Here is a 72,089-nt window from a genome sequence, read left to right as displayed (position 1 = left end):
GAATTAATTTTTTCAGAATTTTTCGTAATCAAGATGCATTTGTCGTTGATAACTCCGTAAACAGTGTGCATATTCTCATCTCTCTATCACTGAATTGTCGCCTATGACGTCAGAGCAGTATTTCGCCGAAATCCGACTGAAATATGCATATTGCCGTATTTGAATTTCAACTCTCAATATCTCTTAAAATATGCTTTCAACAACGTTTATGGTATTCAGTATTTTAATAAACAAGGTTGTAGATAATATTTTTCATGAAAATACGATTTTTGAAAGATCATGCGATAAGTCCTTTAAGTACGTAACCAGTGTAAACAATTAGCGGAACATTCCGCAGACTACAGTCTATAGATTCAGTGATGTTGAAGGAAGTTTGTATTTATAATGAACCAGTCAAGCACAGTTAGTAGAGTGCCTGATGGAATTATTTCTTGAAAATTGGAAAACACTGATTAAGAACATCGAGAAACATTTGTTCATTTTCTGTATAAAAGTTTGAATATCCGATTGTTGATTCAGTAAAACAATGTTTTACATGAAAACTTTAATTCTAAGATAATGAATATATACACATATATGCTTTAACATACCTACCTTAAAGTAAAACAAGTTACATGTATTTAGAATACAGAATTTATCAGTGAGAAACCGCAGCTGAGGTTGTCAGGGTGAGCACTGCCAATTTATACCCCAGGACCGGTTTCTATTACGATACCAACTTTTTAACCTTTGTGATACCCATGTGAAATGATGAAGTGTGGTCAGTGTTTCATAAAATTCATTTTGCAAAATTTTGATGACATTTCGAATTCCACTGTCTTAAGTTCTTTCTTTTAATTGACGTGCATTCGAATTCAAAGATAATTGAACAAATTTAGCATCATTATCTCAGATGAACACAGACCACGGAAGCGTAGACATGGAGATCGGTCTTACGATAAACCTATTAAACACGATGTCTCTTTTCATTCACTACTACCTCATGATAATAAACAGTAAGGTCTTCTATTCATCATTCATCACATTCACACCAAACTTTACTCTGTCCCTTTGAGAGTTTAAGTAATCTATTGAAAAAAATCCATATTTGGATTCTTTGACACCTGAATACGGGCTCGGATCTTTGATTATGGATATTGCAAACTATAGGCTTTTTTAACCGCCACGTTTTACGGGAGGTGATACTGCTCAAACAAGCCGTTTGCTGCTAAAACTTCAATTTGCCAAGAAAGGAATTAACGCAGTCAAAATAAGTAATATTCTTAGTTACAAAAGGCTCTAGTCTTGTTATTTCAAGTTGAAGCCACACTTTGTATTTCTTACATATATATAAAGACTATTGCTTCCAAACCTTTTAATTACAAAAACTCCACAGTGCCTAGATATCGAATATCTGAGCATAATCCTCCAACGTGTTAATACTCTTCTTCCCATACAAATGTAGTCCTGCTTGACATTACTGGTGACGTAAATATAGTTAATAATGAGAACCTTAAATCGCTTAATATTTTAAAAGGGCCAAAATTTAGGGAATCCCGATTTTTCAACTGGCGCCATATTTTGTAAATATTTTGAATTGTTTAGAAGATTATACCATGCGATGGACCAAACATGAAAAAGAATACCTTGACACTTTGTCAGAATGGATAACACATTAAGTAACTGAGGGGCAATATGAAAACCATCTATCCTTCTGTCTTCAATAAAAAGAATTAGATCGATTACACGATGATTATCTACTGTTCCCAGTTGACAAAGGAGATAACAACATAATCTTTGTAAGACTCATTATTTTAATTGTATTTTAGAGGAGCTGGGATTAAATTCTGCAAGTGGTAATCCAACTTATACTCATAGCTCCCGTTCTAAGGAGGAAATTCTTCAAAATCATATGCCACTTTTAAATATTCTTAATATTCCCAACCATTAAATTGAATTAGAATTACCATACTTATACTGGATTCCTAAACTACCTAAATATCCTTACATCAAAGGTACGAAGTGGGTTCCAGTAAATGTTCTACCAAGTCTCTTTCTTTACTCCTCACTAAAATATTAACAGCAGTGAAGGAGAAACGTCAGGAGTACTGTGCAACAATATATTTAGAAGTGCTGTAAATCAGATGTGGATACTTAAAAACTCCAAGGAACTTTTACAAAATTTAAAATCACAAAATTTTTAAAGTCAATAACATCAAAACGACTTTTCAACACTTTTTACAATCGTCCCTTTGATACATGAAAGTCCATGTATTTTGACGTCATAGCTGCTTTAAAAAATGAAACTTGTAAATTTGCTTACCTTGTCATTGATCATTTGCAAAATTATTTTGTTAAAAAACATACTGAGTGTAAACACAAGTACTCCGAAGTTGATATTGAAAAGATGCTTGAGTTTCTGATTGACAATATATATGTAGTTTTAGGAGATCAAGTCTTTAAACAATGTCTGGGAATTCCCATAGGTACCAATTGCGCTCATTATTAGCAGTCCTATTTTTATATTCATATGAAGCAGAATATATTCAAAAACTTTTATACGAGATAAGATAGGTATGAGAAGAAAATACTTGCTGTGGCCTTCAACTCGACATTTAGAAATATCGACTACGTATTATCAATTAGGGCCTAACAATATCAATTTTCATCCCTGCGCTGACTCGATATATCCCTTGGAACTCGAAATAAAATATAGCAAGAGTCTTTCACATATGTTACATTTTTGTTTATTTTACTAGAAAAGGAATGGTAAACTTTAAGCCATTATTTACACACTGAATTGTCTACGGATTTTTCCGTTTGTCCGATCATGACAAGGCGTATACGGCGAGTTTGACTGACCGACAGGGGATGCTTACTCCTCCATGGCACCTGATCCCACCTCTGATGTTTTAGAGGTCAGTGTTTGCTCGGCTCCTAATTTTATTGTTTCAATGGACTTTTGAGCTTAATTGTTGTTCGTTTTCTCCATATTTCATCTAAATTGTCTACGGATTTTTCTGTTTACCTAGGAACACAGGAAAAAAAAAAATTCATGATGACGAAAAATTAGATACCTTTTTATTTTAGAATTTTACAATGTTTGGAATGGGTTACTCTTCTTACGTTGATAGTATTAATTGGCACTTCGGTTGAATAATTCTTAACTATATATAAATATTTTTTTTTTTTTACGTTTTTCATGCTTTGCAGTGTCTTTTTCAATAAACACACTTTTCTCTGTTTTGGATGCATTTTTCTATTCAAGTGGTAACTTTGGAAAAGGATTATAATGTCACCCCCTTCGTAGAAAATAGCATTTTTTTTTTTTTTTTTTTTTTTTTTGATCTTTTCGGTTTTTCCATCTAGAAGTCTTCACGTAACTCTGGAACTTAATCTTATTGATATCAGTCATGTTTATTTGTATTTTGGTTTTCTTCGTGAGGGATATTGCATACTTATTTTTAGTCAAAGCGAAAAAATGAAATACATTTTAAGGCAAATCCAAAATTCAAAGAATACTTTCCTTATCTACATAAATTGAAGGTGGCACTTATAAAACCAGACCAAATTATTAAGAATCAAAAGAAAATCATTTTACTCCAAACAGTAGAAGCTATGTTTGCAGTCTAATTCTACTTTTCCTCTTTGTTTTTTTTTTTTCAAAATTTATGAGATCATTAAGAATTTTATTAATGTATCTTCTTCTGAATAAAAATATCTTAAATAAATCTTTCGGAAGCTTCCATTTTTTTTATTCGTGAGAAGTGTTCTAAATGTTTAATTGTTAAATAACAATCGACGGGAGAGTGACATAATTTTTATATCTTAATTGGTTTTATTACTTCCCACTTAATGTTACATGTGACACGAGCTAATAAACGAAAGCAGAAAAAAGGAATATCTGGGCAAAAATCCACTTACACAACCAAACACTGGAAACCACAATTGTTTGTTCAAATACACATTATGACACGAAAGGAAGTACCCGATCAAAACACCAAAATTACAGACTTTTGTCAAATTAAAACGGTGCCGTCAGTTGTTATAACATACATTTTACGGTTTACACGTATTTTTTAAATTTCAAAAATTAAAACTGTGTTGGGGAAGATGTGCGACAAGTAATTTCTGCATAAAAAATAACCTTTTCTGATGCCTTTTCTATCAATCTTCGACAGTCGTTAAGATATAGTCCACTTTAACACAAATGTATTTTATGCAGTATGCAATTTTAATAAAACAATTTTGTCTTGCTCGTTGTCATTATTAAATTTTATTGAACTTGCTCCACATAATATGTGATATTCTCAAGCTTATTTCCTGATTAAAACAGATTTACATAGAACTGCTGTAGTATTTACCGATGAACGAATATATTTTTTTAATCTTAGACCACTTCATAGAATAGTTTTCTGGTCTTAAATACTTTGTAATTGTAATAGCAATAGTTAAATGGAAGAAAATTTGAGGAAAACAATTGCTTAAATTATTTTATTGTATTTCTTTTGTATCAGGATGGTTTGAAAAATACTTTGATAAAACATCTTCTAGTTGTGTATAAGTAGAACATAATCTTTCATTATTTAAGAAACAATTGATGTTATACAAACATTTTTTGACTAAAGACTCATATACACTGTATTTTATTCTGATACTGCACACGTTGAATTTGAATACAATTAGTTGTTAGACCTTAAATATTTATAGTTGTGAAATTATAATGGACAAAAACCTTGGAACAGAAGTTAAAAAAGCTTAAGCTATGTCATGTTTTACTCTTCTCCGTGTTAAACAATCGAGTCATTTGTGTAGAAACCAGTTGAAAAAAAAACAATGTTTTTTTTTTTCTCTCACCACTTTGATTTCGCTCTTTGCTATTCAGTATCTGTTGACAAGCCATAACTTCTGGCACAATATATTAACTTTTATTTCATAAAGGTAGTTTGTTTATAATCAAAACATGGGTTCTATAAAAACTTCCATATACTGTTACATTAGTAAATGAATTTTGTAAATTATTTATTATGACTGAAATTGATGATATAAATTGAATTATATTTCAACAGATATAAGACATTAATTAAATACAACATTAAGAATAAAAGGACAGAATGAGGAAATGTGTATTTGGGTACTCCTGAGTGATTTTCCTTGTCATATCTATTGTTATTTATCTCAAAGTCCTGCTTTATTTAAAAGTCCTCTTGACCTTATTCTCTTTATCATAATTCCATACTGTCACAAAACATTTAACTACTAAGTACTACAATCGAGTTTGTTTTATAAATCGGGAAATTGCACGTTAATGTTTCTTGTGATTAAATTCTAATAATTCAATTCAGTCTGAGAGTCAGTATAATCAGCTTCTTGTAGCTAGAAGCGACGTACCAAAGATAAATTATACTTTATCTCTTCTCAAATAAATTGCATTCATGTATCAAAATTATTCATTTTTATTCCAAAATTGTCTTCTGTAAAACTTTTGAAAATTCTTACATTTCAGTTAATTATTATAGTTCAAAAACTCTGCAAAATGCCTGTATAAAAGAAATCATCAAAGAGTAATCTTCAGGTCGGGTGTAACAAGCAGGATCTTAAAACTTTAAGACTTTGTATTTCTCATCAATGAGCAGTGCAACTTTTTCCTTTAGCTCTCAAGTAGATTTATGTACACTTTAATGATCATTATCAATACCACTGGGTGAATACTTTTTTTTTTAATTTTAAAATGGGCTTGTTTCTTAAACCTATATCTATAGCTATCGCTACATGTTTTTGTCTGTTCAATGTAAATGAACATGTACATGATTCTAAGGCACATCATATTTTCCATACATGGCAAAATATTCCCCCGTCACTATTAAAACATTACGATTTTAAAACAAAAGGAAAAAAACCTTTCAAAAATTCCGATCCACTCATACAAAGTTGGAAGTGTCCACGCAGATTGACAATGGATTATATGGACATTACCTTCACTCAGGAAATTCCAATAACTCTATAACAGTATTCTGAAAATTTTGCTACCTTCATCTTTGTTGAATTTCCAAATTCTCATTATGATAGAATAATGCAATGAATGTATATTAAAAGCAATTTTTTTTGTTTGACACTTTATTCATCAAGAAGCACCTAGATGGTAAACATGCGCTATATTACCTTTATCACGATAACAGGTATGATGGTGACTTATACACTGCCTTTGTATTGATATATAATATTGAAAATACCTATATGTTGCCCACCTTTCAAACATCTCCAGTAAATACGAAACACCTTTTTATGTCGATCTATTCTAGAATATTTTGCTGCAAAATTATTACACCTTTCCCTGAAACAGGTTTTATGCGAAGTAATAAGGAGTGAATTTGACCAATTACATTGAATGCATATATTATATACATATTTAAATATAATCAAATATAGTTTATCAAAAATATAATTTCGTAGAGTGCAGTTTCAAGCCATGAAAACAAAATTGTCAATTAATCTATTTTTAATATCATTTTGACACTCTAAAACTCATCCAATGTAAGAATCATACTGTAGATTTTGTTAGACCTCTCCCATTCATGACTTCAATTTTTTTCCTTGTTTATTGCTGAAATACTAAAGCACAAATGTAGACACCATATGTTTCCTATGGATCCCGCTTTATTTAAGCAAGCGTTTTATATAAATAACTTTTGATACAGTTTTTCACACGGAACTTAAAAACTTCGCTTGAACACAAGCGGTACATAAGTTTGAAATGAACAAAAGTCCCTCGACTACATAATTTGGTTTTTGTTGTCTTTTACTTTATCTGAAAATAATATAAATTATGTAGTTGAATAAAGTTCCTGAAAAATATTACTTTATAAGAAATTAAATAACATATCTTATTTTGAAAGTAAATGCATGCATTTATTTTGAAACAATTGATTAATGAAAAGATTTAAATCTCAAATAAACTGCAAATCCTTCCCTGACAATTTTGTCAAAAAACTATTTATATCATGATTTAAGCTGTCAGTTAAATTTATAGAATGAATATGGAGATAACGAACAGTATTCAAGCTCAAAGTCCATTAAAACAATACAAATCGGGAGTAGAGCGAACACGGACCTCCGAGGTGGGATCAGGTGCCATGGAGGAGTGAGCATCCCCTGCCGACCGGTCACACCCGTCGTGTGCTCCTTGTCATGATCGGGAAATAACGGAAAAATTCGTCGACAATTCAGTGTGTAAATAAGAACAAAAATGACCACACCTATTTTTTTATACTACGCAGCTGAAAGAAATCTGTTTGTTGCAAACAGAGGATTATCTTTTCTGAAATTCTTTCAAGAAATTATTGAGAGAAATTGAAAAATAAACTGAATAATTTCATTCATAGTTTATTTTAGACGGACGTTTATTAAAGTTTTTTTTCCAGACAAACTTATTTTCTTAAAAAACCAAAACATAGGTAAATGAATAGATAAAAAGGGAAAGAAAAATCAAAGAAAACAAAACTAACAAGTAAAATAAATCTGTACATCAGACACACATATGATAGGGAAATAAAAATCGGAATATACCCGACTATGTTTCCTCACTCATTTTTATCATTTTAGTTTTTCTAAAGGCTCTTATTATCAAAATAATACAAATTCTATTTAGAAAAGCCCTTGACATACTTTACCTATAATACGTGGGTGCTCAACACGGTACAAACCCATTTTAAATGAGATATCCTTATCTGGACTTCCCATCACGCTGTGGATTTAATTGTTTCCTTCCCATTCATAACATTATCATTGAAACTTTAGGATCTCTTCTTTTTCTTGACCTATGAAATTAAATGGCACTGTTTTCCTTATATATTCTACACTTCTCAAAGTTCATTTATTTGTTTCACAGTATTTTTTAAACTGCACTGAAGACGCATCATTTGCTTTTGTCACATTTTATTCATTTTCTACATTTTATTTATTCTACGTTATTTCATTTCGGCATTTTTCTTTCCGCTTTTCCATTTTTACGTCTGTACCCTTGTATCTTAAATTATTGCACCTTTTTGACACATTTCATCAAATGAGATTAAATATTTGTCTAAACATCTTTTTTGAAGGATTTCATTTATGATAATTATGATGACTTCAACTTTTCTATCTTCAACTCTCCTTATTAAGCTCTTAGTATATCATTATTATATGCATATAGAGTATACAATTCCCAGTTAATTCGATAGGCAAGAGCATGTTTTTCGTACAAACAATTTCTAAAATAAGACAGACTACTAACACATAAGTTGATGATACAAGGATTCTACAATCTCGTTTAAAGTCAACATTTCACAAATTCTCTGGTCGAGACAATGACCTTGTTTGCAAATACAATCCGTTGTTAGGTCGAATGATGACTGACGTTGTTCATACGAATTGTTAAGCGTCTATTTCCATACTTAATTGACACGGGTTTTTTCCGTTTCCTTGATCGTGACAAAGGTTTTTCGGTGGGTGTGCTGGTTGACAGGGTAATACCTACTCCTCCATGGTATCTGATCCCACTACTGATGTTTTCATAGGTCCATGGTTGCTCTGCTCATAATTTATATTTTTTTTTATTGAACCTTAGCGCATGATAACACAATCATCAAACTGATTCCTTTGGTACTTCACAACGTAAAAAATTGCTTTATAAAAATTATTCTAAGCAAAAATATTTTTGCATTACAAAAATACATAATCTTATTTTATCTTTATAAAAAATTGTCAAAAGAACGATCTTTTTTTGGAGACTCGCAGACATTTTTGAATTACTAGTATTTTATTTGTGTAAATTGTAAATACGAAAATATCTACTTAAAATTGATTAAAAACACACTAAATCAATTTTTTTCTCTCTCTCTCTTAAAATAAAGCTTGGATTAGCACTTTTTAAAAATTCAATTAAATTTTTAAAGTAATAAAGACACAACACAAAATAATGAGAATAGTTATATAAGAATAATTGAAATCATTCTTCTGTCTAATTAAAATAAACAACTTTATGTATACAGTTTTCTCAATTCATATTTTGGTTTCAAATTTGTATGGTCTTCAACTGTACATAATAATCGATCCAAAGAAACTTTACACGTTAGCTGCAATAGAAGTATACTACAAAAACCATGAATGAGCATGAGGATTCTCATGATAGTGTTAAAGTGAACCAAAATTTCGTGGTATACGCTAAGAATGATAACTTCTACAAACTTCTTATATTGACAATGGTATTTTTCTACAATTATGTTTTGTATTTTTCTGTAGTTACTGTATCGACAATAAGCCCATTTGCACTGGAAATTTGTAATAATCCACAGAATAGATATGATCCAAACACTCAGGTCTGCTGCAATGATACAGTTATCAAAAAACAGGAGTTCGAGTCTTGTTGTCAGGGTGCAGGTATTACTTGAAAAATAATTGTTTTTTATCATTTTTTTTTCTCCAAAATTGTATAATGTATAAAGCAAGTGAATTATTAATTGTAGCTCAAATGTACAACAAAAGTTCTCACATCTGCTGTGGAAACGAGATCCTCCCAAAATGGAGCATTGGTGTCGAAAGAACATGCTGTGGCAGTCGATTGTACAATGTAACCCGTGAGTTAGAAATGTTTGAAACTCAGTTTCATAGGAATTGAAATTATTACTAGTAACTATTTTTTCATTATAATTACATCATGTCATCGTACATTGAAAGTTCTTATTAGTCCCCTACCGGTGAAACCGGAGGGGACTATAGGTTTCCTCTGAGTCTGTCCGTCCGTCTGTCCGTCCGTCTGTCTGTCTGTCTGTCCGTCTGTCTGTCTGTCTGTCTGTCCGTCTGTCTGTCCCACTTGGTTTTCCGCACATTTTTCCTAAACTCTTGCAGATATTGAGCTGATTTTTGGTATGTGAGTGTATCTTGATGAGTTACAGATCAAGTTTGCATTTCGTTCCGCTTCATTGATTTTTGACGGAATTACGGCCTTTTCAATTTTTAGGGGTTTTCCGCAATTTTCTTCTAAACGCTTGTAGATATTGAGCTGATTTTTGGTATGTGGCTTTACCTTGATTAGTTATAGATCAAGTTTGCATTTCGTCCCGCTTCATTGATTTTTGACGGAATTATGGCATTTTCAATTCTTAACGGGAACGGAACCAGATTACACTTGCCGGTAGGGGACTAGTATTGCTTATGCAATACTCTCAGAATGCTTGTTAAATTTCAGCTTATTCTTAATTTTTTAAAGAAAATATGGATTGTTGTGGTGAAGAAGAAATGGACACAACCACACATTTCTGTTGTAAAAATCAAACATCTGTAAAGTCTGACAACATGGACTGTTGTTTAACGGAGCCTTACAATACCACTACTCATCACTGTGTTCATGATCGGGTTATACTATTGAACGATAATTTTTGTGGTTCTATTTTATACAATACAGAATCATCTATGAAGTGTTGTGATGAGAAACTTCACAACACATCAACATTCAATATCCCAACTGAATGTTGTGGGATGGAGCTATATTCTAAACCCTCTGAAAAATGCTGCAAAGGGCCAAATCTGCCAGTCCCTATAGAGGAAGAATGTTGCGGACATGGTATACTATAAGTTATCCCCATATAATTGATAAAAAAAAAGAAGGTCATCTAGCTTTCAAGCGTCACAGTAATTTTCTTATCTATTTGGCATTAAAGGTTCCATAAATACTACCACTCATATCTGCTGCACGGGGGTGAGGCATCCGCTTTCGAGTCAAACAGCCTGCTGTGGAAAAAAAACGTATGACAAAGTTTCACATGGTTGTTGTGGTATTGACATCTACAATAAAACAACAGAAAAATGTTTTGGTACGTTACTTAATCCAGAAAGTATTTACTTATAATATATTAAGTTTTACTTCTTGTTATTTATCCTAAAGATACCTCATTCAGGGATACTTCATGTTTTGTACGTTTTGTAAGGAGATATTTATTTCTCGGAAAGGTGAAAGTGTCTTGATTCAAGCCCTCTCGGTAAAAATCATGAAATTTTATTGATTAATTAAATACGTGATTGATTTAATCAGGTAACAGATGATAGTTTACTTAAACTACTTTCTGTATAAAACTCCATCTTCCCATACGGTCTTGGTTTATAGTTTTTTTTCATTCCATTCATCATAATTAATTACTCATTTTGAAAACTAATAATGTCATTTAAATGCATATTTTTTATGCCCCCGTTTCGAAGATTCGGGGGTAAATAGTTTTTGCCCTGTCCGTCCGTCTGTCTGTCTGTTTGTCTGTTTGTCCGCAAAAACTTTAACATTGCCCATAAGTTTTGATTGGCTGAAGCTATGGCTTTCATATTTCACAAGTGTATTCTTTCTTTGGGTACCATCAAATTTGACCTTTTGACCTTGACCTTGGAGTTTGACCCAGTTTTGCAGAATTTTACTGAATTTTAACCTTGTTCATAACTTTTGAACGGTTAGTGCTATTACTTTCATACTTCACACATGTAATTCCTGTGACAAGACCTTCCTTTGGATACCAAGAAGTTGGACCCTTTGACCTTGAACTTGGAGTTTGACCTACTTTTGATAAACTTTAACCTTGGCCATAACTTTTGAAGGATTGGTGCTAGGGCTTTTATACTATAAATATGTAATCCTTGTGACAAGACCTTTCTTAGGATACCAACAACTTTGACCTTTTGACCTTGACCTAAGAGTTTGACTTACTTTTGAAAAACTTTAACCTTGGCCATAACTTTTCAACGGTTAGTGCTAGGGCTTTCATTCTTCACACAAGTTATCCTTGTGACAAGACCTTCTTTGGATACCAACAACTTTGACCCTTTGACCTTGACCTTGGAGTTTGACCTACTTTTGGAAAACTTCAATCTTGGCCATAACTTTTGAACGGTTGGTATAAGGGCTTTCATACTTCACATATGTAATCCTTGTGACAAGACCTTTCTTAGGATACCAACAACTTTGACCCTTTGACCTTGGAGTTTGGCCTGCTCTTGGAAAACTTTCACCTTGGTCATAACTTTTGAACGGTTGGTGCTAGGGCTTTCATATTTCACCTGTGTATTTCTTGGGACAAGGCCTTTCCTTTTGCACCATTAATTTTGACCATTTGATCTTGATGTTTGACATAATTTTGAAAAAAAACTTTAATTTTTCCATATCTATTCAATGGTTGCTGCTAGGGCTTTCATTATTCACAAGTTTATTCCTTGAGACAAGACCTTACTTTGGGTACCAACATATTTGATTTGCATTTGAGAAAGTTTAACCTTTGCTATAAGTTGCCATACGGGATCATCAGTGTTTCACAAACACATCTTGTTTCTGCATTGCAATTCTTTTTTCGTTATCCGAGCCAAAGATTTTTTTTCGGCAACACCTGTCCGACGCTTGTCTGTCGAAAACATTCACAAACTATTGCCAATCTTGGCAAAAATCATCATTGAGTTATGGAAATTCAATTAATATAATTGGAAGAACAGAAAAGCTAATCGTCAAGAAGAGGTATTTAGCAGGAAGCGAAAATCAGATGGAGCTATCTTATTTTAAGTTAAAAATTTTAAAATAGGAAAAACGTGGAAAATTCTTAATAATCTTCTGAAGGACTGTGGGGACGATGTGTTATATTGATATACAGTAGCGTAGATTCAATTTTTTTTGGGAGTTACGAACCGGAGCAAGAATGCAGCCACAACAGGGAGTTAAAAGTCTGACATAGGAGTAAGTAGGAAAAGTCTTACCAAATTGCTCCAACTTGCTCAATTTTTCAAGAAGTTCCAAAGTTACTCAGGTGAGATGAGCGGTGAGGCCCATGGATTACTGGCGTACACATATTTAAATTATACAGGTTTTGTTTTTGGAAGATTATCAATGTTTATTTATCAGATTGTGTTTCTATCTTTATTATTACAGACGAAAAGATCGAAGCGATATTGGAACATACCCATGATGGAACCAATGCAACGGCTATACATCTGGACCCAGCATACGGAATCTGTAAAATATGTAATAGAAATATTTCTTCGTTTTTGGACCTCATCAGGACTGAAAATGTCTCAGTTTGCGACAAGAAAGGTCATTTGTTTTTCTTCAATAGTCTTTGAGCATAGTAATTCTTTTTAATAAAAGAGATACTGTAATTAATCAAATGTATATACAATATCTTTTATTTCAGTTTTTAAGTTGTTCATCAACACAAGAACAGAAAATGAATTATATTGGATTTTAAATGTAGAAGTATTAGACATGGAAAACAAGAAGGAAAAGCAAGAAAAAACTGAGCTAAAAATAATGGTGCCGTGTAAGTGTAAGAGACTGAATTCCAATATTCAAGAGTATGTGCTTTTAACCCACAGTACGATCACTGCCGGGAGACTACTGCGGCTGGGGGATACTGACTTTTTATTGCCGTTGAAAAAAAATACGTACAATATTATACAGAGAAAACAAAACCAATGTAAGGAGGAAAGTCGACAAAAATTTGTCAAAGAGATGAGAAAGAGAATGAAAAAGATGGCAAATAAATTATTAGATGAACTTTTGCGACTAAACATTCGCTAATTAGGTTTCAAAATTTATTCTGCTCGATTGATTTTATTTATTTGGTAGTTTTTTATTTGTTTGCGAGCCTTTTTTATTTTGATTCTTTGTAGTTGTTGTTATTATTGTTTTATTATGTACAGAGTGATGAAATGTGATCCCTAATCCAATGCTTAATTTTTGGTGGCATGAAAACACTCTATGTTTATTTCTATTGTGTGTTTGACGCTCAGGACTGAGATTTTAAACTTTCTACCGTATTTTTGAATTCCATTTTTTTTTTAATTTCTTTTTTTATTCTCATCAGTTTTCTTTTTTTTAATTCATTGTCTCAGGTTAATATTTTATAAGTACCTATAACATTTATAAGTGATAAGTTATATTGTGTTGCTCAATCTAATGAATTTGTATGCCTTCGATTAAAATGTGTTATGTAAAAGTTTATCGTTTGTAATTGCTTTGTTTCCCTAATTGAGACAAATTGCTTCTGCAGCAAATTTATGTCTTTCCACTCTGTTGGAACTAAGTCGTACCAAAGTCATTGCGATTTTGTATACTCAGTACTTATAGTCACAAAAGAAAGGGAGTGTATCTATTATCCATTAATAATGGTATTTAATTTTATACCGGTATCACCTCACTTGTTTTGTTTTATATTCTTCTAACTGCAAGTTTAAGTCACCTGAGGCACTCAGGTGGCCTCTTGTTTTCTGCTATTCTCCTCCTACCCGATCCCACCTCTTGTGTTTCCAAGTTCTACTCCGTTTCATACAGTTTACAGGGTTGAAACGTCTCATGAGATTGATCGCATTTGTTATCTTCACCTTTTTCATTTTAGTCCGTCGTCGTTTGTGTATGTCTTTATGAAAATTTTCAGCTTCAATTTCAGGTTTTTAGAAGCAATGAACCAATTTCAATATATTATAATTGGTATTGATAAGTTAAGAGGGACAAAATAGTCTTAATTTTATGGTCTCTGTCTATCTATTGCCTAAGGGGTCTATCGAAAGTCATCAAAATTAATACAATCTTTAAAAATCCCCTTCTATACTCCTGGATTATAAGCTGTCAAGGTGTTGGCGTGATTATAATGAGCAATAAGTCTTCTACCAAAATCATGATATTTATAACCTCTGGGTCCATGGTTAAGGCTTCAGGGTTGGGCTAATTTGGTAATATATGAAACTGCATTATATTTTTTGCTCCTGGATATATACATGTATCAGAAAAAATGTTTGCATGATTACATTGAATACTCAACCTTTCACCAAAATTGTGAAATTCGTACCTTCTTGGTCCATTGTTCCTGTCCTAGGTGGGTCTTTATTGGACGTTGGATATTTCAAATACATTAAAATTTTGAAAATATTTCCTCGTGAAAGCAGACAAACACTGAGCATTTCTAAAATTGTACATGTGAAATTCATGGCCATTATCCCATGGTTCAAGCCGCAAAGATAGGGTATATTGAAAATTCATTACATTCTTGAAATTTTCAAAGTGAAATCTTTTCTTAAGTATATCTAGTGGGTAAACTGGTTATATCATTACAAAGAGTGCGTAACCTTTAACCAAAGATGTAAAACTCGTGTCACCTGAGACCAGCAGTCAGGGTGGGACAAGGTAGTTAAAAATTGAACATATTTAGTACATTATATAATAAAATCTTTTTCTATATTCAAAGACATCTAGCAGGCAGACTGTTTTTATGATTATACTATTATGTTGTTATTATATTTTACCAAAGACGTGGAATTACAGTCTGGGTGGACCAAAGTGATCATACGAGGGACATTCAGGTGACCATAAAGGTGCTATTTATATAAGAAACCTCTTCGGAAGGATGGAATAGAAGTTAATAAGACAAAAGGAAAAATGTACAAGGCAATAATTAAAGTTAACTTTATTAAACCATTTAGCTGATAAAAACACTTCTTTGAAGCAAAAAACTAAAAAGTAATCTTCTTAGAAAGATTTTTGTTCTTAAAAGACTATTTCTGGCATCGGTGTTTCATATTATGTCATGTTTCATTTGATTTTACAAAGTAGCACGTCTTAAAAATTTTATTCAAATGTAAAAAAAATAAAATAAAAAATAGAAATATTTTGTTATAATCCGTAGGAAAGGGATTTAATGTTATTTTAAAACACGCGGAATGAGAGGTGAATATTATTTCAAATCTGAACTTAATACTTCCTTTTCTTTGCAAAATGCATCAAAACTTGTAGAAATCAATAAGAATACCCTGAAGATTACATAATGCAGAAATCCACTCAAACACGCAATGAAAATGTCCACTGTAATCAAGAAATACATGATCGCAATTATAAAGCAGGAAATATTAGTTACGAAACAATCATTCTAAATTGGAATTTATCAAATAAGACACTGTCTAGGTTCAATTTTTCAGGGTTTTTTTTTTCAAATACACATTGATATCAAACATTATGTATTTCCCAAATATATTTTTTTTTATCTTATTTGTACTTCTTTGCAAATTTCATTTTTGTATATCAAAAATATCTGTTATCTTTCATGTTAAAGACAATTACTCGAATTTTTTTCATTTAGTAACGGAGTTCTCTTTTTGCTATTAGTCTCTTTCTAGAGTCATAACGTCGATAAAGTTTACTGTCTTATTTTGTTTTATGTATGAAAATGATAGCGTGATACTCTAGGAGCATGAAAAAGTAAGGGGAATTTAAAAAAAGCCATTCTTGTACAGTTTGTTATATAGATGAAATATATGGAGATAACGAACAGTATTCAAGCTCAAATGTTCATTAAACAATACTAAATAGGAGCAGAGCAAACACGGACCTCCAAAACATCAGAGGTGGGATTATAGCATTCTTAAACATGTCTTTGAATATGTCTTTATCAAACGCAAATTCTATTTGATCTCTATTTTTGTTTCATATTTTATGATTTTCGAACTGTTATGCTGATTAAAAAATATATGAAATAACACATTTTTTAATTCTTGCAAGTACTCATATCTTTGAAAAATTGCTTGACTAAGCAACACTAGACATATATCTAAAATTATGCCAAAATCATATTATATAAAATTGAATGTTCACATTCCAAAAGAAATATTCTTGCCATTAAGGAGGGATTCTTGTCTGGTTTCTGACTAAATGAAATATTCAAAGTGTATTTCCCCATATGTCGTATGTATTTAGATTTAAAGGATTTAAAAGATTATATTGTTCTTTCCTTCTCATAATTGTACAACTTTGAATACAAATGGTAGGCTGAGTTTGATATCTAGCAGGGACTATATTTTTGGCGGAATAGCGGCGTATGAAAATGTCTCCTTTTCTGCATCTTAAAATTACTACAAAACATTGAATTTGTTTATTTTTTTAAAACAATTAAAGACTGAATGAAATTTTCTGAAGTGACGAAAATTACTATGGACTAAAGTTTAAAAATATATAAAATTCATTCAATTTTCTAAACAAACTACAGTCTTATTAGGTTTTGAAAGCTTCCGATCTTAGAACAGATTTGAGGAAAATATCAGTAAAAAGTGTTTCTTCTGTCTTACTAAACGGTCAAAACTTTTTGTTTTTGTATCACTCTGTATCTTGATATGACTACTTTATCATATGTGAAAATAAGAAAAATTTATATATACGAAGTATATCAAAATAACTACTATTCCCTAAAAAAATTGATCAAAGTGGAGGAAATTCGGATTAGCCAATATCTATTTTAGTTATATTTTTTATCTTAATTTGGTAGTAACATCTGATAGACCTTAAATGGTGAGATCTTTTTATGCAAAAAGAAAAACATTTAATCTTTTAAAATAAATGGAGGCATCGAATGATTTTCAACAGCAATTTTTATTCTTGATATCAAGGAAGAAGATGATGACCTTGACCTGACTTTGTACCAAAAATAAAACGGTCAAATTTAGTCTCATTGATACTATCACTTAGTGATATCGTCATCTTAAATCTGTGAATTTTTCATTAATTTATAAATACAATAAATATGAGAAGAATCCCTCCTTAATATAATATAAAAACACGTACAGAATTACTTAACAGAATTCACATAGTTTGTTTACTGTAGTGCTAGTCTTTCTTAGTCATCATGGTAGGGTGTTCGCTTTGTGATCGAGTGGCCCGGGTTCGACTCTCGTTCGCCTTGCCTCGTCAAACCTAAGACATAATCACTGTTCCTTCGCCAAGCGCCCATCATTAGAAGTGAAAGTCACGGGTCTTTCGAATGAGACCTTAAAAACCAAGGTCCCGTGTCACGGAAGGCGTTGGCACGATAAAGATGCTCACTGCTCAATGGCCTTGAGTGCCGAGTATAGGTCTAAATTTGGAGCCCTTCACCGTTGACGTCTCTATATGAATGAAAAATTCTCGGATGGAACGCTAAACAAAACGCAATCAAATAATCAACAATCAATCAATGTTAGTCATCAAAATCATTTTTAATAATGACAAAAAGGAAAGTGCTGTTGAATAAATCAGAATAAAGTTACAGATAAGATAATAAATTCAAAATAATGTGAAAAATGAATAAAATACTCAATGACTTATCTATGTCATGCTTTGTTCGAACAATTATGAATATAATTGATATTTAAATGTTTTATGCCGTATTCTAAACTGCGTACTTGTGAAAAAGTATTATATGGAGTTGTTCTCATTTCATTTTCAAGGAAATGATATGTTTATACATTACTGCGATCAGGCATAGGAATTTAGTTTCAATCTATCTGAGGTCAGAAGAAAAAAATTCTATTGCTTTTTTGGTTATGTAAAGCAAAGTGTCAAGTGATATGTTTTTCTTTACTGAAAGTTTTGGACATTCTAGCAGTTTTGCCCATGAATGATTTCATGAATACTGGTTAGATTTTAAAGGGATGATGTAGTAACATGGCAATTTGACGATAACTTGATGCTTCCTTTATATTTCAGATAATCTCGCACTACTTCCGTGGTGGGTTTTTTTTTCTATTTTCAAACAAACTGAAAATAAAATTGTTTTTGAGGAACAAATTCAGTTATCATACAGGAAGTCTTTGGAAATCATCATACCATTATTTTTTCCTATTTCAGAATACTAAAAAAAGCCACATGAAAATACAATATAGGAAATGATAAGATCATTGTTTTTCAAACGAAATGTAAACAAAAATAAACTAATAAAAATTTGTTTACTTTTGTGCGAACAAATGTTTAGTCTGTCTGCGGTTCTTGATAACATCTTACAAAATTATACTACTGACTTTATATATACATTGCCAGTAATAAATATGATAGAAAATATTATGTATTGTAGTGTATGAGTTTCCATCAAATGTACTTATTCCTCATTCCGACCTGTTTTTTTTATTCCTTTGAAGCAGAATTTATTCAAAAACCTCTACATGAAAACAGTTGTTGTGGCCTTCAAGTCCACATTCAGATATACCGACGGTTTTTTATCGATTAACAATAGCTATTTCCATTCATATGTCGACTCAGTATATCCCAGTGAATTCGAAATAAAATAAACAACTAGATTATATGACAAAAAAGATGACTTCAGCTTTTCCATCGTCAACTTTTCTTATTTATGTACTAATATTCCGCTATCATTTGCATATGGTGTTTACATCTCCCAACTTATTCGATGCTCATAGGCATGCCCTGAGTATGATTAATTTTTAAGCTGAGGCAGACTAATGACAAATAAGTTGATATTACAGGAATTTAAAAAAAAATCGTTTAAAGGCAGCATTTCGTAAATTCTATTATCGTTATAATGACTTTGTTAGCAAATATAACCTATCGATGGGGTATTTTGGCTGACGTGATTCATATCCATTAATTAGGCCTTTGTTTTTATACTAAATTTGACTTTGGAATTTTTCGTCTATCTTATCAACATATAGGGCTCACGGCGAATGTGCTCGGTCAACAGGGAATACTACTCCTCCTAGCCACCTTATCCCAACTCTGGATTTCCGGGGGGGGGGGGGGGGCGCGTTTATGCCCTGTTCAAGATATGTATTGTTTGTAGTTTTTTTCTTAGACCGAACACTATTCGTTGTCTTTGCCTTTTTCTTTGATCATAAATCAATTTAACAGGAATTGTTTACATCAAACAAAATCTATAACATAGTTTTTTTTTTTTTTTTTTTTTTTTTTTTTTTTTTTTTTTTTTTTTTTTTTTAATTTCTAAACGTTTTTAATCGGATAGCTTCCATTCAAATTTTAATGTTCAGTTACAACTTTCGATATTAAAATGTAAAGGAACACTTGATAATATATGACGGACATAAGTATCTTGTTCATAATTACACTCTCTTCATTTCATTTTTTAAAAAAATAAAATTACATAAATGGAAATCCCAATTCTACTGGAAAAAATGGAAATCAAATTGTCCACTGAAAGTGATAATAATTTTTGGACACAACAACGTAGAAAATACCGTATATTTGAGAGTATTGTAAAAGAGTATTGTTAGATTGAAAATTTTTCTTTTAGACCTTGGAAAATCCATTTAAGCAAGTTTTTCCGAAAGACCTTAAATAAAAAATAAATATCAGATCTAAAAATTGTCTTCAGTACTTAATTCACAAGAGTCTGATGGTAAACATGCGCCACCTTACGCTTCGCATAATAACAGGTATGTTGATGTACAAAGGTCATGCCTATACATAATACGTTATCGTCAGGACAAGCCTTTTAATTATTAATTAGGAGAATAATATTTTATTTTCTATTGATAAGTATATTTAAACTACTGTATCTCTAAAACAAAAAAGTATGCCTTTTCCTCAAACTATTATAGAACTAGTGTGGAAGTAAAATACAACAAGCATGTAATAAAATAGAATCACAGAACAGGGTTAAGTTCATTTAATTTCAAGTTTAAAACAAATGTTATATTTATATCGTGAAAAAATATTCTTAATTTTTTTTTTTAGCTATAACAGCAATTGATAGAATTTGTTTTATTTTTCCTTTAGATTTTATTTGATAAATTTCCCATTTAAACGACGATTTCAAACCCATGACCTTAAAATTGTTTAGGAAGGACCCATTTTTAGTCCTCGTGACCAACAAATGTTTCCAACGCTGTGAAAAAACTTATTCTGTATCCATTTCAAATTTGGCTTGAATTACATTGATCTGAAAAAAAGCATGCATATATAATATTTTTCAACCAAGTCCATAGTTGCTAATATTCAGTTATACTTTTGTGTCTGTTTCCTCTTTCAAGTTCGTTTATTTTTTATTTTTCATTATTTTTTTTTTTTTGTAAACGAGGCATATAATATTCTTTTTCACAATTTTTTTATTGATTGATTGATTGATTGATTGATTTGGAAGTCAATGCTGTATTTCTGACTTCAGCAGGAATACTTCATTAGATAAAAGTAATACATGTATGTCTGCTTCTTTGTTTATTATTGCATATAACAAAATAAATGATTATCTTTTATGAGGACCCCTTTAGACTTTTAACCATTTAATTCAAATTCAAATTGAAATAATAAAAAAAAATTCGGTTTAAGAAAAAGGCGTACTCTAAATTAGTACATGAACAAAAGAAAGACATATCGACGCAATATATAATTTTACATATATTTATAATTAAGTTCCTCTGATGGACATTTATCTCAAATCCATGATACACATAAAATAGATGTTAGGGGGTCATACACAAGCGAGGAAATATTCAGCTGGAATATTCCCTGCCCCGCTTCCTTGTCATGCGAGTATTATTTACGTTTGACACGATCATGATTGTTTATAAACAGATTGCATTTAGACTGCACTTGGCCTATTTAAGTTTAAATAGCATCATAGATCTCTTAACACGGTACAAATTAATTGAATAAATAGTTTTCTCATCATAGTTGTTAAATATTCCACTTTAACATTCCGTCTTATCGTTTTTATTTTTTATTAACAACTTTCTTAGGTCAAATTCATAATGTCACTTCTTATTTCAAACCAATCATTAAGAGTACGGTAATTAAGTTATGTAATATTCCTATATATAGAATACAAACCAAACTACGTCCACTCTGTGTCATCTTTCGGGTTTTTAATTTGTTGTATTGTGAATATAGAGAAAACATAGATATAGGTATCCATGAAAATACATCTATTGTTCATATAAATAAAACTAGATGACTCGTTCTGTAAAACATTAGAACGACTTAAAATATCAACAAAACAGACACATGTATAATGTGTTACTAGTATTTCACATAGCTTTTGCATTTGAGTCACCCATAATGATTTTAGAGCAAGATTGGGTTTTAGTTGAAATATGAGTTTCTCTGTTTTAATCTTTAGGCATAAAAGGAATTGTAGATTTTTTTTCTTATTTAAAAACTGGCAAAAAGTAAGAGAAAATAATTTAATAAATAATATAACATTCTTAGGATAAAACATTTATGCATCGAATAATGTAACACTGACTCCTAATAAAAACTACGTTTAAAATATTTTCTAAATACAGATTATGAGGAGCAAGGATTAAAGTCCAGAGTAGCATGACATGCTTGAATTAGTTTGTAAACAGGTCTTTTTATTTGTCATGTTTATTTTTACTATATCACTATATTACTATTAAAAAAACAGTACAACAAAAGACGTCGGCAAATCAATGAAGCACATAATTTTCTGTTTTCTTTCTACATCTTATGAATGGAGGTAAAAAGACACATTTATAAGAGAAAGGGGCGGAAAAAAAGGGGTCAAGGGCTGTGAACCATGACGGTTGAAAATAAAATGCTCTTTTTGTCAGTTTTATATTTTAGGTATCTTCATTCTTTTTAAAGGAACTTTTAATACTATTTATTTTCCCTGGTAAGCATGCTTAATTATAAAGATGTAAATCATGATGAGCAGAATTATTAAATTTTGGATTTAATGCATTTTCACTTGCTATTATATATGCCAGATGAAATGCTTATCTATCAAAACCTATAGAGATATTACATCTAGTCTCAATTCAGTACCAATCCGAAGCTTTTTTAATCATATTAAAGCAAGATGTACAATTGTTTTACTGTAGTTTTTAGAAAATAAAACCCTGGAAAATTGGGCCACCTTTTACTCAAGTTTTTAAATATAAATATATAGAAAAACGTAAAGTTTTACAGTGGTGGAAACTATAAATGTAACTTTGACGAACATTGCAGAAGTTTGTCATTTTCATTTCAGCATATGTTAGCAAATAATTATCTAGTGACAGGTGTGTATTAATGATACAATTCAACATCAGGGGGAAAAGGAACTTGTAAGTTGAAATTGATAGAATTTGTTTTCGATACTTTTGTGTATTTCAATGCAATTATACAAAAAAATATGTGCAAACCAAAAATGATAAGAGTTTGCACATTTGTAAGGAAGGGCAATTACAGTTATATTTTATTGTTGAAGTTTGAAGGCACCATAAATATACACTCCAGGAATTAAATAACAAAGAAAGAAACAACTGTAGACTCGCATTTGTATAACATTTTTCCCCGGTAACCGAGTATAAAATTAGTATAGAGAAAGTATTCATTGATGAGAACCTACATCAAGTAGATAATTATAATAATGATAATAATTATAAACATTAATTAAGATTCATATTTAATATTCATTACTTTAAGGCACTGAATATTGTTTAAGATACTAAATAATTAATCACATGTACAAATAAATAACTTAAATTATCTTTTAAAAAGTGATTAGTTAATAAAATGAGAGAAATAGATATTACTAATACATGTGCTAAGATAAGATACACTTTAAAATGCATAAAAATACAGAGAATGGGCACGATTTTAAAATATCTGGTAAATGCATCCTAGGGTAATAAATCCAAGAAAAAATTACATATTGCAGTATGTCGATTTAAAAAGACGAGTTGTAAGGTCACGTTTGAAAGTTTGAAAGATGAAAATATTTGCAACTCTAAGTAATGAAAGTTGTTTCTTTAGCGTCTTTACAATGGAAGAACATTCTATTCTTAACAATCATCTTCTGTATCAGAAGCATCTGCTGTAAGAACAATAACTCTTGATAACACAAAATATTGTAATAATAGTATTTTCTTATTTTCTCTTTAGTCACCCTGACGATATTAATTACGTGTATCAATGGGAAAGACATTTGCTATAGAAATGACAGTTTGACAACTTATGATCCAAATATCTCTATCTGCTGTGGCGGAAAGGTCTCTAGAAAACAGGATTCAATGTCTTGCTGTCGAGGTACAAGTTTTTACTATAAATTACTGATCATCGTTGAAATTATTTACTTATTTAGGATATTTAAAATAGGATCACATGAGTGTCTTATCAGATTTACACTTAAAATTCATTGCAGATCAATTGTATAACAAAACCTTGTTTGACTGTTGTGGAAACGAACTCCTAGATAAATGGGACAAAGGTGTCTCCATGGTGTGTTGTGGCGGCCGACTTTATAATGAAACTCGTACGTTAGAAACTACTATTATGAATTAAAATCTTCAACAAAATGCCCGTTAGGCATGTCATAAATTAAAATTAAAAAACATCAACTTTAGGAGAGAAAGACAGAGTGTATTAAAATGCATTTTTTATTTATGTAGAAAATATGGTTTGCTGTGGCGACATTCAGATCAACAAATCAACACATTTCTGTTGTACAAACAAGCCAGTTCTAAAATCTAGTGGTATGGACTGCTGTTTTGATGAACCGTTCAACCCGACAACTCACCGCTGCGAAGATGACAGAGTGATACAGGTGACAGAGGGTTTATGTGGTGATACTTCTTACGATGTGAATTCAAGCATGAAATGCTGCGATGAGAAACTTCACAACACTTCAGAGATCGAAGACCCTATTGAGTGTTGCGGAAAAGAGCTGTATTCCATATTCTCACAAAAATGCTGCAAAGGAACTAACTTTCGAGCCCCCAGAGACGAACAATGTTGTGGACAAGGTACTCCGAAAGTTACCACCTTTGATATATATTTAAAGGATACTTTAGTTTGGTGTAGATACATGTATTTATAACTAAAGATATGTTCTTCTTTTAATCTTAATAGCATCTATAAATTTATCTTCGCATATTTGTTGCAATGGCGTAAAATATTCCCGGTCGTCAACAACTTTAGCGTGTTGTGGGAATCAAACATATAATTCAGTTTCTGAGGATTGTTGTGGTATCAACGTGTACAAGAAATCGAACCAACATTGCTGTGGTATGTCTAATTTAGATATCATATATCGTGTATTTGTGATATATATATATATATATATATATATATATATATATATATATATATATATATATATATATATATATATATATATATATATATATATATATATATATATATATATATATATATATATATATATATATTATACACCTATTTACTGGCTATGAGGACAATAGCAAGTTTATCGTTCCCCAAGATAGCAACTATTTCCCGAGGCGCAGCCGAGGGAAATAGTTGCTGTCGAGGGGAACAATAAACATGCTATTGTCCGAATAGTCAGTAAATAAGTGTTTTATTATACCGAAGCAGTCTTTACTTGTGTTACGTCACAATCTGTATAAAACCAGTGGAGTTCCGAGATGAAAAGCGAGAATGCTGCCGGTGAATAGTTTAATGACTATTTCACCATGGCAAATAGCACAAAAACTATTCCACGGTAGGGGCTGTTTGGGAAAAATAGCATGTTTATTCGTAATATTTTTATATAGAAAAAATTCACAGAGGTATATATATATATATATATATATATATATATATATATATATATATTGTATCGCAGGTGCAGAAAATGTAGCATTGGTGGGTGAAGATTGTTGCGGGACCAATGCGTACAGTATTGTAAAACAGTTTTGTATGAGGCGCCGTTTTGGTATTTACTGCCAAAAAATGATATCACCTATTCGAATATGTGATATCACCTATTCGAATAGGTGATATCACCTATTCGAATAAGTGATATCACTCATTCAAATTGAATAGGTGATACTTATTCGAATAGGTGATATCACTTATTCAAATAGGTGATATCACTTATTCGAATAGGTGATATGACCTATTGGAAATGAATAGGTGATATCACCTATTTGAATAGGTGATATCACCTATTCGTGCTGAATAGGTTATATCACCTATTCGAATAAGTAATATCACCTATTCAATTTGAATGAGTGATATCACCTATTCGAATTGGTGATATCACCTATTTTCATTTCTTACAACAATAAATAATGAATGCTCCCTTCCTCAAGATTATCTAGATTTTCATTGGAACCAAGCAAATTCGGGCTGCATTAGGGTCTGTAAGTCTCGTCACGTGACTCGCGAGATTTTTCGATAATATTAACTTCCAGTTACCTTACACATGGAGATGTGTATTGGGTTATGCATGTTTATGGTTTACACAAAGCGTGTAAGGAAAGTTTAAGCAGTTGTACAAAGCCGAAGGGTTCTCCGACTTACGATGGATAAATTGAGTGTCGTAAAAGCTTGGGTGCGAGCAAGTAGGAGGAGAATTTCGATCGAAGTACAGGTAAACAAGTCAGAGAATGTCACCTGTTTCTTGGGTATTCTTGGGTGAAATAGAAGTCTTATATTATACATTTGTATCTGATTAGAATAGTTTTGTTATCATCATTCCAACTAATTTATTAATAGATTTTTCTTGAATATGTTATTACCAGCTGATTAAGGAGGAGTAGTGTAAGTGTCAGATGGGTACGAACGTCATCTTGTGACAGCATCACCTTTGTTTGGGTAAATAATTTGTTCAGAATACGCTTCATTTATCAACAAAAATTTAGCTGTTGCATGATAGTAGGTCTAGTTTTTTTAAGTATTCAATGTTTGAAAGCACTTATCAGGTCCAGTACAATCTTTTGATTTAGCTATATAGCTTTATTAAGCTATTCAGAATAGCTTAATTTAGCTATTTTATATCACTTTTTCTTAAATGTGTACTTTTCTCAGCAGGCACAAAAAGTCGCACCTTGGTGCAGTGATGATACTCAACCTTGAACTCATCTGAAATTGATGCATTTAAAACTCACTCATTAAAATCTCCTTGCATACATGTGATAATTTTTAGGCCCAAATACTGTACAGCAGTCCTCAAAATACAGGAATTTGGGTGAAAATACTGTACATTGTTCATCAAAAAACTATACAAAAAACTGTAAAAAATATCGACCAAAAATCAATGTAAGAGGTTCATTTTTAGCTCTTCTGAGCCAAAGGCCCAAAGAGCTAATGCTATGGCCATTTGTGCGGTGTGCGTAAACTTTTTAGAATATGGTCCATAACTCAAGAACCCTTTGGCCAATTATTGTCTTTGTCACAGGGTATCCTTGGGCCAAGGGCTTCCGTTTATACTAAAACTAGGGTTGTGACCCTTAAACAAGGGGAGATAATTAGGAAAATGGAAACAAAAGAGACTTTGTACTCAAAGTTCTAAAAGTTTTTTGGGCTACATACGCAATTGATACAGTTACTTCTTCAATGAATTTATAAAGGAGGCCAATTATGGTCAACAAGATAATTGATTGGTAATAATTCAGTACATTCAATGAGAAGCAATCATACTTATCCATGCCTCAATGCACACAAGGTAGTGGACAGTTACTCAAATAATAGAAATTTATCTTTTGCTTGAAAGTAATCAAAAGTTGCAAAGTTGGAGCTATCTTTGATTTTGCTTGTTGTTTCGATAGCCCATAGCACATATATGAATAGTCAAATACATGCGACTTTTTGTCTATTTCTTACCAAAATAATTTTTGTGAAAAACTGCATATAAATAGCTAAATCAAGCTATTTTGAATAGCTTAATAAAGCTATATAGCTATTTCAAGCTATTTAGCTAAATTAAGAGACTGTACTTATTTCCCAATCCCAACGATAAGACTTTCATTATATATTCTGCAAATTCTCTCTGCATTTATCATTGAACAAAATTCATATGACTGCAATTATATGACCATATTCTTCAGTTTAGAGAGCATGTTATAGAGGATATTTTGGTTAAAGTTTTGGTCTGTTTCATGCAGTGTTTCAAATATTCTTTCATCTTACACAATTGTATACATTAAGATTTATTTTATAGCTAAAGTACAAGAGAACTGCAGCATCTAAGACTATATGTACATCGACTTTGAATAATCTACCCAGTATATCCTCAAAAAGGCAACTCAAATACAGGTATGAAATTGATGTCACAAAATAAGTTTTTGGACTTACATTTACTCTTATAATTCATATACATATAAAGCATATAAAAAATAGAAAAGAATTAAAGGTTCATCAGGTGACAGCTCAATCATGTATGGAATATTATTAGGCCAAATAAAAAAATGTGTATTTCATGGCTGTTTATAGAAAATGAGGGTAGACTTTTAATTTAATGTACGATACTAACTATCCGAGTGAAATCTAAATATAGTTTACGGACATCATAGATAAGTGTAATAAATATAATTTGTGAGCAAAACAAACAACAAATTCTACTGGGGTGCTTAAAACTAATTGTCTGCAAGAATGGTAAGTTATAAAACGAAAGTGAAAGTAAATGAGAACTAAAGGCTATAGTCTTGGGAGCAGTTGTTATTTCATAAATAATTTGAATAGGTTATATCACCTATTCGAATAATTGATATCACCTATTCAAAATGATTAAGTGATATCACCTATTCAAATAAGTGATATCACCTATTTGATTTGAATAGGTGATATCACCTATTCGAATGGGTGTTGAGTCTCATCAAGAAACAGAAGGTGTCAGTTTGCCATAAAAAAGGTGAGTAATATACAAAGTAAAGTTTAGTAATACGAGTCACATCTTACAATCTATACTTATATATTAATAAATTTTGCAAATAAACTCAATAATGAGTTGGTATTTAGACTGCATATGCGACAGATTCCATGTCGAACTCGATTTCTGGTTTTCCTTCTTTCAGTCATAGTTTGATTGCGTGATGTATTCTCTTCCATTTGAGAACAGACAGTCTGCATCTGGCCATTTGAATGGTCATTCTTAGATACTCTACTGTTACAACACGGTTCCTTCTTACCGTTCAGTTCGGTAGTGGTATAAATTTAATTCTCCGCGCTTGCGCGGGATTTCATCTAGTTATTCTCTAAATTAAAGACTTCTTGTATATCTTTTAATTATTCTGTTGGCTGTTGATACAAGCAATAGAATCGGGAGATACTGGATGCTGAATGTTACAGCTTCTTATCCGAACTCTACAAGAGAAGGATCAGCAGAATTCAAACTGAAAGTACTGCTACCTTGTACTAAGTGCTCGAAACTCCAATCGAAAGTCACAAATTATTTGTTACTAACTCACAGTAGAGTAGTTCCTGGTAAACTACTGCGATTGGGAGACAGCGACTTTCTCTTTCCAAACAAAACAAGCAAAACAGATATGTATCGTCCCATTACCAATCAGCAAGCTAAATGTAAGGATAATCGAAATGTATCTGTCAACGCGCTCAAAAAGAGAATGCGAAAGGGACTAAAAAGGTTTTTAAAAGAACTTTTTCATTTCAAAATCCGATAGGTGATTATTGCTTGATAATTTAAAGGTGTGTGTTTGAAGCCAAAGTGAATAGTATTTAACGGTTTTGAATGAATGCATGTTTTTAATTGCTCTAAGCTCCATGGAGTATTTTCTTTTTGATAAACTTTCAACTTCAAATTATTCCAATTGATTGGTCGTTTATTTACTGAACATCCCTTGAGAAGTTTTCACTCATGCCTCACTGAACATCCCTTGAGAAGTTTTCACTCATGCCTCACTGAACATCCCTTGAGAAGTTTTCACTCATGCCACGAATTGAAAGTCCGCAAATTCAGACCCTTACTAGTCACTTACACTATACGGCCGTTGAGTTGTGAGGGATCTTTTTTATGCAAGCTCCTACTGCGACACGAGACTCTGGTTTATACGTTCTCATTTGAAGGACCGCTCTCTATGTCTCATACATGTAGGATTGGAATCCGTATCGTAATCGTGAGGATCGATGCCTTACGCTATGAACCTTGAACGAAACGATCTAGATAAACAATTCAACTCCTTGTCAAAAGTATTTTGTGCAAGGGGTTTTGCGAATCTTTATTTGTTATCATTGCACATATATACAGCCTTTTCTTTATTTATTCATGCATTTCTTTGTTTTGGCTATGGATCTTATATTATTTTTTAAAGAACTAATTTATTCGCATCTCTGTGTATTTTTATTTAATTGTATGTATATTTTGTTTCATTCTATTCAACAAAGAATTCTTTGACTTGTTCTTTATTTTTAATAAAATGCTTTGAAATCTTTTAAATGAACCATTTTTATATTAAATGCTATAAAGACAATCATAATAATTGAATATCGTTGCATCCCCCTTTCAATTTGGAAAACAACATCCTTACATTCCCTTTACAAATATCGTTTACCCGTTTACTGAATGGGTACTGTTGATTTTATCTTTAGATGTTTCATGTATATGTATATAGTCTAATTAATCCTTCTTTAAGGTCATGATCACACTGTCTGCATAAATAATCTCTCTCTCTCTCTCTCTCTCTCTGGTTTCTAAGCCTTATTATTCATCCACAAGATACAAGATATGATGATTTAAACATAAAAAAATTCTTTTGACTAAAACTGAGAATTTAGTGGAGAGGAAGAGAGAGAATAAAAGATTGAGAGATCGAGCACTGGACGCCTTATGTTTTTTCTTATAATATATCACTACATTATGCTATTACATTATTGTTCTCTTTTATGAAGTGTAGGGGGGTCAACTTACCTAGATTTTTGCAGATACAAGTGTTTATTCACGATGTCTTAAATGTAGTCACAGATGATCTTATTTTGGACTTACGTGTGAAATTCACAACCCAATTAAATTCAATCTCAAAAATTGATTGTTATATTATTAAATTGATATCATGACCGTTTTCAATAAAAAAAAAATTGGTATGCACTTCTACAAAATCAGAACATACAATAATGAAACTAAACATGGAGTAGCAGTGATTTGGTTGGAAGAAAACGACAAAGATAATGAACAGTGATCGAACTAAACATCCAGTTAAACAATAAAAAGTTGAGAGCATGGAAAACACGGGACACTGGAAACACTAGGGCTAAAATCAAGTGCCATGAAGGAGCAAGCATCTCCTGTCGATTGATCATATCAAGGGTGAGCCCTTTGTCTTGATAAGACAGAGTAATTCCAGTACAAATTAGTATTAAAGCCATTGCCGAACGATTGTATGAAAAAGTCATTCAACCAAATAATGGGTAGTATTTGAAAACAAGATCACTGTAACGACCATAGAATTTGCAAAATGTTGATTAAAAACGAGATTATCGGTGCCTTCATAATATCAGCCTATTTGTCGGTTTAGAAATTGATTGTACGCAAGATCGGATCAATTGAGAGAGATAAAACCTTGTGCAGGTTTTTATGGTGTATTGCTACGTAAGTAAGGGAAGTTGATGATAGAAAAGTTGAAGTCATCCTGTAAATAATTCAGATTAGTTGTAACTTTGTAACCAATTTCTATATCATGTAAATTTCAAAATATGAAACATACATGAAAGACTACCTATGTGGTGTCTTTCATTTCGCGTTCAGTGAAATATCAATTAGACCCATGAATGAAAATATTGTTGATTGATAAAACCTTGACGCAATGTATGTAATATTTTTTTCGTTTTGAATAAATTTTGCTTATTAGATAAGCAAAAATGCATTTGTCAACATGAATGCAGTTATTATCAATTGGAATTCCAGATTTTTATGGTCTCCAAAGACAGCATAGATACCGTCAATAAAAAAATTCCAACACCTTCTTAATATCCACTAGAATACTTGAGAGAAGAATCAGAATGTTTTAGGAAAATAATTTCTAGATAATTAATCACAAGATGTGTTTATTTTCGAGTGCAATTTCAATTAAAGAAGTAGTTATCTATAAAATTAAACAAACTCTTTTTCAATTTATCATGGAGGGTGGTTGCATAAAATATGGAAAATTGTACGTTTTGATGATACTAATTTTTGAAAAGATTTCTTATTTCAAATTTGCGAAAACATTAGAGTCTTTATTTTAGTATCCGAATTTAATTAACACTGCTTTCAAAATACTAGTATGCTACAGGACAGTACTTCTGAAATTCCCTACATATCCTCGTGAGGAGTTTGATTGATTCATTGATTGATTGTTTCGTCCCTGTCAAGATGATTTCAATCGTCTGAGACATCAACGTATACAGGTGATAGGTGCCTCAAATTTAGACCTTTACTCGGCATTCATGGCCATTCACTAGAAAGGGATCTTTATTGTCCAAACGCCTGCCGTGAAACGGAACTTCATCTGAAAGACCTACAACTTTCACTTCAAAGTGCCTCGCCCTCAAGGCGAAGGAAAAGTTGCTTCCGATTTTTTTTTACTGAGGTTAGTAGCGACCAGGGCGCTAGCACACGACCTTCCGATAAAAGAGCGAGTGTTCTACCGACTAAACTGCGTGATGGTCTCTTGAGGAGTAAATTAAGAGGCTAAGTAGGTCCCCTATTTACATGTTTAAAGGATTTTTTATGAATTTTTGTTAATGTTAAAAATATTTTAATTAACATAATTTTGAAAAATTTCTTCCTTTGAGAGAGAATTTTGAGAACAAATTAGATCCCCAGTTGTAAAATTAAAGCCAAGTTCTTCTAAATGCAACTGTAATCATGAATCTTTTAAATGTATTTCTAAATAATGAATTTTTTTCCCACTTTATCTTTTTTTATCATTGATCACATCTTGTTTCCTTCCGGTTCGTAATTTTTTTTTCCTCATTTAGAGATGTCACCATAGGGGTTTCAAATTAAGACCTTTACTCGGAACTCATGAGCAGTGATCCTTATCAATTTTAAGAATTTCTAAAACGAGATAAATTATTGACAAACAAGTTGATGAAACAAAAATATCAGCAGTCTCGTTTAAAGCCATCATTTCGTAAGTTCTATGGTCGATACAGTGACCTTGTCTGCAAATACAATTTATCATTGAGTCAAATGCTGACTGACGTTTTTCACTCTAATTGTTAGACCATTAATTACACACTGAATTGTCGACGGATATTTCCGTTATTTCCCGATCATGACGAGGAGCACACGGCGGGTGTGACCGGTCGGCAGGAGATGCTCACTCCTCCATGGCACCTGATCCCACATCTGATGTTTTGGAGGTCCATGTTTGTTCTGCTCCTATTTTGTATTGTTTAATGGACTTTTGAGCTTGAATACTTTTCGTTATCTCCATATATTTCATCTTGCCAAAGCCTGTCGTGACACTGGGCCTCGGTTTTTAAGGCCTCGTCTGAAAGAACAGCAACTTTCACTTCAAAGAGCCGAGTGCTTGGCGAAGGAACAAGTCTCTACCTATTTTTATCGACTTGGGTCAGTTGCGACTGGGATTTGAACCCCAACCTGCCGATCACGAAGAGAGCACTCTACCGACTGAGCTACTGTAACGGTAAAAAGCTTTTTAAATTTTTTTTAAACTTCTGATCACGAATTACTGAAGACAGAAGGAAAGATGGTAATATCTTATCATTGAACATTTTTTAATTTTGTGATTTCAAAATCAATCTTATACTTTTAATCCATTATGACAAAGTGTCATTATATTTTTTATGTTTGACTAAATGATAGGTATGAAATTCTGGATAAAATAAAATATATACTTTACATTCCAATTTCTTCTCATAAATATTCTTTAGCTATTGCTCACAAATGTAAGAGGTGACGATTACGAACAGAAATCAATCTCATACAGCTAATAAACAAAACAAGTCGTGTACAGGGCAAAAACACAGACCCCTTTAAATATCAGAGGTGGGATCAGGTGCCTGGGAGTAGTAAACATCCCCTGTTGACCGGTCACATCCGCCGTGAGCCCTATGTATTGATCAGGTAAACGAAGTACTTTGTAGTCAAGTTAAGTATAAAAGCAATTACCTAACAAATGGAATGAAATTTCAGACAAAATACGACTCGACAATAATCTATACTTAAAAGCAAAGTCATCATAATGACCGTAGAAGTTATTTGTTAGTAGCTTGCCTCGGTTTAAAAATTGTTAGCCTAAGCGCATGCTCTAGTGTATCAAATCATTTGGGAGACAAAAACTCCAAATGCAAGTGATTCTGGAATATTATAATGAACTACATACTCGTAAATAAGGGATGGAAAAGCTGAAGTCATCCCGTTTGTCATACAGCTTAGTTATTAGTTGGCAATATTGTCTATAGTCAGTAAGAGATCCAAATATAAAACAGATGTGGCAGACTCTGTAGTGTCTTTTGAGTTCACTGAGATCACTTTTATTTTGAGTTCACTGGGATATATCGACATATGAATGAAAGTAATTATTGCTAATTGATAAAACGTTGTCGATATATTTGAATGTCGATCGAGCTGAAGGCAACAGCAAGAGTTTTTTTCTCGTGAAGAAGTTTATAAAAAAAAACTCTGCTACATAGGAATATAACAACGGTCGTCTAATAAAGGGGAATAATAAGCGCCCATCGTAATTCCAACTGATTGTTGGAAGACCTTTTCTCCAAAGACTAAATAGATGTTGTCAATTAGGAAATCAAGCATATTTTTAGAATATCAACTTCAAAGTACTTGTGTGTAGAATCAGAGTGATTTTTTTTCTTTGATGACCATTCACATCATATATGAAAATTTCCGAGTTCCATATTTATTAAAGAAGCAGCTGTCTATCATATCAAAAAGCCTGGTATTTAATTTATCTAGAGGAACGGTTGTATAAAGTGTAGAAAAGACGTAAGTTTTGATATTACTAACTTTTGAAAAATTTTATGATTTTAAATTTTCTTACGTTCTTTGGAGTTTTTGAGACTCCACATTTGATTTTCACCACTTCTAGAATATGCTGTAGATCAGTACGTCTGAAATTTCTCCTTTACGACAGTTAATATTTCTGTGAGGTGTAAATGAAGGGGCTTGGCAGAGCATTTGCTGGACTTGGCAATGTATCTTTGTTTGAAAGTAATATTATGCATACGGGTTTTATATCTCTCAGTTGATTCGATACGCCAGAGCATGCTCTACGTATGAACAATTTCTAAAACGAGGTAAGTTATTGACAAAAAAGTTGATGAAACAAGAATATCAGCAGTCTCGTTTAAAGTCATCATTTCGTACGTTCTATGGTCGATACAATGGCCTTGTCAGCAAATACAATCTTTTATTAAGTCACATGCTGACTGACTTTTATCATACTAATTGTTAGGCTATTATTTACACACTGAATAGTCGAAGGATTTTTCCGTTATTTCCTGGTCATGACAAGGAACACACGGCGATTGTGACCGGTCGGCAGGGGATGCTCACTCCTCCAAGGCACCTGATCCCACCTCTGATGTCTTAGAGGTCTGTGTTTGCTCTGCTCCTATTTTGTAATGTTTAATGGACATTTGAGCTCGAATACTGATCGTTATTTCCACATATTTCATGAAGCTTGAAAATCCAGTTAAGGTGAGTAGATCGAATATTAAAAGTATTAAAGACTGAAATGTGATTTTACGGAATTTCCTCCTTAGAAAGTGAACTGTTAGTATAAGTAGGATTAGCAGATGTAGAATTAAAAGTTCTTCTAAAATACAGTTATAATAATGAGCCTTGTATACAAAGACGATATTGTTACAAGCTTTGTCTGCTGGAACCTAGCATATTGTTTATGTAGTCTTTCCAATTCATTTATCACCTTCGATTTAGTGAAAGCGAAAGGATAGACAGTTCGCATATTGCCTTTTAACTTTCTAACACGATCTTTAAAATATTTCTAAACTCTTAATCCATTCTGACGAAATGTACAGGTCTTCTTCATATTTCGCCAAACATCTGACATAATCTTCGATAGAATTCATAATAGAAATGAAGTTCTGCTGCCAACTGAAAGATCAGGGCTCCCTGTATTTAGGACCTTTTAAAATTATTGCTTTTGGGTCGTCATTTTCAGCTATATTAACACCACCAGTAAAGACATGTCCAGCGGGACTATAGTTGAAAGAATAGGAAGAGGAAGAACGCTTTTAAAAGAATATTTTTTCTAGATGTTCAATATCTAGGCACTGTCAGTTTTGTTTATAATTGAAAAGTTGGAAGCAACAATGTGGAAATATCTATAGGAAATGCAGGGTGTAGACTTTAATTTGAAATATGGTGGAATGCAAGACTGAACACTTTTATGATTAACAATGTTAGTAATGTTCACAGCATCTATTCCTTTGTTTACAAATTTAATTTAAAGGAACCAATGGGTTGAATCGGAATTACTATCTTCCGACACACGAGGCTGCTTAAAGAGCCTGTGCTGGGCAATATCCATAATCACAAACTCTAGCTTATATTCTGCAGTTGAAGAACCCAGGTATGGACTTGCTTTAGCTTCTTCAAATAGTCCATTCAAAAATTTCGTAAGGTAAAAGTGAATCAAAAGAGACTCATATATATTTGGTCTATTTCACATTCACGCTGGCACATTGTGGGCTTGAAAGATTCCCTACATTATCTACGTGAAAATCATACGGAAATGCGGTGCATAGTTTTCTGACCCGGTATTCTTCTCGTTGTATATGGAATGGAGTACTTAAAGCAGGACTATTAGTTCGATGATATATTTTTTCCCAAAATTCTAACCCTCATCGAAAGGATAGCTTGGTCAGTGGAATTAAAATGTTTATTGAGATGTTGATGACCTCACTATTTATATCATACCTACGCCCCGACATTATCGACCCTTGATTTCCCCAAGATAAATCAGTCCGCATAGAGTATTCAATTCCACAGACAAATTTTGAAGTTTTACAAGTCAAATTTTCTCCAGTTTTACATGTAGTATAAAAACATTGTCAAGTGAGGTTGCTTTTAAACGAAGTACTTGTTATCAAAATATAACAAGTTTTACAATTTAAGTAGAATATTTGGAAATAGAGCACATGGGATCCGAAAAATTATTGTCAAAAATATCTCTGATTGAGTCTGATGTTACAATTTTTTATTTTAGTAAAGATTTAGTTTGTTTTATACAAAAACTGATTATCTGCAGACTGTATACATGATACATTGTTAATGTTCCCAAAGAGAATCCGATAAACTATTAATAGGGAAGAGCCTCAAATTCAAACTATAGTATTCATTTTTATGCATACGTTAATTCAGTATATCCCACTGAAATCGAAGTAAAAGACACCATAGAGACTGACAATCTGTTGCTCTAGATGGAAAAGCAACAACTTATCTTTATGATAAATGGCATTTCACCTTTTCATTTTCAACTTCCTTTATTTGTGTAGAAATATACTTTTATCACCTGCATGATAGTATGATAATGTTTGTTTCCAAATTTATTTGATATGAATATATTCTGCATAGAAATAATTTCTAAACCGAAGCAGGCTACTTAGAAAATAAGTTATGTTACAATGGTATCAACAATATCGTTTTAAGTCAATATATCGCAAATTCTATGGTCGATATAATGACTAGTTTGCAATTAGCAATCTGTCGTAAGGTTGAACGTTAACTGATGTATTTAATAACAAATTGTTAGGCTATTTTTCATACTAAATTGTTTACGGATTACTTCGTTCATCCAATCAAGACAAAAACCTCATGATGTGTTTGACCGGTCGACAGGGAATATTTCTCCTCTATGGCACCAGATCCCACCGTTGGTGTTTTCAGGGGTCTTAGTTCCCTCTGCTCTCAATATATGTTGTTTAACCATATAAAAGCTATTTCTGATGAATGACACTATTTCGAAATGTTTTGGACGACACATACACTTTCATATATCAATTTCTATACCGCTAAAATTAAATATCAGAGACAATGTAAGTGCAACATATCGCAGGCGTTTATACAACATATAATATTTACGATTACAGTGTGATACATACAAGTATGTTATTTTTGAGATTCAGAAATGTTTTGAAGAAGGGGGATGGTGAGACATCAGCAGTTAGCTCATAGGCGTAGTAATGGGGTGAGGGCGTGTCCCCACCACTACTTTTGAAAAGGGTGCGGTAAAGAGTATCTTCGTGTCCCTTCCTCCAGATTTTTTTTTTGTACCTGAGTAAATATCTCCCGAAAATAATGGCGAATACTCGTAGGTGGAATATCAAATCTCTTTTTTTTTCTTTTTGCTTGTCAAATATTTTACTTGGTTTACCCCCCCCCCCCCCTTGAACTTTGTGACTTAGCTTATGCAGATTGTCCATGATGATGAGGAATGAGGAAGCAAAAATGATATTACATCCTTCTAAGTAATAAGATGTTAGATCTGATCTGCTGATATTGACACTTTATCTAATATTCTGTCATGATTCACTGTTTATATTTTTGCGGGGCAGGGGAAGAGGGGGGGAGCTGTGGAGACTCACGTAGACCTATTTGAGATTCACGTCTATTTGGCGGATCCTATGTTTACCACATGGTGACAAAACATCAAACCAGAGTTTACAAAACAAATAAAAAGTTTACAAAGCCAGTTAACTTTTATAATATTTTTACTTAGGATTGATCAACGAATAGGCCTAATACTACATATATATTATTAATACAACACTTTGACTTAATAATGTATTGCAAAAGATAAAAAAAATATACATTTTTAATTCTTTTAAAGATATTCAAACGTTTCCTCTCAATTCAAAAATATTGTAAATATTTCGATTTATATACATTTGTTAATTTTATACATAAATGATTTATTTGGCCAAGGTATTTTCATTAAAAATTTCCCCCAAAATGTGCCCTACACCTGAGTTTGACATGCCCCCTGAAAATTCTTAGCCGATGACCCATTTATTTTTTGGCATAATTTGCTGGTAAATTGTCTTGTTAACATTGTCCTTTCATACGAATAAAAATTCTATTGCAGAATTTTTTTCAATGATCATTTTTATACCCTACACTGGCAATTTACCATTGCCTCCTACAGTAATTATCGATTTCCATCGCCAACTTTTGAAACGCACCCCATTAAAAATCTACTTCAATAACCATATGATTTTTTTTATTGGTTTTTACTCACCAAAAGTCACTTTACCTCCTATTAAAATTTGAATAAAAAATCTATTGAAGAAATGTATTAGGTCCGTCGTCGTTAAATTAGCCAGAGTATATCATTTTCTTCTGATCTCCTTGTACAAGTTGACAAAATTTTGACATTATATACATTCCATTGACACTAATTCTATTTCATGGCCGAAGGAACGGGGGGGGGGCACGGGAGGGGGCGTGCCCCCCAATAATTTTGCCGATGTATAGAATACTATAGAAACCATAGCTACCATATACTTGTGCCCCCTCAATAATAACGTCTGATTACGAAAGCCTATTAGGATTAATCTATGAACAAAAAAAATTTTAAAAGGCATTATTACGTCTTTCCATAAGGAGTTGTTACGCCTTTCCAAAAGGCGTTATTACGCCTTTTCAAAAAGCGTTATTACCGCCTTTCCAAGAGGCGTTATTGCGCCTTTCCAAAAGGAGTTATTATGCCTTTTGAAGAGCCATTATTATGCCTTGACAGGCCCGTGGTTTTGAGAGGTGGTAGAAACCTCCCAAAAAATTGACAAGCAAACAAAAAAACAAGAAACAATAAATGAATTTTTATATTTAAACTATAGAAAGACTATTCTCCCAAAAAGTGGGGAGGGGACCCCCACCCCCCACCCCACCCCCCCCCACCCCTATCTTGCACACATACTACTGGCCTGTTTGAAAAGGCGTTATATCCAAAAATGGAAATGCGTTATTTTTTATTAATAAATACTTGAAAGATTGAATCAAAGCCATTTTTATTTATGCAATATTTAAAAGCATTTTTATATTCCTGCTTATCTTGCAGACAATTGTTTGCATGCGTGTTAAGAAAAGTCAACACTCTACTTGTGGAAATCCAGGATACAGGAAGATGCAGCTTGGGGCTTTGCTTTCCATGTATTAAAAATTCATGTCAATTTTGAAAATATTTTTCTCTCCTCTTGGAAAAAAGCAGGTGAACTATATGCATGGATATAATGAGCAATTAGCCTTCAACCAAATTTGTGAAATCAATGACCCTTGGTAGAGGTGTCTGGCATCAGAGAAGGACTAAATTGGTTTAACATTGAAAATATATTACACATTTAAAAATCTTTTTTCCTGGAAATCTAATTACAATATATTTAAATTATTTTTGAAGAAATTAGCCCTATATTTAATTGTGAAATTCATGTCCAGAGGGTTAAGATTTTAACCACCGGAGTGGGCTAAGTTAGTCATGTATTAAAAATAAAAGGACTTTTGAAAAGGCGTAATAACGCCTTTTCGAAAGAAGTAATAACGCCTTTTGAAAAAGCGTAATGACGCCTTTTGGAAAAGGCGTAATAACGCCTATTAGAAAGGCGTAATAACGCCTTTTTGGCGTTATTACGCCTTTTCAAAAGGCGTTATTACGCCTTTTTGAAAGGCATTATAAAGTCTTTTAATTTTTTTTTCTCCATAGATTGATCCTAATTTTTTTTTTTTTGCTTGTCAAGAAATATTTGGTAGTTAATAGTGCCCCCGAACTGAAAATCTGAAAACGTATGGTTGTGCCCTCCGCCCAAACTGAAATTGCTTCCTACGGGTCTGTATTTTGCAATTTTAAGGTATAACACAACAACACCAGGCGGTCATAAGTTTCCGTATATTTGTCTTCGGTCTTTTCAATAAAAGTTACTAATGAAACGCATAACACAATAAACTTGTATGCTGTTGTTCCATAAAATGTTTATCACGCACATTTCCAAAAAATTTGATCTACTCGCTTCAGTATATTTTCTATAAATAATGGTCTATCCTTTACTTAGATATATCAACTCTTCAGATCAATTTTTATCTCGTAAAACTAACTCGTCATAACGAGAAACTAACTCGTTATAACGAGATAACTTACTCGTTATAACAAGATAACTAACTCGTTATAACGAGATAACTAACTCGTTATAACAAGACAACTAACTCGTTATAACTAGATAACTAACTCGTTATAACTAGATAACTTACTCGTTATAACGAGATAACTAACTCGTTATAACTAGATAACTAACTCGTTGTAACGAGATAACTAACTCGTTATAACGAGATAATTATCTCGTTATAACGAGATAACTAACTCGTCATAACGAGATATTAATTTGTTATAACGAGATAACTAACTCGTTATTACGGGATAATTATCTCGTTACAACGAGTTAAATATATTTTTGTCTTGTCAAAAATGAGCCTATCCGGCTTTCGTATCATATAGTCCTTCAGAATACCTTGATAAAGTATATCGGTGCAGATGAATGATTTTGCCGTATGGTATCACTAAAGCACCTTTAAATATTTTCGTGTTCAAATTTCTTTGTCCGGAATAAAACTACAAATAATAAAATGACTTGATTTCTTCATACAGCTATTGTTTCATCGACATACATGGTTTAAAAAGGTCACGAGAGAGAGAGAGAGAGAGAGAAGTGGGTGGGGCTTGGATCGAGCTTGAATTTACGGAATCGTGTAAATATAAGGAATTACTGTCTTTTTTTAATTATTTTATTTATTTATTTAAATTTTTGGGGGGGTTATGATGATGATCAAGCAAATGGCTTGCGTGATAATTTTATGCATAAACGCATTTGGCGTTAATGCAAATTATCACGCAAGGTTCATAAAACCAAAAACCAGACAGTTATTCCTTAAATAAACACAAAATTAACGACCCCTTTGTAAAATTTGAAAATAGATGAAAAGCCTTCCATAAATTTATGGCACAAATTGGTATATTTTTTTTTAACATAAGGATATCACGGTAAATTGTTTCGTTTTCTGTTAATGATTTATGCGTTTTATCAGTAAAATGTCCTTCTGACATCTGGTTTCATGACCACACATTTACCAATGATTAAGTAATTTTGAACATTATATTTTTAAAAAGTTGATGCATTTTTTATTAGATTTCTAAAGATAACCACAATCCTTGATGCGTGGTACCTCATCCAGTTCTCATGCAGTTCTCGATTGATATATTGAGATATAAAATGTCAAACAATAAACACTTATATTGATGGAATAATATATCAGTTCTGTGTGATAAATATTAAATGAGTTTGTTATTTCTATTTATATGTTATCGAACTGCTCGAATATCGAAAAAAAAGATAGATGAACGTTTATTCATTATTCAAATATTAATTTAAAAGGAAATGCTATCTTTAAAATCACGTTAAAAGATCTCTTCTCTGCATTAGGAGGGGGTTTGAAATCACATAATTATTGATTATAAATTGACCTTATTTTGTTTTAAATATCACAATGGTTATTTTATATTTTTGTAGGGGTCTTAAAATCATATATACTTAAGACATGATTTGATTAATTCAATTGTAAAATAAAATGTATCAGATATGACACATACAACGTTTTATAGCATATTATTTCTACAATTCCTGTTTTGTGGTGAGCTTTATATACTTATTTAGTTGTGTTTTAAAGACAAATTCTTTCGTTATATATTTTTTTCTTCAAGTGTGCTCAACAATTTAGTGAAAGTGCTATTCTTGATATACTTCATTTTATCAAATAAAATATACCAATTTACTACTTTTAAGTTGTCGTGTATATTCTTTTTGTTAACATTAAGCCTTTCAGAAAGGACACAACCTAATAACCAGTTGTATCTCCAGTTTATTCATCTACTAATTCTTCAAATTGGAATAATTTTGATTAATTGATCGATTTATTAATTGCATTGCCATTTACAAATTCGTGTAAATATTGAATACAGAAAGCAGGGTTTCAATTTTGCATTGGAATAAACTCTTACTTTCACTTTTTGAAAAAAAAAATATCGTCGAGTTTTTTTTTTTTTTTTTTTTTTTTTTTTTTTTTACATACTTAGGGTTGATAGGGTATGTTATCTGCATGTCAAATGTCTGTCAGCCAAATTTTTTTTTGCATCATTATTTTATGAGAATAGGATATTGTTTTTTCGTTAATCCTATCTGATATGCTACTGAATCTATTAAATGGGTGCAATAGTTTAAATATGGACACTGATTTAGTGTTAACAGTGCAACATCAACAAAAAATAAAATTATTTCAAATAAAAAAGGGGAAAATTTCTTCTCTCCTCACGATTTTTGTGTGATATTAATAGCGCTTCCACTTTTATGATATTTCGAACTGTAATTTCATTGTTATTTCAAAATACACGGCTTTGTCCTAGCTTTGAAATAACTACCGGTATTTGTATTACAATGAATGAGTTACTGCTCACTTATGTATCAATGGGGGGAAATTGTTCGTGACCCTGAGACAAGATACAACTCCCTATTCATTTATATACTTAAGAAGGCGGACGTAAAAATTGCTACCATAAACGAAAGCTGTGGTAGGGTGTCCAAGGGAAAAACTACCGAAAAGAATTTTTCATAAAACACACAGGCGTAATTTTGTTTCCTCATCTCCGTATATAATATGAAGTATCTACAAATATTAAAAAATGCTTGCAATGATGACTACTAAAGCTGGTCCTTTCTCATTACTACTGTTGGCACTTACAATCTATATCAGGGGTAAAGTATATCTAAAGTAAAATATCTTTTTGTCCACGATTTTGGACCGCTCACTGAATCCCTTTCTTAACCACGTAGAAAACTACAAATATAAGAAAAAAATGGTTTAACCCTAAATCACTAGTTTTATTGTAGCTATCCACTCCTGCGTTTATAACGAGGATTCGAATGTCCCCTTCATAGGCCGTGGATATGCTATTTGCTGTAATGAGGGTCGTTCGCGAAAATCGTACCATACCAGAACAGAAATCTGTTGTAATGGGACTGTTCACAAGAGACTAGAGAAATCTGAAATCGTGTTGTAATGATAATCATTTAATTTTTCAAAAATTCCAAAGAGTGCTATATTTTATTTAGTATATTTAAAGTATTTCACATGTTAGTTATTTTCTATTGCTTCTCCGAAAAGTAAAATATTCTAGAGAAGGGCATTGTCTATCACTTGAAATCAAATTTATTAAATGAATAATATTTGCGAAAAACATTTTTACATAGTTACCACATACATAAATTTCTTGATTAATCACATCAACATTCCTTGAATATAAAGCAATTAGAAATGATTTAAATTCATATACAATATTACCATTAGGTCAACTTACATGTTTTAACTTTATAGGAGAACTCTTCAACCCAGGAGAGAAAATTTGTTGCAATAATACCCTACATTATAAGCAGGATAGTGTGTGCTGTGGAAACAAACTGTACAAATCCCCGGCTTACTCCTTCGTCTGTTGCGGAGGAACCATCTTTAATGCAACACAAGGCAAGATTTCTCGTGGTTTTATTTTAAATATTGTAGTACGATTCCCTTTTCTAACTGTTTTATTTTTTTCAAAAAAGTGCCATTTACGTTGGGCTCCAGTTGATGTCTAATAATGATGATAAGAATATGCATATAATAATAAGTGTTATGACAATGAAAAACACTACTATTCAAATTTATTTTGACAGCATTAATTTAAATTAAACATTTCTCACGAATCTTCTTGAACAGTTTTAAGATGTTGCGGACATAAAGAAATGTTCGATTCGAGTTCTCAAATATGCTGTGAATATGGCGGGAAATTCAAATGTATTATAATGTAACACTGTAGAGGATCCATAGATAGATTATACAATAAAACAAAACGACCTGATAAGTGAAGCTATGTTGCCCAAAAGCAAGAGAAATAAGATGATGAGGGATCAACAAAATAATTAAATTTTGCTCAGTAAAAAATCTTATAGCTGATCTATTTACTTGCCTGTACGTACTTGTCCCCATTTGTCACATGCAGACTGAACAAAGCAATAGTTCTAAAACACTATTAGTAAACCCATCTCATTCCCTCTCACCCTGCCCTCTCTTAGTCTTTAAAGAACATTTACTGTACAAAGATAAGGTATTTTTGTCCCCCTTCATTTATCTACTGAGTATTATTAACACGTCTACCTGACCATTACAAACTTTGAAAGTACTTTTGTATTAAATATTATAGAAAATCTTGTGTAATTTTGTTATTCAATTGACCTTTCAATTACATTATTTACAGTGGTTAATTATCATAGGTTAATAGCAAAGGGGAGTAATTTCTTTCAGTAGAATACGAATAAATAAAGTGACCAAGTGGTACTGATTCTAAGAAATCTGGTAAAAAATAACCTTGCTTATTACAATGTTATATACTCTTTTTACCTTCTAGATACCCAGGAGCAAAGAAGAAGATTTTCAAAGAAATAACGCCTTATCACAATAGATTCAACAATTTTGGAAGAGACATCCTTGCACATCGTAACCATGCACTTAGCATGTTTGCTAATTACCCATCGACAGAGAAGCATTTCAAAGAAATAAAGCAGTTTCACTATAATTGTAAGTCGTCACGACAAAACCAGTTTTACGTCAATATTGAGAAAATACCGCTGAAAAACATACTTGTTGTTGTACAACGTTTTAGCTAAACCACGCTGTTTAGAAAAAAAGATTACCAGTCCTATAACTTCCATCCAGAATATTATTTTCAAAAGGCTTACTTTATTTAAAATATATCTCAATATATCTTGTTAGAGTTATCGATCGTAGTAAAAGTTAAAGTACGTAACCAGTGTAAACAATTAATGGAACATTTCGCAGACGACAGTCTATAGATTTAACGATGTTGAAGGAAGTTTGTATTTATAATGAGCCAGTCAAGCACTGTTAGTAAAGTGCCTGATGAAATTATTTCTTTAAAATTGGAAAACACTAATTATCATCATCGAGAAACATTTGTTCATTTTCTGTATACAAAGTTTGAATATCCGGTTGTTAATTCAGTAAAACAATGTTTTACATGAAAACTTTTACTCTAAGATAATGAATATGTACATATATATATACTTTAACATACCTACCTTAAAGGAAAACAAGTTATTTAGAATACAGAATTTATCATTGAAAAACCGCAACTGAGGTTGTCAGGGTGCTCACCGCCAATTTATACCCCAGGACCGGTTTCTATTACGATACCAACTTGTTAACCTTTGTGGTACCCATGTGAAAAGATGAAGTGTGGTCAGTGTTTCATAACATTCATTCTGCAAAATTTTGATGACATTTCGAATTCCACTGTCTTAAGTTTTTTCTTTTAATTGACTTGCAATCGAATTCAAAGATAATTGAACAAATTTAGCATAGTCTCAGATGAACACAGACCACGGAAGCGTAGACATGGACATCGCCTTACAATAACAACATAATCTTTGTAAGACTCATTATTTTAATTGTATTTTAGAGGAGCTGGGATTAAATTTCAGGAGTACTGTGCAACAATATATTGAGAAGTGCTGTAAATCAGATGTGGTTACTTAAAAACTCCAAAGAACATTTACAAAATTTAAAATCACAAAATTTTAAAGTCAATAATATCAAAACGACTTTTCAACACTTTTTACAATCGTCCCTTTGATAAATGAAAGACCAGGTGTTTTGACGTCATAGCTGCTTTTAAAAAAATGAAACTCGAAAATTTGCTTACCTTGTCATTGATCATTTGCAAAATTATTTTGTTAAAAACATTCTGATTGTAAACACAAGTACTCCGAAGTTGATATTGAAAAGATGCTTGAGTTTCTGATTGGCAATATATATGTAGTTTTAGGAGATCAAGTCTTAAAAAAAAAAAAAAAACAAAAAAAAACAAAAAATCTGGAAATTCCCATGGGTACCAATTGTGCTCATTATTAGCAGTCCTATTTTTATATTCATATGAAGCAGAATTTATTCAAACATATATGAGATAAGATAGGTATGAGAAGTAGAAAACACTTGCTGTGGCTGTCAACTCGACATTTAGATATATCGACTACGTATTATCAATTAGGGCCTAACAATATTAATTTTCATCCCTGCGTTGACTCGATGTATCCCGTGGAACTCGAAATAAAAGATAGCAAAGAGTCTTTCACATCTGTTGTATATTTGATTATTATACTACAAAAAGAATGGTAAACATATAACAAAACTTCATGACAAACGTGATGACTTCAACTTTTCTATCAACTTCCATTAGTTATATTTTGTTTATTTGTTTGTTGTTTAACGTCCCTCTCGAGAATTTTTCACTCATATGGAGACGCCACCACTTGCCGGTGGAGAGCTGCAAATTTTGTCCTATACTCGGCACTTACGGCTATTGAGCAGCGAAGGATCTTTTTCGTGCCAGCACCTACTGCGACACGGGACCTCGGTTTATACCGTCTCATCCGAAGGACCGGTCTCCACGTCCCACAGTGGGATTCGAACCCGCGACGTAAGGATCAACTCCTTACTTCGCGACTCTAGAGCAGACGCTCTAACCACTGCGCCACGCGGGCGACTCCTTTAGTTATAAAGCAATATATTTTTATTATCTTCTCATGGAGTTAATGTCTCCCAGTTGATTCGATACACAAGAGTATGCTTTACGTACGAACAATTTCGTTTTTCATACTAATTGTTAAGCCATTATTTACACACTGAATTGTCTACGGATTTTTCCGTTTGTCCGATCATGACAAGAAGTATACGGCGGGTTTGACCGACCGACAGGGGATGCTTACTCCTCCATGGCACCTGATCCCATCTCTGATGTTTTAGAGGTCAGTGTTTGCTCGGCTCCTAATTTTATTGTTGCATTGGACTTTTGAGCTTGATTGTTGTTCGTTTCCTCCATATTTCATCTTAATTGTCTACGGATTTTTCTGTTTACCTAGGAGCACACGAAAACAATAATAATAATAAACATTTATGATGAAAAATTATATGATTTTTTTTTTTTTTTTTTTTAGAATTTTACAATGTTTGGAATGGGTTATTCTTCTTACGTTGATAGTAATAATTGGCACTTCGGTTGAATAATTCTTAACTATATATATATTTTTAACGTTTTTCATGCTTTGCAGTGTCTTCTTCTATTCAAGTGGTAACTTTGGAAAAGGATTATAATGTCACCCCCTTCATAGAAAATAGCTTTTTTTTTTCTTTTTCTTTTTTCTTTTTTTTTTTGTGTGGATCTTTTCGGTTTTTTCATCTAAAAGTCTTCACGTAACTCTGGAACTTAAGCTTATTGATATCAGTCATGTTTATTTGTATTTTGTTTTTCTTGGTAAGGGAAATTGCATCCTTATTTTTAGTCAAAGCAAAAAAATAAAATACATTTTAAGGCAAATACAAAATTCAAAGAATACTTTCTTTATCTACATAAATTGATGGTGGCATTTATAAAACCAGACCAAATTATTAAGAATCAAAAGAAAATCATTTTACCCCAAACAGTAGAAGCTATGTTTGCAGTCTAATTCTACTTTTCCTCTTTAGTTTTTTTCCCCCAAAAATTTATGAGATCATTATGAATTTTATTAATGTATCTTCTTCTGAATAAAAATATCTTAAATAAATCTATCGGAAGCTTCCATTTTTTATTCGTGAGAAGTGTTCTAAGTGTTTAATTGTTAGATAACAATCGACGGGAGAGTGACATAATTTTTATATCTTAATTGGTTTTATTACTTCCCACTTAATGTTACATGTGACACGAGCTAATAAACGAAAGCAGAAAAAGGAATATCTGGGCAAAAATCCACTTACACAACCAAACACTGGAAACCACAATTGTCTGTTCAAATACACATTATGACACGAAAGGAAGTACCCGATCAAAACACCAAAATTACAGACTTTTGTCAAATTAAAACAGTGCCGTCAGTTGTTGTAACATACATTTTACGATTTACACGTATTTTTTAAATTTCAAAAATTAAAACTGTGTTGGGGAAGATGTGCGACAAGTAATTTCTGCATAAAAAATAACCTTTTCTGATGCCTTTTCTATCAATCTTCGACAGTCGTGAAGATATAGTCCACTTTAACACAAATATATTTTATACAGTATGCAATTTTAATAAAACAATTTTGTCTTGCTCGTTGTCATTATCAAATTTTATTGAACTTGCTCCACATAATATGTGATATTCTCAAGCTTATTTCCTGATTAAAACAGATTTACATAGAACTGCTGTAGTATTTACCGATGAACATATATATTTTTTTAATCTTAGACCACTTCATAAAATAGTTTTCTGGTCTTAAATACTTTGTAATTGTAATAGCAATAGTTAATGGGAAGAAAATTTGAGGAAAACAATTGCTTAAATTATTTTATTGTATTTCTTTTGTATCAGGATGGTTTGAAAAATACTTTGATAAAACATCTTCTAGTTGTGTATAAGTAGAACATAATCTTTCATTATTTAAGAAACAATTGATGTTATACAAACATTTTATGACTAAAGACTCTCATATACACTGTATTTTATTCTGATACTGCACACGTTGAATTTGAATACAATTAGTTGTTAGACCTTAAATATTTATAGTTGTGAAATTATAATGGACAAAAACCTTGGAACAGAAGTTAAACAAGCTTAAGCTATGTCATGTTTTACTCTTCTCCGTGTTAAACAATCGAGTCATTTGTGTAGAAACCAGTTGAAAAAAAACAATGTTTTTTTCTCTCTCTCACCACTTTGATTTCGCTCTTTGCTATTCAGTATCTGTTGATAAGCCATAACTTCTGGCACAATATATTAACTTTTATTTCATAAAGGAATTTGGTTTATAATCAAAACATGGGTTCTATAAAAACTTTCATATACTGTTATATTAGTAAATGAATTTTGTAAATTATTTATTATGACTGAAATTGATGATATAAATTGAATTATTTTTCAACAGATATATGACATTAATTAAATACAACATTAAGAATAAAAGGACAGAATGAGGAAATGTGTATTTGGGTACTCCTGAGTGAATTTCCTTGTCATATCTTTTGTTATTTATCTCAAAGTCCTGCTTTATTTAAAAGTCCTCTTGACCTTATTCTCTTTATCATAATTCCATACTGTCACAAAACATTTAACTACTAAGTACTACAATCGAGTTTGTTTTATAAATCGGGAAATTGCACGTTAATGTTTCTTGTGATTAAATTTCAATAATTCAATTCAGTCTGAGAGTCAGTAAAATCAGCTTTTTGTAGCTAGAAGCGACGTACCAAAGATAAATTATACTTTATCTTTTCTGAAATAAATTGCATTCATGTATCAAAATTATTCATTTTTATTTCAAAATTGTCTTCTGTAAAACTTTTGAAAATTCTTGCATTTCAGTTAATTATTATAGTTCAAAAACTCTGCAAAATGCCTCTATAAAAGAAATCATCGAAGAGTAATCTTCAGGTCAGGTGTAACAAGCAGGATCTTAAAACTTTAAGACTTTGTATTTCTCATCAATGAGCAGTGCAACCTTTTCCTTTAGCTCTCAAGTAGATTTATGTACACTTTAATGATCATTATCAATACCACTGGGTGAATACTTTTTTTTAATTTTAAAATGGGCATGTTTCTTAAACCCATATCTATAGCTATCGCTACATGTTTTTGTCTGTTCAATGTAAATGAACATGTACATGATTCTAAGGCACATCATATTTTCTATACATGGCAAAATATTCCCCCGTCACTATTAACACATTACGATTTTAAAGCAAAAGGAAAAAAACCTTTCAAAAATTCCGATCCACTCATACAAAGTTGGAAGTGTCCACGCAGATTGACAATGGATTATATGGACATTACCTTCACTCAGGAAATTCCAATAACTCTATAACAGTATTCTGAAAATTTTGCTACCTTCATCTTTGTTGAATTTCCAAATTCTCATTATGATAGAATAATGCAATGAATGTATATTAAAAGCAATTTTTTTTGTTTGACACTTTATTCATCAAGAAGCACCTAGATGGTAAACATGCGCTATATTACCTTTATCACGATAACAGGTATGATGGTGACTTATACACTGCCTTTGTATTGATATATAATATTGAAAATACCTATATGTTGCCCACCTTTCAAACATCTCCAGTAAATACAAAACATCTTTTTATGTCGATCTATTCTAGCATATTTTGCTGCAAAATTATTACACCTTTCCCTGAAACAGGTTTTATGCGAAGTAATAAGGAGTGAATTTGACCAATTGCATTGAATGCATATATTATATACATATTTTTATATAATCAAATATAGTTTATCAAAAATATAATTTCGTAGAGTGCAGTTTCAAGCCATGAAAACAAAACTGTCAATTAATCTATTTTTAATATCATTTTGACACTCTAAAACTCATCCAATGTAAGAATCATACTGTAGATTTTGTTAGACCTCTCCCTTTCATGACTTCAATTTTTTTTCCTTGTTTATTGCTGAAATACTAAAGCACAAATGTAGACACCATATGTTTCCTATGGATCCCGCTTTATTTAAGCAAGCGTTTTATATAAATAACTTTTGATACAATTTTTCACACGGAACTTAAAAACTTCGCTTGAACACAAGCGGTACATAAGTTTGAAATGAACAAAAGTCCCTCGACTACATAATTTGGTTTTTGTTGTCTTTTACTTTATCTGAAAATAATATAAATTATGTAGTTGAATAAAAATTCCTGAAAAATATTACTTTATAAGAAATTAAATAACATATCTTATTTTGAAAGTAAACGCATGCATTTATTTTGAAACAATTGATTAATGAAAAGATTTAAATCTCAAATAAACTGCAAATCCTTCCCTGACAATTTTGTCAAAAAACTATTTATATCATGATACAAGCTGTCAGTTAAATTTATAGAATGAATATGGAGATAACGAACAGTATTCAAGCTCAAAGTCCATTAAAACAATACAAATCGGGAGTAGAGCGAACACGGACCTCCGAGGTGGGATCAGGTGCCATGGAGGAGTGAGCATCCCCTGCCGACCGGTCACACCCGTCGTGTGCTCCTTGTCATGATCGGGAAATAACGGAAAAATTCGTCGACAATTCAGTGTGTAAATAAGAACAAAAATGACCACACCTATTTTTTTATACTACGCAGCTGAAAGAAATCTGTTTGTTGCAAACAGAGGATTATCTTTTCTGAAATTCTTTCAAGAAATTATTGAGAGAAATTGAAAAATAAACTGAATAATTTCATTCATAGTTTATTTTAGACGGACGTTTATTAAAGTTTTTTTTCCAGACAAACTTATTTTCTTAAAAAACCAAAACATAGGTAAATGAATAGATAAAAAGGGAAAGAAAAATCAAAGAAAACAAAACTAACAAGTAAAATAAATCTGTACATCAGACACACATATGATAGGGAAATAAAAATCGGAATATACCCGACTATGTTTCCTCACTCATTTTTATCATTTTAGTTTTTCTAAAGGCTCTTATTATCAAAATAATACAAATTCTATTTAGAAAAGCCCTTGACATACTTTACCTATAATACGTGGGTGCTCAACACGGTACAAACCCATTTTAAATGAGATATCCTTATCTGGACTTCCCATCACGCTGTGGATTTAATTGTTTCCTTCCCATTCATAACATTATCATTGAAACTTTAGGATCTCTTCTTTTTCTTGACCTATGAAATTAAATGGCACTGTTTTCCTTATATATTCTACACTTCTCAAAGTTCATTTATTTGTTTCACAGTATTTTTTAAACTGCACTGAAGACGCATCATTTGCTTTTGTCACATTTTATTCATTTTCTACATTTTATTTATTCTACCTTATTTCATTTCGGCATTTTTCTTTCCGCTTTTCCATTTTTACGTCTGTACCCTTGTATCTTAAATTATTGCACCTTTTTGACACATTTCATCAAATAAGATTAAATATTTGTCTAAACATCTTTTTTGAAGGATTTCATTTATGAGAATTATGATGACTTCAACTTTTCTATCTTCAACTCTCCTTATTATGCTCTTAGTATACCATTATTATACGCATATAGAGTATACAATTCCCAGTTAATTCGATAGGCAAGAGCATGTTTTTCGTACAAACAATTTCTAAAATAAGACAGACTACTAACACATAAGTTGATGATACAAGGATTCTACAATCTCGTTTAAAGTCAACATTTCACAAATTCTCTGGTCGAGACAATGACCTTGTTTGCAAATACAATCCGTTGTTAGGTCGAATGATGACTGACTTTGTTCATACCAATTGTTAAGCCTCTATTTCCACACTTAATTGACACGGATTTTTTCCGTTTCCTTGATCGTGACAAAGGTTTTTCGTTGGGTGTGCTGGTTGACAGGGTAATACCTACTCCTCCATGGTATCTGATCCCACTACTGATGTTTTCATAGGTCCATGGTTGCTCTGCTCATAATTTATATTTTTTTTATTGAACCTTAGCGCATGATAACACAATCATCAAACTGATTCCTTTGGTACTTCACAACGTCAAAAATTGCTTTATAAAAATTATTCTAAGCAAAAATATTTTTGCATTACAAAAATGCATAATCTTATTTTATCTTTGTAAAAAATTGTCAAAAGAACGGTCATTTTTTGGAGACTCGCATACAATTTTTGAATTACTAGTATTTTATTTGTGTAAATTGTAAATATGAAAATATCTACTTAAAATTGATTAAAAACACACTAAATCAATTTTTTTCTCTCTCTCTCTTAAAATAAAGCTTGGATTAGCACTTTTTAAAAATTCAGTTAAATTTTTAAAGTAATAAAGACACAACAGAAAATAATGAGAATAGTTATATAAGAATAATTGAAATCATTCTTCTGTCTAATTAAAATAAACAACTTTATGTATAAAGTTTTCTCAATTCATATTTTGGTTTCAAATTTGTATGGTCTTCAACTGTACATAATAACCGATGAGTAAAGATCCAAAGAAACTTTACACGTTTAGCTGCAATAGAAGTATACTACAAAAACCATGAATGAGCATGAGGGTTCTCATGATAGTGTTAAAGTGAACCAAAATTTCGTGGTATACGCTAAGAATGATAACTTCTACAAACTTCTTATATTGACAATGGTATTTTTCTACAATTATGTTTTGTATTTTTCTGTAGTTACTGTATCGGCAATAAGCCCATTTGCACTGGAAATTTGTAATAATCCACAGAATAGATATGATCCAAACATTCAGGTCTGCTGCAATGATACAGTTATCAAAAAACAAGAGTTCGAGTCTTGTTGTCAGGGTGCAGGTATTACTTGAAAAATAATTGTTTTTTATCATTTTTTTTTCTCCAAAATTGTATAATGTATAAAGCAAGTGAATTATAAATTGTAGCTCAAATGTACAACAAAAGTTCTCACATCTGCTGTGGAAACGAGACCCTCCCAAAATGGAGCAATGGTGTCGAAAGAACATGCTGTGGCAGTCGATTGTACAATGTAACCCGTGAGTTAGAAATGTTTGAAACTCAGTTTCATAGAAATTGAAATTATTACTAGTAACTAATTTTTCATTATAATTACATCATGTCATCGCACATTGAAAGTTCTTATTAAATTTCAGCTTATTCTTAATTTTTTTAAAGAAAATATGGATTGCTGTGGTGAAGAAGAAATGGACACAACTACACATTTCTGTTGTAAAAATCAAACATCTGTAAAGTCTGACAGCATGGACTGTTGTTTAACAGAGCCTTACAATACCACTACTCATCACTGTGTTCATGATCGGGTTATACTATTGAACGAGAATTTTTGTGGTTCTATTTTATACAATACAGAATCATCTATGAAGTGTTGTGATGAGAAACTTCACAACACATCAACATTCAATGTCCCAACTGAATGTTGTGGGATAGAGTTATATTCTAAACCCTCTGAAAAATGCTGCAAAGGGCCAAATCTGCCAGTCCCTATAGAGGAAGAATGTTGCGGACATGGTATACTAAAAGTTATCCCCATATAATTGATAAAAAAAAGGTCATCTAACTTTCAAGCATCACAGTAATTTTCTTATCTATTTGGCATTAAAGGTTCCATAAATACTACCACTCATATCTGCTGCACGGGGGTGAGGCATCCGCTTTCGAATCAAACAGCCTGCTGTGGAAAAAAAACGTATGACAAAGTTTCACATGGTTGTTGTGGTATTGACATCTACAATAAAACAACGGAAAAATGTTTTGGTACGTTACTTAATCCAGAAAGTATTTACTTATAATATATTAAGTTTTACTTCTTGTTATTTATCCTAAAGATACCTCATTCAGGGATACTTTATGTTTTGTACGTTTTGTAAGGAGATATTTATTTCTCGGAAAGGTGAAAGTGTCTTGATTCAAGCCCTCTCGGTAAAAATCATGAAATTTTATTGATTAATTAAATACGTGATTGATTTAATCAGGTAACAGATGATAGTTTACTTAAACTACTTTCTATATAAAACTCCATCTTCCCATACGGTCTTGGTTTATAATTTTTTTTTATCATTCCATGCATCATAATTAATTACTCATTTTGAAAACTAATAATGTCATTTAAATGCATATTTTTTATGCCCCCGTTTCGAAGATTCGGGGGTATATAGTTTTTGCCGTGTCCGTCCGTCTGTCTGTCTGTTTGTCTGTTTGTCCGCAAAAACTTTAACATTGCCCATAAGTTTTGATTGGCTGAAGCTATGGCTTTCATATTTCACAAGCATATTCCTTGTGACAAGGCCTTTCTTTGGGTACCATCAAATTTGACCTTTTGACCTTGACCTTTGAGTTTGACCCAGTTTTGCAGAATTTTACTGAATTTTAATGTTCATAACTTTTGAACGGTTAGTGCTAGGACTTTCATACTTCACACATGTAATCCTTGTGACAAGACCTTCCTTTAGATACCAAGAAGTTTGACCCTTTGACCTTGAACTTGGAGTTTGACCTACTTTTGTAAAACTTTAACCTTGGCCATAACTTTTGAAGGATTGGTGCTAGGGCTTTTATACTATACATATGTAATCCTTGTGACAAGACCTTTTTTTTGGATACCAACAACTTTGACCTTTTGACCTTGACCTAAGAGTTTGACTTACTTTTGAAAAACTTTAACCTTGGCCATAACTTTTCAATGGTTGGTGCTAGGGCTATCATTCTTCACACAAGTTATTCTTGTGACAAGACCATCTTTGGATACCAACAGCTTTGACCCTTTGACCTTGACCTTGGAGTTTGACCTACTTTTGGAAAACTTCAATCTTGGCCATAACTTTTGAAGGTTGGTGCTAGGGCTTTCATACTTCACATAAGTAATCCTTGTGACAAGACCTTTCTTTGGATACCAACAACTTTGACCCTTTGACCTTGGAGTTTGACCTGCTTTTGGAAACTTGGTCATAACTTTTGAACGGTTGGTGCTTTCATATTTCACCTGTGTATTTCTTGGGACAAGGCCTTTCCTTTGGCACCATTAATTTTGACCATTTGATCTTGATGTTTGACATACTTCTGAAAAAAAAACTTTAATTTTTCCATATCTATTCAATGGTTGCTGCTAGGGCTTTCATTATTCACAGGTTTATTCCTTGAGACAAGACCTTACTTTGGGTACCAACATATTTGATTTGCATTTGAGAAAGTTTAACCTTTGCTATAAGTTGCCATACGGGATCATCAGTGTTTCACAAACACATCTTGTTTCTGCATTGCAATTCTTTTTTCGTTATCCGAGCCAAAGATTTTTTTTCGGCAACACCTGTCCGACGCTTGTCTGTCGAAAACATTCACAAACTATTGCCAATCTTGGCAAAAATCATCATTGAGTTATGGAAACTCAATTAATATAATCGGAAGAACAGAAAAGCTTATCGTCAAGAAGAGGTATTTAGCAGGAAGCGAAAATCAGATGGAGCAATCTTATTTTAAGTTAAAAATTTTAAAATAGGAAAAACGTGGAAAATTCTTAATAATCTTCTGAAGGACTGTGGGGACGATGTGTTATATTGATATACAGTAGCGTAGATTCAATTTTTTGGGGGGAGTTACGAACCGGAGCAAGAATGCAGCCACAACAGGGAGTTAAAAGTCTGACATAGGAGTAAGTAGGAAAAGTCTTACCAAATTGCTCCAACTTGCTCAATTTTTCAAGAAGATCCAAAGTTACTCAGGTGAGATGAGCGGTGAGGCCCATGGATTATTGGCGTACACATATTTAAATTATACAGGTTTTGTTTTTGGAAGATTATCAATGTTTATTTATCAGATTGTGTTTCTATCTTTATTATTACAGACGAAAAGATCGAAGCGATATTGGAACATACCCATGATGGAACCAATGCAACGGCTATACATCTGGACCCAGCATACGGAATCTGTAAAATATGTAATAGAAATATTTCTTCTTTTTTGGACCTCATCAGGACTGAAAATGTCTCAGTTTGCGACAAGAAAGGTCATTTGTTTTTCTTCAATAGTCTTTGATCATAGTAATTCTTTTTAATAAAAGAGATACTGTAATTAATAAAATGTATATACAATATCTTTTATTTCAGTTTTTAAGTTGTTCATCAACACAAGAACAGAAAATGAATTATACTGGATTTTAAATGTAGAAGTATTAGACATGGAAAACAAGAAGGAAAAGCAAGAAAAAATTGAGCTAAAAATAATGGTGCCGTGTAAGTGTAAGAGACTGAATTCCAATATTCAAGAGTATGTGCTTTTAACCCACAGTACGATCACTGCCGGGAGACTACTGCGGCTGGGGGATACTGACTTCTTATTGCCGTTGAAAAAAAATACATACAATATTATACAGAGAAAACAAAACCAATGTAAGGAGGAAAGCCGACAAAAATTTGTCAAAGAGATGAGAAAGAGAATAAGAAAGATGGCAAATAAATTATTAGGTGAATTTTTGCGACTAAACATTCGCTAATTAGGTTCTTAAATTTAATTCTGCTCGATTTATTTTATTTATTTGGTAGTTTTTTTATTTGTTTGCTAGCTTTTTTTGTTTTGATTCTGTGTAGTTGTTGCTATTATTGTTTTATTATGTACAGAGTGATGAAATGTGATCCCTAATCCAATGCTTAATTTTCGATGGCATGAAAACACTCTATGTTTATTTCTATTGTGTTTGAAGCTCAGGACTGTGATTTTTAACTTTCTACCGTATTTTTGAATTCCATATTTTTTTTAATTTCCTTTTTTTTATTCTCATCAGTTTTCTTTTTTTAATTCATTGTCTCGGATTAATATTTTATAAGTACCTATAACATGTATAAGAGATAAATTATATTGTGTTGCTAAGACTATTATGTCGTTAAAACTAATGAATTTGTATGCTTTCGATTAAAATCTGTTATTTAAAAGTTTATCGTTTGTAATTGCTGTGTTTCCTAATTGAGGCAAAATGCTTCTGCAACAAATTTATGTCTTTCCACTCTGTTGGCAATATGGAACTAAGTTTTACCAAAGTCATGGCGATTTTGTACACTCAGTACTTATAGTCACAAAAGAAAGTGTAGCTATTATCCATTAATAATGGTATCTTACTTTATACAGGTATTACCTCACTTGTTTTGTTTTATATTCTTCTAAATGCAAGTTTAAGTCACCTGAGGCACTCAGGTGTCCTCTTGTTATCTGCTACTTCCTCTACCTGATCCCACCTCTGGTGTTTCCAAGTTCTGCTCTGTTCACGTTTCATACGGTTTACAGGGTTCGTGAGATTGATCACATTTGTTATCTTCACTTTTTTCATTTTAGTCTGTCGTCGTTTGTGTATGTCTTTATGAAAATTTTCAGCTTCAATTTCAGGTTTTTAGAAGCAATGAACCAATTTCAATATATTATAATTGTTATTGATAAGTTAAGAGGGACAAAAAAGTCTTAATTTATGGTCTCTGTCTACCCATTGCCTGAGGGGTCTATCAAAAATTATCAAATTTTATGCAATCTTTAAAAATCTTCTTCTATACCCCTTGATAATAAGCTGTCAAGGTGTTGGCATGATTATAATGAGCAATAAGTCTTCTACCAAAATAATGAAATTTATAACCTCTGGGTCCATGGTTAAGGCTTCAGGGTTGGGCTAATTTGGTAATATATATGAAACTGCATTATATTTTATAAAATGTTCTTTGCTCATGGATATCTACATGTAGCAGAAAAACTGCGTGATTACATTGAATACTCAACCTTTCTCCAAAATTGTGAAATTTGTAACTTTGGGTTCCATTGTTCCTCTCCTAGGTGAGTCCTTATTGGACATTGGATGTTTCAAATACATTAAAATTTTAAAAATATTTCCTCGTGAAAGCAGACAAACACTGAGCATTTCCAAAATTGTACATATGAAATTCATGACCATTATCCCATGCATGGTTCAAGCCCTAAAGATAAGGTATATTGAAAATTCATTACATTCTTGTAATTTTCAAAGTGAAATCTTTTCTAAAATATATCTAGTGGGTAAACTGGTTATATCATTACAAAGAGTGCGTTACCTTTAACCAAAGATGTAAAACTCGTGTCACCTGAGACCAGCAGTCAGGGTGGGGCAAGGTGGTTATAAATTGAACATATTTAGTACATTATATAATAAAATCTTTTTCTATATTCAAAGACATCTAGCAGGCAGACTGTTTTTATGATTATACTAAATATTGTTTTTATCTTTTACCAAAGACGTGAAATTCCAGTCTGGGTGACCCAAAGTAACCATGCGAGGGACATTCAGGTGACCATAAAGGTCTTTGAGCCTCTTGCTATTTAAATAGGAAACCTCTTCGGAAGGATGGAATAAAAGTGATCGAATAAGACAAAAAGAAAAATGTACAAGGCAATAATTAAAGTTAACTTAATTAAACCATTTAGCTGATAAAAAGACTTCTTTGAAGCAAAAAAACTAAAGAGTAAACTTCCTAGAAAGACTTTTGTTCTTAAAAGACTATTTCTGGTACCGGTGTTTCATATTATGTCATGTTTCATTTGATTTTACAAAGTAGCAGTCTTAAAAATTTTATTCAAATGTAAAAAATATAGAAATATTTTGTCATAATCCGTAGGAAAGAGGTTTTTTGTTTATTGTTATTTTAAGACACGCGGAATGAGAGGTGAATATTATTTCAAATCTGAACTTAATACTTCCCTTTTTTGCCAAAATGCATCAAAACTTAGAGAAACCAATAAGAATACCCTGAAGATTACATAATGCAAAAATCCACTCAAACACACAATGGAAATATCCACTGTAATCAAGAAATACATGTTCGCAATTATGAAGCAGGAAATATTAGTTACGAAACAGTAATTCTAAATTGGAATTTATCAAATAAGACACTGTATAGGCTTAATTTCTCAGGGGAAAATAGGTTTTCAAACACATTTGATATCAAAAATATGTAATTCCCAAATATATTTTTTATCTTATCTGTACATTTTCGCAAATTTCATTTTTGTATATATCTGTTATCTTTTATATTAAAGACAATAACTCGAATTTTTTTCATCCAATAAATACTCTCATTCTTCAGAAAATCTCTTGAACAGTATCAGAGTTCTCTTTCTTCTATTAGTCTCTTTCTAGAGTGATAACGTCGATAAAGTTAACTTGTCTTATTTTGTATTATGTTGAAAGTGATAGCGTTATACTCTGAAAAGCATGAAAAAGTAAGAGGATTTTTTAAAAAGCCATCCTTGTACAGTTGATTATATAGATGAAATATATGGAGATAACGAACAGTATTCAAGCTCAAAAATCCATTAAACAATACAAAATAGAAGCAGAGCAAACATGGACCTCCAAAAAATCAGAGGTGGGATCATTGCACTCTTAAACATGTCTTTGAATATGTCTTCATCAAACGAAAATTCTATTTGATCTCTATTTTTATGATTTTCGAACTGTTATGCTAATTTCAAAAAATATATGAAATAAAACATTTTTAATTCTTGCAAGTACTCATATCTTTGAAAAATTGCTTGACTAAACAACACAAGACATATTTTTAAAATTATGCCAATATCATATTATATAAAATTGAATATTCCCATTCTAAAAGAAATATTCTTGCCATTAATATAAAATAAAAACACGTACAGAATTACTTAACAGAATTCACATGGTTTGTTTACTTCAGTGCGAGTCTTTCTTAGTCATCATGGTAGGGTGTTCGCTTCGTGATCGAGTGGCCCGGGTTCTATTCTCGTTCGCCTTGCCTCGTCAAACCTAAGACATAATCACTGTTCCTTCGCAAAGCGCCTCTCGTTAGAAGTGAAGGTCACGGGTCTTCCGAATGAGACCTTAAAAACCAAGGTCCCGAGTCACGGAAGGCGGTGGCACGATAAAGACGCTCACTGCTCAATGGCCTAGAGTGCCGAGTATAGGTCTAAATTTGGAGCCCTTCACCGTTGACTTCTCTATGAATGAAAAATTCTCGGATGAAACGCTAAACAAAACACAATCAAATAATCAACAATCAATCAATGTTAGTCATCAAAATCATTTTTAATAATGACAACAAAAAGGAAAGTGCTGTTGAATAAATCAGAATAAAGTTACAGATAAGATAATTAATTCAAAATATTGTGAAAAATGAATAAAATACTCAATGACTTATCTATGTCATGCTTTGTTCGAACAATAATGAATATAATTGACATTTAAATGTTTTATGCCCTATTCTAAACTGTGTACTTGTGTAAAAGTATTATATGGAGTTGTTCTCATTTCATTTTCAAGGAAATGATATGTTTATACATTACTGCGATCAGACATAGGAATTTAGTTTCAATCTATCTAAAGTCAGAAGAAAAAAATTCTATTGCATTTTGGTTATGTAAAGCAAAGTGTCAAGTGATATGTTTTTCTTTACTGAACATTCTAGCATTTTTGCCCATGAATGATTTCATCAATACTGGTTAAATTTGAAAAGGATGATGTAGTAACATGGCAAATTGACGACACTTTGATGCTTCCTTTATATTTCAGATAATCTCTCACTACTTCCGTGGTGTTTTTTTTTTATTTTCAAACAAACTCTGAAAATAAAATTGTTTTTGAGGAACAAATTCAGTTATCATACAGGAAGTCTTTAGAAATCATCATACCATTATTTTTTTTCTATTTCAGAATACTAAAAAAAAACTTAAAAATACAATATAGGAAATGATAAGATCATTGTTTTACAAAACGAAATGTAAACAAAAATAAACTAATAAAATTCTTTTAACTTTTGTGGGAACAACTGTTTAGTCTATCTGCGGTTCTTGATAACATCTTACAAAATTATACTACAGACTTTATACATTGCCAGTAACAAATATGATAGAAAATTTATATATTGTAGTGTATGAGTTTCCATCAAATGTACTTATTCCTCATTTCGACCTGTTTTTTATTCCTTTGAAGCAGAATTTATTTAAAAACCTCTACATGAAAACAGTTGTTGTGGCCTTCAAGACCACATTCAGATATACCGACGGTTTTTTATCGATTAACAATAGCTATTTCCATTCATATGTCGACTCGATATATCCCAGTGAACTCGAAATAAAATATACTATATATTCTGCCACATCTGTTTCATATTTGGATGTTTTACTGACCAAAGACGATAAGGGCCAACAAACAACTAGATTGTGTGACAAAAAAGATGACTTCTGCTTTTCCATCGTCAACTTTTCTTATTTATGTAGTAATATTCCGCTATCATTTGCATATGGTGTTTAAATCTCCCAACTTATTCGATGCTCATGGGCATGCCCTGAGTACGATTAATTTTTAAGCCGAGGCAGACTAATGACAGATAAGTTGATATTACAGGAATTTCAAAAAATCGTTTAAAGGCAGCATTTCGTAAATTCTATTATCGTTATAATGACTTTGTTAGCAAATATAACCTATCGATGGGTCGTATTTTGGCTGACGTGTTTCATATCCATTAATTAGGCCTTTGTTTTTATACTGAATTTGACTACGGAATATTCCGTCTACCTTATCAACATATAGGGCTCACGGCGAATGTGCTCGGTCAACAGGGAATACTACTCCTCCTAGCCACCTTATCCAACTCTGGATTTCCGGGGGGTCCGCGTTTATGCCCTGTTCACAGATATGTATTGTTTGTAGTTTTTTTCTTAGACCGAACACTATTCGTTGTCTTTGCCTTTTTCTTTGACATCATAAATCAATTTAAGAGGACTTGTTTACATCAAACAAAATCTATTACATAGTTTTTTTTTTAATTTCTAAACGTTTTTTAAACGGATAGCTTCCATTCAAATTTTAATGTTCAGTTACAACTTTCGATATTAAAATGTAAAGGAACTCTTGATAATATATGACTGGCATAAGTATCTTGTTCATAATTACACTCTCTTCATTTCATTTTTTAAAAAAATGAAATTACATAGACGGAAATCCCAATTCTACTGGAAAAAATGGAAATCAAATTGTCCACTGAAAGTGATAATAATTTTTGGACACAACAAAGTAGAAAATACCGTTTATTTGAGAGTATTGTAAAAGAGTATTGTTAGATTGAAAATTTTTCTTTTAGACCTTGAAAAATCCATTTAAGCAAGTCTTTCCAAAAGACCGTAAATAAAAAATAAATATCAGATCTAAAATTTGTCTTCAGTACTTAATTCACAAGAGTCTGATGGTAAACATGCGCCACCTTACGCTTCGCATAATAACAGGTATGATGATGTACTAAGGTCATGCCTATACATAATACGTTATCGTCAGGACAAGCCTTTTAATTATTAATTAGGAGAATAATATTTTATTTTCTATTGATTAGTATATTTAAACTACTGTATCTCTAAAACAAAAAAAGTATCCCTTTTCCTCAAACTATTATAGAACTAGTGTGGAAGCAAAATACAACAAGCATGTATTAAAAAGAATCACAGAACAGAGTTCAGTTCATTTAATTTCAAGTTTAAAACAAATGTTATATCTATATCGTGAAAAAATATTCTTAATTTTTTTTAGCTATAACAGCAATTGATAGAATTTGTTTTATTTTTCCTTCAGATTATATTTGATAAATTTCCCATTTAAACGACGATCTCAAACCCATGACCTTAAAATTGTTTAGGAAGGACCCCTTTTCAGTCCTCGTGACCAACAAATGTTTCTGACGCTGTGAAAAATCTTATTCTGTATTCATTTCAAATTTGGCTTGAATTACATTGATCTGAAAAAAAACATGCATATATAATATTTTTCAACCAAGTCCATAGTTGTTAATATTCAGTTATACTTTTGTGTCTGTTTCCTCTTTCAAGTTCGTTTATTTATTTTTTATTTTTTTTATTTTTTTTTTTTTTGCAAACGAGGCACATGATATTCTTTTTTATAATTTTTTTATTGATTGATTGATTGATTAATTAATTTATTTATTTATTTATTTGGAAGTCAATGCTGTATTTCTGACTTCAGCAGGAATATTACTTCATTAGATAAAAGTAATACATGTATGTCTGCTTCTTTGTTTATTATTGCATATAACAAAATAAATGATTAACTTTTATGGGGACCCCTTTAGACTTTTAACCATTTAATTCAAATTCAAATTGAAATAACCAAAAAAATTCAGTTTAAGAAAGAGGCGTGCTCTAAATTAGTACATGAACGAAAGAAAGACATATCATTTATTTCAGTAGACGCAATATGTAATTTTACATATATTTATAATTAAGTTACTCTGGTGGACATTTAAATTTAAAGAAGAGATATATCTTTTTTTCGTTTTTCTTTTAGTTATCTCAAATCCATGATACACATAAAATAGATGTTAGGGGGTCATACACAAGCGAGGAAATATTCAGCTGGAATATTCCCTGCCCCGCTTCCTTGTCATGCGAGTATTATTTACGTTTGACACGATCATGATTGTTTATAAACAGATTACATTTAGACTGCACTTGGCCTATTTAAGTTTAAATAGCATCATAGACCTGTTAACACGGTACAAATTAATTGAATAAATAGTTTTCTCATCATAGTTGTTAAATATTCCACTTTAACATTCCGTCTTATAGTTTTTATTTTTTATTAACCACTTTCTTAGGTCAAATTCATAATGTCATTTCTTATTTCAAACCAATCATTAAGAGTACGGTAATTAAGTTATGTAATATTCCTATATATAGAATACAAATCACACTACGTCCACTCTGTGTCATCTTTCGGGTTTTTAGTTTGCTGTATTGTGAATATAGAGAAAACATAGATATAGGTATCCATGAAAATACATCTATTGTTCATATAAATAAAACTAGATGACTCGTTCTGTAAAACATTACAATGATTTAAAATATCAACAAAACAGACAAATGTATTACGAGTTAGTAGTATTTCACACAGCTTTTGCATTTGAGTTACCCATAATGATTTTAGAGCAAGATTGGGCTTTAGTTGAAATATGAGCTTCTCTTTTTAATCTTTAGGCATAAAAGGAATTGTAGATTTTTTTTTCTTATTTAAAAACTGACAAATAGTAAGAGAAAATAATTCAATAGATAATATAACATTCCTAGGATAAAACATTTATGCATCGAATAATGTAACACTGACTCCTAAAAAGAAACTAGGTTTAAAATATTTTCTAAATACAGATTATGAGGAGCAAGGATTGAAGTCCAGAGTAGCATGACATGCTTGAATTAGTTTGTAAACAGGTCTTTTTATTTGTCATGTTTATTTTAACTATATCACTTTATTACTATTAAAAAAACAGTACAACAAAAGACGTCGGCAAATCAATGAAGCACATAATTTTCTGTTTTCTTTCTACATCTTATGAATGGAGGTAAAAAGACACATTTTTAAGAGAAAGGGGCAGAAAGAAAGGGGTCAAGGGCTGCGAACCATGACAGTTGAAAATAAAATGATCTTTCTGTCAGTTTCATATTCTAGCTAGGTATCTTCATTCTTTTTAAAGGAACTTTTAATACTATTTATTTTCCCTGGTAAGCATGTTTTTTTTTCAATATTGAAAGGTCCTTATGCTTAATTATAAAGATGTAAATCATGATGAACAGAATTATTAAATTTTGGATTTAATGCAATTTCACTTGCTATTTTATATGCCAGATGAAATGCTTAACTATCAAAACCTATAAGGATATTATGTCTAGTCTCAATTCAGTACCATTCCAAAGCTGTTTTAATCATATTAAAGCAAGATGTACAATTGTTTTACCGTAGTTTTTAGAAAATAAAACCCTGGAAAATTGGGCCACCTTTAACTTAAGTTTTTAAATATAAATATATAGAAAAACTCAAAGTTTTACAGTGGTGGAAACTATAAATGCAACTTCGACGAACATTACAGAAGTTTGTCATTTTCATTTCAGCATATGTTAGCAAATAATTTACAAGTGACAGTTGTATATTAATGATACTATTCAACATCAGGGGCAAAAAGGAACTTGTAAGTTCAATTGATAGAATTTTTTTCGATACTTTTGTGTATTTCAATGCAATTATACAAAAAATATGTGCAAACCATAAATGATAAGAGTTTGCACATTTGTAAGGAAGGGAAATAACAGTTATATTTTATTGTTGAAGTTTTAAGGCACCATAAATATACACTCCAGGAATTAAATATGAATGAAAGAAAGAAACAACTGTAGACGCGCATTTGTATAACATTTTTCCCCGGTAACCGAGTATAAAATTAGTATAGAGAATTAAAGTATTCATTGATGAGAACCTAGATCAAGTAGATAATTATAATAATGATAATAATTATAAACATTAATTTAGAGTCATATTTAATATTCATTACTTTAAGGCACTGAATATTGTTTAAGATACTAAATTACTAATACATGTACTAAGATAAGATACACTTTAAAATTCATAAAAATACAGAGGATGGGCACGATTTTAAAATATCTGGTAAATGCATCCTAGAGTAATAAATCCAAGTAAAAATTACATATTGTAGTATGTCAATTTAAGGTCACGTTTGAAAGTTTGAAAGATGAAAATATTTGTAAGTCTAAGTAAAGAAAGTTTTTTTCTTTAGCGTCTTTACAATGGAAGTACATTCTATACTTAACAATCCTCTTCTGTATCAGAAGCATCTGCTGTAAGAACAATAACTCTTGATAACACAAAATATTGTAATAATAGTATTTTCTTATTTTCTCTTTAGTCACCCTGACGATATTAAATACGTGTATCAATGGGAAAGAAATTTGTTATAGAAATGGCACTTTGACAACTTATGATCCAAATATCTCTATCTGCTGTGGCGGAAAGGTCTCTAGAAAACAGGATTCAATGTCTTGCTGTCGAGGTACAGGTTTTTACTATAAATTACTGATCATCGTTGTAATTGTTCACTTATTTAGGATTAAAAGGGATCACATGAATGTCTTGACAGATTTACACTTAAAATTCATTGCAGATCAATTGTATAACAAAAACGTGTTTGTCTGTTGTGGAAACGAACTCCTACATAAATGGAACAAAGGTATCTCCAGGGTGTGTTGTGGCGGCCGACTTTACAACGAAACACGTACGTAAGAAACTACTATTATTAATTAAAATTTTCATCAAAAATGGTAGACATGTCACAAATCAAAATTTTAAAAAAGATCAACTTCATGAATGAGAGTGTATTAAAATGCATTTTTTATTTATGTAGAAAATAAGATTTGCTGTGGCGACATTCAGATCAACAAATCAACACATTTCTGTTGTACAAACAAGCCAGGTCTAAAATCTAGTGGTATGGACTGCTGTTTTGGTGAACCGTTCAACCCGACAACACACCGCTGCGAAGATGACAGAGTGATACAGTTGACAAAAGGTTTATGTGGTGATACTTCTTACGATGTGAAATCAAGCATGAAATGCTGCGATGAGAAACTTCACAACATTTCAAAGATCAAAGACCCTGTTGAGTGTTGCGGAAAAGAGCTGTATTCCATATTCTCACAACAATGCTGCAAAGGAACCAACTTTCGAGCCCCCAAAGACGAACAATGTTGTGGACAAGGTACTCCGAAAGTTACCACCTTTGATATATTTCTAAAGGATACTTTAGTTTGATGTAGATACATGTATTTATAACTAAAGATATTTTCTTCTTTTTATCTTAATAGCATCAATAAATTCATATTCGCATATTTGTTGCAATGGCGTAAAATATTCCCGGATGCCAACAACTTTAGCGTGTTGTGGGAATCAAACATATAATTCAGTTTCTGAGGATTGTTGTGGTATCAACGTGTACAACAAATCGAACCAACATTGCTGTGGTATGTCTATAATTTAGATATCATGTTTTGTGTATTTGTGCTATATATATATATATATATATATATATATATATATATATATATATATATATATATATATATATATATATATATATATATATATATACATCCCTTTAATATTTGATATACAATTTCAGTTACCAAAAATTAAAAAAAAAATATTATACATATATGTCATCATGCAAATGTAATCCAAACAATGGATCTTCCTTAATGAGATGACAATTTAAAAAAAAAAATTTAATCCAATCTATTCACTGAATTTTAAAAGAATAGAATCACAGAAATCCTTTCTTCTTAAAGAATAATCCGGCATTCATTGATGTCACTGCTTATTTATGATTCTGCAAAAAGCATGTAATTACAACATATGTCCAACTATAGGATCAACAGAGTGGTGGATCTTTTATTTAGAATCACAAACACTGAAAAGGCTCCCAAGTAGTCTGTCCTCAGATATAAGCTCTTGTTTTGTATAGCACAATCTGAAAAGAAACATAGAGAAAATGGTGTTCATTCATCGATCTACATATAATTATCTTTAGATGATGAAAATATGAAATATTCAAGTACTTTCCCCATTTCATTAATGAAAAGAATTAGATTAATCACCATGAGAATAATATTGTTGAAATGTAATATTATTAACGTACACAAATTTTGCCTTCACCAAAGGCAGGTCTTTTTGGCAATTTGAATGAAATTCAAATATGTTGATTATGTAGATGGAACTGACAACTAGCTGCAAAAGAATTTCATTTTTAATAAACATTTTATATAATGATCAACTTTACACATACACAACGAATACTTGAATCAAGGAGGTAAATTTGATGCTTGAATTAAGTTTCCAATTCAAATCCATGTAACGTTTTATTGTCTCTTCTACACATATACAAAGAAAAGTTCAATCATGTACGGGTAGAAGCTAGAGAAGTCTTCTCTCTTTTCTTTTTTTTTAAAAAAAAGACTAAGATAAAGGAATTATACTCACCGAGCAGAGTTAATAGTCCAGCACTTATTTTTGTTGCTTATATGATGCAAAGTCTTTTCTTTTAAATCAGCAACAAGAAAACGCGCACATCTAGATCTTGTTTATCAGAATTCAAATTCTGGCCTAGATAAGCTGCAAACCACTTACACTACAACGTGCTGCCCAGCAGGAGAATTGCATAACAAGGTTACTATGACTCTGAAACTGACCAGTAAGCCAATCCTAATCTAATGCCTTAGATTTAAATTGGGAGTGGATCACAAATATTATATGAAGACAAAGATTTAAAAAAAAAAAAACAGGCTGCGTTATTTAAACGATGTGCTGCTAATTTATTTATTAATTATTGTACTTATTTATTTGTTATTTCATTTGACTTTTTTTTCAAAAATATTTTTTGCCTTCAGTGAACTTTGTACCTACCTGTATGAATTTTAATTATTAAAACTTAATTTTCCAGTTCTCTTTTAAATATGGCTATTATTAATGTATGCATGCTGTTTGATTCTCCAAGATGGAGTGAATTTAAAGCTTGCATTTTCACCTATCACAGATGACAAAGTTAACAAACCATATCGGAATCATACAACCAATTCTGACAAAGTTAACAAATCATATAAAACTCATGATTCTTAACAGAGAAGTTAGCAAATCATGTGTAACTCGTATGGAGTTTTAGGACAAAGTTAAGAAATCATATCAAAATCACAAACTTTTAGCAGTTAAAGTTAACGAATCATTTCAAACTCATGTTCCTTTGTTTTCTAAGTTAATGGCACATGCCAGAATCACAAGAAAATCATAGCAGACCCATAGCCAAGAAACAAACCACATCAGGATCATACTTCCTTATTTGTCATCTATGATTTCTGTATGATCCATTTAATGGATCATGTCTAAATCAAAGTTCAAAATCATGAATTTGTGAGTTTGATATGATTTTTATGTGATTTTGGCATGATTTGTTAAAAAAAGTTTTTGTTTGGGCAGGTGAAGAGAATGTAGCAATGGTGGGTGAAGACTGTTGCGGGACCAATGCGTACAGTATTGTAAAACAGTTTTGTTGTAACAAAACTGGCAAATATACCGTCATCAACAAAACTTCCAGTCTTAATAAATCTTTAAATGGTGAATCTAAGTGTCCAGGCTATCGATTTGCCATTAAATGCGGCAAAACACAACTGAACGGTAAGAAGGAACCGTGTTGTAACAGTAGAGTATCTAAGAATGACCACTTAAATGGTCAGACTGTCTGTTCTCAGCTGGAAGAGAATACATCACGCAATCAAACTATGACTGAAAGAAGGAAAACCAGAAATCGAGTTCGACATGGAATCTGTCGCATATGCAGTCTAAATACCAACTCATTATTGAGTCTCATCAAGAAACAAAAGGTGTCAGTTTGCCGTAAAAAAGGTGAGTAATAAGCAAAGTAAAAGTTTAGTAATACGAGTCACATCTTACAATTATTCTCTAAATTAAAGACTTCTTGTATATCTTTTTAGTAATTCTGTTGGCTGTTGATACAAGCAATAGAATCGGGAGATACTGGATGCTGAATGTTACAGCTTCTTATCCGAACTCTACAAGAGAAGGATCAGCAGAATTCAACCTGAAAGTACTGCTACCTTGTACTAAGTGCTCGAAACTCCAATCGAAAGTCACAAATTATTTGTTACTAACTCAAAGTAGAGTAGTTCCTGGTAAACTACTGCGACTGGGAGACAGCGACTTTCTCTTTCCAAACAAAACAACCAAAACAGATACGTATCTTCGTATTACAAATCAGCAAGCTAAATGTAAGGATAATCGAAATGTATTTGTCAACGCGCTCAAAAAGAGAATGCGAAAGGGACTAAAAAAGTTTCTAAAAGAACTTTTTCAGTTCAAACTCCGATAGGTGATTATTGCTTGATAATTTAAAGGTGTGTGTTTGAAGCCAAAGTGAAAAGTACTTAACGGTTTTAAATGAATGCATGTCTTTAATTGCTCTAAGCTCCATGGAGTATTTTCTTTTTGATAAACTTTCAACTTCAAATTATTCCAATTGATTGGTCGTTTATTTACGGAACATCCCTTGAGAAGTTTTCACTCATGCCTCACTGAACATCCCTTGAGAAGTTTTTACTCATGCTACGAATTGAAAGTCCTCAAATTCAGACCCTTACTAGTCACTTACACTATACGGCCGTTGAGTTGTGAGGGATCTTTTTCATGCAAGCTCCTACTGCGACACGAGACTCTGGTTTATACGTTCTCATTTGAAGGACCGCTCTCTATGTCTCATACATGTAGGATTGGAATCCGTATCGTAATCGTGAGGATCGATGCCTTACGCTATGAACCTTGAACGAAACAATCTAACCACTGCACAACTCAAAATATTGTGTAAAATCATAAAGTCGAACATTTGTAATACGAACAAGGGATTTTGAATATCTGGATGTCCTCTTTGTAAGTTAGTTGTATTTCCCATCAATAATTTATATTCTACAATAAAAACTCGGATATGTCAACATGTGGAATTCTTGAATTATTCGAAAGGCACACATTTTCTCTGGTCATATACATTTCGTAGGCTAATTTACTACATGATCCAGATAAACAATTCAACTCCTTTTTAAAAGTATTTTGTGCCTGGGGTTTTGCGAATCTTTATTTGTTATCATTGGACATATATACAGCCTTTTCTTTATTTATTCATGTATTTCTTTATTTTAGCTATGGATCTCATATTATTCTTTTAAAGAACTAATTTGTTTTCGCATCTCTGTGTATTTTTTTATTTAATTGTATGTATATTTTGTTTCATTCTATTCAACAAAGAATTCTTTGACTTGTTCTTTATTTTTAATAAAATGCTTTGAAGTCTTTTAAATAAACCATTTTTATATTAAATGCTGTAAAGACAATCATAATAATTGAATATTGTTGCATCCCCCTTTCAATTTGGAAAACAACATCCTTACATTCCCTTTACAAATATCGTTTAGCCGTTTACTGAATGGGTACTGTTGATTTTATCGTTAGATGTTTCATGTACAGTAACATGTATATAGTCTCACTAATCCTTCTTTAAGGTCATGATCCCACTCTGCATCTCTCTCTCTCTCTCTTTCTCTCTCTCTCTCTCTCTCTCTCTCTCTGTTTCTAAGCCTTATTATTCATCCACAAGATACAAGATATGATGATTTAAACACAAAAAATTCTTTTGACTAAAACTGAAAATT

At 31.7% G+C, this 72,089-nt stretch overlaps 3 protein-coding genes across 3 annotated transcripts; all 3 read left to right on the top strand.

Annotated features, from left to right (window-relative positions):
• Positions 1 to 24,143: 24,143 nt before the first annotated feature.
• On the top strand, positions 24,144 to 25,160 carry LOC133182535 (galaxin-like). Its single transcript, XM_061317382.1, has 2 exons — positions 24,144 to 24,492; positions 25,123 to 25,160. Exons 1-2 carry the CDS (start codon positions 24,144 to 24,146, stop codon positions 25,158 to 25,160), a joined length of 387 nt encoding a protein of 128 aa, XP_061173366.1.
• Positions 25,161 to 43,164: 18,004 nt separating this feature from the next.
• On the top strand, positions 43,165 to 67,635 carry LOC133182534 (galaxin-like). The gene is made up of 7 exons (XM_061317381.1): positions 43,165 to 43,225; positions 43,845 to 43,991; positions 53,682 to 53,819; positions 53,906 to 54,016; positions 54,156 to 54,509; positions 66,734 to 66,877; positions 67,229 to 67,635. Exons 1-7 carry the CDS (start codon positions 43,165 to 43,167, stop codon positions 67,633 to 67,635), a joined length of 1,362 nt encoding a protein of 453 aa, XP_061173365.1.
• A 1,859-nt stretch (positions 67,636 to 69,494) lies between these two features.
• Positions 69,495 to 71,654, top strand: LOC133183454 (uncharacterized). Its single transcript, XM_061318412.1, has 2 exons — positions 69,495 to 70,275; positions 70,365 to 71,654. Exons 1-2 carry the CDS (start codon positions 69,867 to 69,869, stop codon positions 70,757 to 70,759), a joined length of 804 nt encoding a protein of 267 aa, XP_061174396.1. The 5' UTR covers positions 69,495 to 69,866; the 3' UTR covers positions 70,760 to 71,654.
• The last annotated feature ends 435 nt before the right edge of the window (positions 71,655 to 72,089 follow it).

Source organism: Saccostrea echinata, unplaced genomic scaffold (genome assembly GCF_033153115.1).
Source record: "Saccostrea echinata isolate AGI-Se365-2 ecotype Australia unplaced genomic scaffold, CSIRO_AGI_Sech_v1 ptg000009l, whole genome shotgun sequence".
Lineage (NCBI taxonomy): Eukaryota > Metazoa > Mollusca > Bivalvia > Ostreida > Ostreidae > Saccostrea > Saccostrea echinata.
This window is presented reverse-complemented; position numbering and strand designations above follow the sequence as displayed.

What these genes read in the sequence shown, in the direction of transcription:
- LOC133182535 (XM_061317382.1), top strand. Translation starts at nt 24,144, where the DNA reads ATGGTTTGCTGTGGCGACATTCAGATCAACAAATCAACACATTTCTGT. An exon ending in CGAACAATGTTGTGGACAAG is followed by an intron (nt 24,493 to 25,122) that starts GTACTCCGAAAG and finishes GTATAAAACCAG; the next exon opens with TGGAGTTCCGAGATGAAAAG.
- LOC133182534 (XM_061317381.1), top strand. Translation starts at nt 43,165, where the DNA reads ATGACTACTAAAGCTGGTCCTTTCTCATTACTACTGTTGGCACTTACA. An exon ending in GTCTTGTTGTCAGGGTGCAG is followed by an intron (nt 53,820 to 53,905) that starts GTATTACTTGAA and finishes TATAAATTGTAG; the next exon opens with CTCAAATGTACAACAAAAGT. An exon ending in GGAAGAATGTTGCGGACATG is followed by an intron (nt 54,510 to 66,733) that starts GTATACTAAAAG and finishes TTTTCTCTTTAG; the next exon opens with TCACCCTGACGATATTAAAT.
- LOC133183454 (XM_061318412.1), top strand. Translation starts at nt 69,867, where the DNA reads ATGGTGGGTGAAGACTGTTGCGGGACCAATGCGTACAGTATTGTAAAA. An exon ending in GTCAGTTTGCCGTAAAAAAG is followed by an intron (nt 70,276 to 70,364) that starts GTGAGTAATAAG and finishes ATATCTTTTTAG; the next exon opens with TAATTCTGTTGGCTGTTGAT.